The sequence below is a fragment of the Ixodes scapularis genome, unplaced genomic scaffold (assembly GCF_016920785.2).
Source record: "Ixodes scapularis isolate PalLabHiFi unplaced genomic scaffold, ASM1692078v2 PGA_scaffold13__105_contigs__length_92229423, whole genome shotgun sequence".
NCBI lineage: Eukaryota > Metazoa > Arthropoda > Arachnida > Ixodida > Ixodidae > Ixodes > Ixodes scapularis.
The window spans coordinates 91,354,940-91,427,028 of record NW_024609839.1 but is presented as its reverse complement, the minus strand read 5'-3'; the positions used below and the strand labels follow the sequence as shown (position 1 = coordinate 91,427,028).

Genomic DNA, 72,089 nt, shown 5'->3' with positions numbered 1-72,089 from the left:
GCCATTGCATCTCACGCTTTCGTGACGTTGCCATTCCAAGTAGTCTTTTCAGGGTGGGGCATAAATGCTCGTTTACGTAAACAGGCGTTGCATCTGGAAGACCTAGGTCCCGGCATGTAATCTTTCTTTTCTTTGCCTTATCGAGAACAGCGTCTCGTTTTTGCCGCCTTTGAAATTGGACTATGACGTTACTTTTCGTCACCTCCCTAGTCGGAACGCGGTGGCAAGTTTCGATGTCGGTCAAGGTAATTTGCTCTCCGATTAGGTTCCCGATTTGAAATATTAGATCCGTGATGCTTTCCGTCTCGGTCTTTGGAATTCCCTTTACCTCAAGATTGTGGCGCCTCGAATATTGTTCACACTGGAGAAGTCTTTCTTCATTTTCTTTTAATGATTTCGCCACCTGATCATATTTTTCACCGAGTTCCGTGTTTGCCCTTCGGAGGGCGGCGTTCTCGACTATAACAGACTCAATCTTTTCCTTGAATTCTTCAAAGTCCTTATTGATGAAGTTCATCCCATCGTTTATTCCCTTCAGCTCTGTATGAATGTCTCGAAGTTCATTGCGGAGATCCCTTTCTAATGTTTCTCTCATTATCTTACATTCTTTTTTTAAATTCTTCTTTCAGTTCAGTCATTAATTTTGTCATATCTTTCGCCATGACAAGACCCGAAGAAAGACAGACACACGTAAACAATACCGTTAAAAGCAAGCAAGGCAGCAGCAGCAGCAGCAGCAACAATAGTACAAGTCAAAAAGAGAAGTACAGTTACTAACCTGCAGAAATTTACAAGTCTTTTAGATGATGCCGTTTGCCACCGCCGCTGCTGCCAAGTGAAAACGCAGAAGAGATGATCCCGTGCTTTTGTAGGGTCCCGCTGGTGGTGTCGACGCTGGTGGACCAATCAGCCGGACTGTCGTTGTCTGCAGTGGCGCTGTGGTCAGGCCGCGGATGATAGGGCTGAGCGTGCAGGCTTGAGAATGTGCCGATGCAGCGAAAACTGCTCCCGCACTGGCGATGCTGCCGTGATCTGCAGAAATTTGCAAGTCTTTTAGATGATGCCGTTTATGATGCCGTCAAACGTTTACGGAACCCGCGAACTTCGGGTTATCCTGTGGTAGCAGCCTGCTGTTTGTAGGTGAGCAACGGCTTTGTGACGTAGCTGGCGTAGCACTGAACAAACCATCCCGAAGTGCTACATCAAGAGGCCATTTTGTTCTGCTTTGTCTATTAAATAACGCTGCCATGAGAAAGACATACAGTTCGCGTGCTTCGTGTGTTTGCTGAGCTCTGTACATAATTTCCACATCGCTTCCAAGTCGTACCAGGGCAGGGTGTAAGATAGACAGGTGGGGAAACGGCCCATAGAAACCTACCGCAGCGCCGTGACCGGATTGTGTACTCGTCTGCTTGCGAGTACCCCCGATTTGCGACAGATGGGGCTGCGGCGAGAAGAAAAAAATTGGAATCGAATTTGCAAGGAACTCTATGGGAGAGTGCGCAAAATAAACCGAGAGCACGACAGTCCTCCATTGAAAATCCACGAGAAATCATCTACTTCAGTTTAGCCGGTCGCCACCGTTCGCTCACACGGAATGAGAGTTCGTGGTGCTCCACATAGATGGCGCCACAGAAAAAGTGAAAACCGAAGGGTACACAATCCGGGCGCTCATTTGGCTTTCGTTTCCCCACCTGTCTATCTTACACCCTGCACCAGGGCAACATGCTCATGGCTGTAGAACCTCGGCTTCACTCGCACATAACGTGAAGCAAACTGTACACACCAACTCGAGGCTCAGACGTCTCGCCGCTGATATAGCGCTGCTGTCGGCGCGGCAAGCGGAAACGCTTCATTTTGCGCCTTTCTCATTTCTGCGCACGCGCAATGCCCACGCATGATGTGGGAAAACGCGGGCTTTTATGTAAGCAGCAAGGCGGCTGTCATTCCCTTCCCTTTTTAACACTGTTTCAGAAGTAAACACTCCTTTCATGCCAAGAAAATTATCGTATAATTCATTTTTATGGTCCGAGTTTGACCCTACAAATGCAATTTTAATCGCCTTTGAAACGAGCCATACTACGTTATAGTTTGCAATATTCAAGCCGGTATCCTTATTTTTTGTTCCTTATTCATGGTGGTCCTGCAGCGCATTCAGGCATTATTACAAGGGACAATAAACAGGCGATACATTTCAGCATCTGCGGCACAAGCAATTTGTTAAGACAAGTCATTCGTGTCCCTAAAGGATTTTACAAAAACGAATTTTCGCCCAGTTTCGTTCTGGTACGAAGTTACCTTTTTATGCATCTGATCTTTTCTTTTTGGATATATAGTTTCGTGGTGAAAATAGGATAAATAATTAATGCGTGTTGTAGTATGATAGATACTTTATAAAAGCTTCAATGGCTAATGTTTTCGTCGTTGTGCCAATGGTCGTGCATAGTAAGGTAGGGTGAGCTCCTTAAGAGTTCTGGCGGACTTTGTTACAAAGTTCAATTGCTCTTCCTGCCTTCATTGCAAAGTCGTCAATATGAAATTTCTAGGTGCAGTCAGCTGATGACGTGCAGTTAGATATTTAACTGCTTGGGTCTTTGGTACAACCTCAGTTTTCAGCTTATAAGAAGTTTCAATTTTCTTTTACGGGAAGAACTAACAAGGACACATCTTACAGCGAAACTGTATATAACTCTTTGGTCAGATATGTCGTGCCGGCTTTCTCAAGGAAAAGAAAAAATCCTTCAGCGATTGAAGCGATAGTGATAAGGCGCTCCTGATTACAATGCGAAGCACAATTCATCACCGCATCCGCTTCTCGGTAAAGATTACTGTTGCGCAAGCTGGCTCGGTGACGGCTGATTGCGACGTTGGGTGTAAGTCACTAGCCTTTCATACGTGAAAAAACTTTGGTGCAGTGCATTTCCTTTTTTTTTTTATTCAATCTTTTGGTATAGTCCAGCTGGCCAATGTTGAAGGTGATACCACAGCTTCGCTGGCCCATCACGTTCGCAGCGTGGAATGGAGGCCCGACGTTTTTTTTACTTTGTGCTCCGTGTCCCAGTTTTTGCTCCTTTGCTCTATTCGATTCTGGTCAGCCTGTAAGCCTGTGGGACTTGTATCGTCTGCTATACATCTGTAAACGACACAATCATCTTCAAACAATCATACTTTCGAAATCAGGCCATAATAAATGTCATTAGCAACTATAAAATTCACAACGGTTCCAAAAATAGAGCCTTGAGGAACGCCAGATGTAACCACAATAAAGTTAGGTTGTCATCATTCAAAGTTACACATAAACGAGATGGTGATAGATATGCTTTTATCTACTTAAGTATGACGGCGTTAAGGTTTAGGAGCTTTAATCTGTCTAATAACACTGAGAGTGATAGTGTGTCAAATGCTTTTTTTTTTAAATCTAAAACAGACAGTCAATCTGTCTGCCTCCTTCAATATCCGTAACCAAATCGTGAGTTAGCTCGGTCAGTTATGTAGTGGAGGAATACCACTTTCGAAACCCCTCTAATTACTAAAAAAAAATGGTGAAAGATAAAGTGATTTATGATGTTTGAGTATAAAATATGGCTCAGTATTTCACAATATATTAGACATTAGTGAAAACGGTCTGTAATTTACAAGTTGTCGCTTAGAGGGCCTAATAGATAAATTATAAATTACAGGCCGTTTTCACTAACATCTAATATATTGTGAAATACTGAACCCTATTCTATTCTTGTGCACAGGCACCATGTGCGCCGATTTTCGGTCGTCTGGAAAAAAAGCATTATTTGACGATTTATTAGATATTGTAAAAGAGCATGGTGCAGTTGCGTCTGCACAACGTTTTATTATTCTCGTAGAGATCCCATCTGGGCCTAATGCTTCAGCTTCATCAATAATTTTTAGAAGCCGCAACAACCCTCCTACGCCAAGTAAAATTGGTGAAATCACGCTGAACGAGTTCGAGCATCTATCATAGGTTACATTATCACTAAGCATAAAAACTGACTCAAAATATGTATTGAAGGCTTCTGTTTTTTTTTTTTTTTATCATCGGGAATTGTTCCGTTACTAACCACGACAACTGCTATACCTCGCTGATCATTGCCGCAGCGCCTCATATTTCCAAAACCGTTTGTTTGTAATTTTTATCCCGTCCTTCAGCCGTTGTAATTAATCTTCTTTTGCTTGCCTTGCTGTAATCATATACTGAAACGTGACTTCTTTTAGCTTATCTATGTTTTATGCCGAGCTGTTTTTTTTATACCGCGCGCACACACGCTTTCGCTTATTTTTCAAACAGAGCAGGCTACGGGTGATTCACGGTTTCTTTTTCTTTTAGATCCGATGAGTTTGTGCAAGGAATGTATATTTTTGTTAAAGTGAGAAGTATCTGTTTAAATAAAATCACTGCACCATACATACTCACTGTTTCCGCTAGACTCTCAAACGAGATGCAATGATAATGTAGCTCGCAACACATCCCTTCATAATCTCCCCTTTCGTAAAACAGCACCTTTCTATTTGTACTAACCTTTTTTGCCGGAAATCCGGAAGCCAAGGGTCGAAACAACAGCACTGGGGTCATTAATACCAGGAATGACATAGGTTTTTTTTAACAGTTAGGTAATTACAAAAGAACAAGTCAAGTGTGTTTGAGTTGAGTGCAGGTCAAAAAACGTGTTGCGTAAAAGCAAAGCTGTCCACCATGCACTTAAGGTCAAGTTTCAACCGACTCATTGTTCTTCTTATACAGTGTTCATGGCTCCGTGTCTTACCTGGTAGATAAAAATCTCCACTAACCATGACACGATCATTAAAAACTGCTAGATACTAGGTTGTGAAGCACATCATTAGTATAAAGATCAGAGTTAGAGGGTGTGTAGAACAATCCCTCAATGAAATGATTATTATCATGCAAAGCAACACTATACCACAGGAATTAAACAGTATTCCCTAGGACATGTAGTTGATAGCTTCCAAGGAGATACGCACCAATATAACCCCCCCCCCCTTTTTTTTGTGAAAGCTCCTCTCCCTCTTTTTTATAGGCGTTAAATGAGCTAGGGAATAAAATAACTCGTAATCTGATATAGAACCATCTAACAATGACTGTTCCAAGGACTATATCAGCTTGCACAGAGGTAATCAATCCTGACAAATCTTCTAATTTATTCTTTGCACTTGTGCAGTTCAATACCATCACTATTACATTTCAATACACAATACCATCACTATTACGCTTCAAAGCGACAACTTCCTCGTTTTCAGTATCCAAAGTGAACAGGCTACTATTGATTAAAAGTTTCTGATAAGTTACATATTCCATATTGTTTCGATCCTACTTTTAGTTTTCCCGTATGCCCAAAGATGACGGCGATTTCCCGTACTTCCATAAAGTAGTCATCAGAAGAAAAAAAAACAGTGCCTTTTAGCTTGTACGCGCTCCGCATGACTTCAGTTTTTGCGTTACGAAAAGGAAATCCTATAAGTACATGCCGAGTTTTTCCTTCTCGTTTCCCAAGGCGATATTTTTTTTTGAATGGAAGATACCTTTACACTTAGTCATTTTTCAAAAAAAAAAAAAAAAGCCTATGATCACGTTTTTGTTTTCGCTGAGCGTGGGTATCAAACACGCCCTAATCCGGTACGTACACTATTAGATTAGTTTGTTTGTTGTTATTATCTAAGCTATCAATTCTGGCGCTCAAATTCAAGCTTTGGTTACTGACCCAAGCAGCACAGTGTTGGCCAAGCATTGGCCGATGGCTGGCAATGGTCCTTTGGCCAGTGGCCAGACAGCGGCCAGCCGTTGGCCGATGACCGGCCTTTCTCTGGCCATTGGCTAATGGCCACTGGCCATCAGCCATCGGCCAAACATTGGCCGATGAATGACCACTCTTTGGCCATTGGCCACAAGACCATCCCCAGCCATTGGCCATTGCTTGGCCAAAATCCATGCTGCTTGGGAACAAAATCCAAAATTGTTTCTACTTTAGTTTCAATAGATGAGAGCCTCACATTAGTTTGCGTAATTTACAGCTCTAATATCTTTTTGATTGTGTTTAGGCTCACTTCAGGACCTCTTGGCAATCGAGGATGGCCTTCATCTGGTTTTTGTAGGAGAACCGGGATTTTTCTCTGCTTCACCGCTGAGTAAAATGATAAGCATACAGAGCAAATAAAAACAGGCAGTAACACACTCACAAAACCATCCCCGGCGGGCTGCACCACACGGCAAACATAACTGCTTTTTACTCTAGAATACCAATGTAATTTTTCTAATCTGGAATGCGAGCATGAGCTAATAAGCGCGTGGCCGCGTGCCTTAGGTGCTATCTTGAGGCGTCGAAGACAGCTTCGATCGATGTCGATGATAATCGCACTTCGCGCGGAAACACCAGTGGAACCAACAAAGACATAGTTGAATATGTATAAGCCGAGAATATAATTCTGTCAAATGCATGAAGACCTATATAAATTTATTTTGAACTCAGTTACTCCTATGAGTACTACACCAATTCATGTTTAAAACAAAGTCGCGCGCGCCTCGCGGCACAAACGGCGCCCGCGCATGCGTGGTAGCGTGTAGACAGAAAACCGCGGTGTCCTATGCAAAAAAAAAAAAAAGAAAAAGAAAAAAGAAAACAAAACAATTGAGGCGTTGTTGGCACAGTGTGGTTTCGCGGTCTTCACGTTTCTTGCCTGGTTATCAATGAATGTGCGTTACCAAAGAGATGTCTATCTGAGTGGCCCAAGTGGGGCAGAAAAAGCGCGATACAGAGCGAAGTTCTGCCTGAATAGTGCTACGCCTGGCGACCCGTGCTGCGTGCACGCCAAAGAATAGACCCTATCGAGTCGAAGGTAGCCAGGTGTCACTATCGTGGACATCACATTGTATCTTTTGCTTACGCCGAGTCAAGTTATCCCGGAAACCCTGAAGATCTACAAGTCCTTTTAGGCTTACAATTTGTTTCAAGTAAGCGCAGCGGCAGTGTAGAGTGCTTGCCAAATCTAGGTGGTGCCAGTCGAGCGCAACTTCGAGTCAGGGGCTCAGACTAGGGACGAGGAATGCGTTATTTTCTTCCGTGCTAAGAAGTGGGATTTGTAATATTTACGTCCAAAAACAGCAAATCTAGCCAAGTGTGCGCGGCATTTCGTACATCTGGGGCTATAATTTTTCTGTACCCGGCCCGCGTTTCGTGGTCACTGTAACCCCTACCGCTGGGAATTACGTCTTTGGTCTTCGTTTTGTTTGTTTTTTCCCCTTAATTTCTTCCAGGTTCGAAACAGCACTTGCTGTACCGCTGCGAGTTTTACACGCACAAGCGCGGTCCTTGATCTTGACTTGCATTCCTTCTTTTTGTATTTACGTTTCTCGGAGCCATTTGAGTCGGGAACGTTCTGTGTTTGGCGTTCGTAGTGATAGATGGTGCTACCCCCTTATCGCGACGGCTCTCGATAACCGCGGTTTATTAAAATGAACACACTCTTTTTGAAATGCACCTTTGGCTAAAATATAAACGCGAACAATAAAAGCAAAACTAAAAAAAACGCGTCTGCATAACAACGCCACTTTTGCTGCCACCGGATTCCGTCTGCGTGTCGTCTGCTTTCATTCGCTGGCCGGCTACACCTTCGAATGCTGCTCCCGACGCCATCTATCAATGCAAACGCCAAACACACCCCGCCACTCAACCTGGTCGCTTGCATAACCGCCCGCTTTAGACCCTGGCAAGTTTTTTGGCCTTATTTTTTACGGAAAGACAGCTACGCTTTGTAATTTTACAAGAAAAATCCTACCTGTGAAATACAAAGTTCGACGTGAGCGCGTTGGTGAAGTTAAATATAAACAGAAAGCATGAACATATAGGGACGGACAAAACACCTTTGACGAAATATTAAGATCGCTACGTGCAGGCGTCGATTTTTACGGTGCATTTTTGTTCCAGCCTGGTGACTTGGGTCACCTTACATTTCTCCTACAGCTGAAAGGCTGTGATCAATATTTTTCAAGCTGCCGAAAAGTGTGCTTGTGTGAAGGACCCACTGAGGTGGCGTTCTGAGCACGTAGTTAAAAATAAAGAACCAACGTTATATGTGCGGTGCGTCATGCAACACACAAACCCTTCACATGTGCATACTACGCAGGCACAACATGCTTGCCAAACACTTGCCAGTGCACGGCTGGTCTCGATATTTTCCTCTAACATAGGCAGCCATAGCCAGTATGGAGATTGCAAAATAACTGGTAATCTAGAAATATTATACTATTTGTAAAGATTTCGTGAAAAACACATGTATTGGCTTTGCACTGCTTTCAAGACCACGCGAGGACGTCCGACGCAGCCAGCCTGACGGACACAACGCGCGCTTCTATCGTGCAAATGTGAGACCGTCGAAAAGGGCAACTGGCCTGCTTCATAATGATTGGGTGTGCTTCGACAACGCTTTAGGAAGGGCACACTCTGGCCATTGCACATCTAAAAGTGGCTATGTTGGGTGTGATAGTAAATAGATACAAAACATACCAGCGATGGAGCATACCTTTTTCGTGGCACTCCTGGTCCGTGCACAAGGTTGGGAGGTGAATGACGAGGGCTCTTGAGACATTCTTGAAGTGTGCTCAATACTAAAGAATACTGCTGCAATGTGTATCTAAACCTCACCCAGAATGGAAAAAAAGTATTGTTTATTTATATCTGATGCTTGGGATCAATGTTAACAGTGCTAAGGTTGCGAAGTGATTTAATTCACATGGCTGCCTCTTAATTTTTAGTGCTATCACATTTTTTTTTAATAGAGAATTACAACTTCTGAGTAGAGCTCTGAATAAACACGGTTTATGGAGAATATCAGCTCATGATTAAGAAATAAATTGAAGGAGCAAAAAAGGACGTGGCTGTGCGATGCTAAATATCCAGGTATTCCACCACTATCCACAAAAAAGTGTGGATAGGGGTCAGGTGCAAATATGGCGTACTGCTGGTGCGCACTGATTCTGATCTGTGCTTCCACATTAGAAGGCGTTGTTTAACGACGTGAATGCCAACCAATACTTGCGTAATAGGTAATAATAATAAAAAAATAAATGTCATAATTCAACAATTTTGACGGGACTATGCAAACCATAGAACACTGCGTACTGAACGAGATCAAGCAATTTAAAATGAATCGGACCAGTATACAATAACCGTACTAATGAAAAAAAAAAACACCCAGGGCAACGGGCAAAAACGACGGACACTGAAAGGTTTCACCCTTTAGTCTCACATTTTAAATGCCTCATCATTTAGTGACACATACACCCTTTAGTCTATGTGTTATTTTACCAGCACTCTCGAGGTGTTTGTAATGCTTAATATTCACCAGCTCGTTCGCAACCTTATTTTCAGTTAATAATGAACTATGCATGTTGCACTATCGTCTGAAAAAAAAAAGAAAGTGGTTTTGCGTAATCTTTATAAACTCCGCAAAATATCATTGTTGAAAGATTTGGTTGTCCGAAAAAAATCCTCGAAACCCTTGAAACATGTGATTTTGGATAAAGTAACAATGGGTCATTGTGTATACTCCCTGGCTGATTGATGTTATGACAACTGTATTTCCTAATCTAGCCTCTTCGATGTCTGGTTCTTCGGTTCTACTTCAATCGATAGGCGGCTTGCGCCATTAAGCGATGCCTGTTTTAATGCTGTGCCGGTGATGTTTTCAGTTGCTTGATGTCATTGGGCATTTTCCCCCAGCTATCACCAGATTTTGCCAGGTGACATGGTTCACTAACCAGGAAACAAACATTTACAAAATGCCACAAAATAAAAAAAGAACACAAATAAATGTCAATGACATTATCATTTGGTGACACTGGGGTATGGGCTGTTGCAGATTTAGCATAACAGTACAATCCCCCCAATAACGAGACCCTCTGATCGCTAAGGTTTGCGTTTTTGTTTTCTACATCGTTGCCTCTGCTAGAGTAGAAAGGGTAGAGGGCTTTGTGCGAGGAATTTTTTATGCGATTCACGAACTGCTACAGACTCTAGTAGGCTCGGGATTGTCCTGATATTTTAAGGCATCAAAGGTGTACACAACTCACCAGACGTTTACAAAACACGCGAACTGCGGTTTATACTATGATAGCGGTGTCCTGGTTGTAGTTAAGCAAAGGCTTTGTGACGTAGCTGAAGTAGCACTCAACAAACCATCCTGAAGTGCTACGTCAAAGAACCGCTTTTCCGCGTCCTCTAATAGATAACGCTGCCATGAGAAAAACATACATTTCGCGTGCTTCGTATAAGTTCGGAGAGCTTTGTGCATGTTTTCCACATCGCTTCCAAGTTGTACCAGGGCAACATGCTCATAGCTGTATCGCCTCGGTTTCGCTCGCACATAACCTAAAATAAACTGTATACACCAACTCGAGTGTCACACGTCGCGCCGCTGATATAATGCAGCTGTCGGCAGGGCGAGCGCACATGCTTCATTCGCGCGAATCTGATTTCTGTGCACGCACACCGATATGCTGCGGCAATCCAAGGGAGCAATCTGGGCTCCGCACACGCGCAGTACGGAACTAGCAACGATAACGCAGACTGCTTGCGTTGGGTCGTATACAAAATGCTGAAACTCGCATCTAAACGCAAGCACTAAACATTTGCGTTGGTGTCGCGGCCATACGATCCACTGACCAGCGTAGTTCGGTACGACTTGCAAAAGTTTAATTCCAAACGTACATACTTGAAATAGAGCACACGAATGCACTTTGGCGAAAAGTTATATCCCTTTTTTCTTTACTCAGTAGCGGTGAAATTTTAGAAATAGAGTAAGAACGACTGCCGTGCATTTATATCGAATGTTTGTTGTCGGCACACTGGTTTGCGATTGCGCCCAAGTGGACATCTGTCATATATTTCGTTCAAACCATTACTTATCGCGATTGTCCTGCTTGTTGCCAGCCTCTATAATGACGTTGTCGGCGTTTTTACTTTCAGCAGGGGATTTTCAAGAAGTCCTAGACTTCTGGTGCTCCCATCAAAGCTTTGTTGTTACCAGAGACGCAGGTAACAAAAATACCGATCGCTCGTTTCGCCAACGGTAGGAGCGCGCATGAGTACTAGAGACGACATCGTCTCTTGTACTCCCCGGTATCGCACCGGTTTTGTACAGGAGTTTGCTGGATCTCTATGAAAGGGACCCTCCAGCGATATTGGGGCTTTTGCCTTTTTTATATTATTACCTCATAATGGCTTTGGGCTACTCAGAAAACAAGTGCCACAAGCTATTAGCGCGTCATATTTTAATTAGGTAACAAAAAACCCCTGAGCGTCTTGTGGCGCCACAGTGTGTGGAAAACGCGCGGCTGATGGCGTTATTGGTATACCATTTCACGATTGGCAATATTGGCTTAAGCCGTGCGATTTTTATTATGCAAGTAAACCATCGTCATTCCTTAATTTTTTTTTTTTTTTTTTAAGTGAGACAGATAGACCAGGGGGAAAAGTTGTTTTAAATGTGCAGAGGCAAGAGAAAAAAAAAAAAAAAAGAAAACATTACACGCCCGCTTCGCTGTGGCGGAATCAGTCAACCCAGCGAACTGGAGCGCGGCGCACTAGCGTATTAAAAGTGTACGGAAACGAAATTTTATGCTCATTTTATTGCTTGGGTATAAATATACCCCGTAGCATCAGCACCAAACGACACGCCGCTGCCCTGTCTTTAGTCTTTAAACGCAAGAAATGCATTTCTAAAATGAATAAAATGATTTTCCCCTTGCATCTGGTGATTGGGGTGCCGAAGCTTTGTTCGGGGATCGTGACCTGTTGCTCCTCCCGCAGTGGCGCCTCCCTCGGCAGGACACTGCACTCCCTAGCCGTCAACGCAATCACGTTGCCTCGCGCGGCCCGCGATAATTGTTTTGGTACCGCCTAGTTGTTTCCGTGTTTATTCATTACGTTTGCGTGCAGGATGCCGCGCTTTTGCGTGGCAGAGGGCTGCGGCAGCAGCGTGTTGAACTGCGAGACGCCGACACGCGGGTTTCCGAACGATGAGAAATTCCGAAGCGTGTGGATTCGTCTTGCGCATCCGTTGTTTTCTGGGGCGCCGTACAAAATCGATCGCCTGTACGGTGACCATTTTCTCGATGAAGACTACGAAGGGCGACCAATTGTTTTCAGGAGCCTAGGTCTGCCTACAAAGAATATTTTGTTGCTACCAGGGGTCGCGCCGACTCTTGTTTATTCTAAGAAAACTAGAAGAGCTAAGCGAACAACGCAAAATCGAACCAAGCTGGTAAGAGAGCACACTGTTAATAAAACTGGCGCATACCTCCAAGTTGGGCAATCATTATTAAATGCGAGGCATTTCTTGGCGTTCAGATTTTGCGGGCGCACGGTCGGTCTGTCGGACGGTTCGTACGGTTCTAGCCGGATGGCTAGAACCATACGATGGACCTCTCAGTTTTGACTGTAACAAAAGTTTTGACTGTAACAACTGTAACTGTAACAAGAGAGGAAAGTAGCCCCAACCCACATTGACGCTGTGATAAAATTGCATACCACGAAGGACTTTAGGCGCAATTATTTGCCGCTTACCGATTGACTGGGCCCGAGTTGGAAATAAAACGCTTACGCGGATTTTACTTTGGATTCCCGCGTCGCATCGTAGTAACGTCTTGAATGTTAAGGCCCCGCTTCAACCACTCGGTGCACCTTAAACTTCGAACACCAGCAAACACAAGGCCACCATTAAAACGGCGATCCTGCGCTTTTCTTTTGGGCGGGACTGGTCTAGGCGTTGGCAAAGAACACACAGATACAACGATCACCGTGACGATGTCCTTCGGCGCGGCTTGATTTGTTTCTTCGGATCCTAGCTTTGGCTGCGTTCGGACTTCAAGGGAAGCGGATTATAGACCATTTTTTTGTGTTACGGTTCCCATATGACGTACTTCGGTTAGGCGACAATTTCTTTTTTTTCAGCAGAAATATAATTAATAAGTAAAGCCATAAAAAAAAAAAAACTATCGGCACGGACACCTTGCATTCTAGCGACTTCCAATAGGCAAATAAAGTGATCTGCTATTTTGCTCAAAATCAGCTGCTTCGAAGTCAACATGGCTTACGTCACGAAAAAAAAAGTGGTCTATATTTTTGCAAAAATCACCTTCTGCGCGCTTCCATCTGAGTCAGCTGGGCTGTGGTAGGCCTTCTGAGCATGCGCTGTAGCTCTCTTGTGCGGTACATGAGACGCTGCGCATGCGTCCACAGTTCCGTGACTCCGCACTTATCATGCGGGTGATAAGCCCTTGACAGGTGTATAGACCTTTCCAACACTCGCGCTCTGGGCGCTGACATCTTTGTCTACTGGCCTGTGGAACGCGTTCTGAGAGTGCGCAGTATCTTCCACGATGTGTTTTAAGATCACAGCCGGTGCGCACTCGGAGCCGCTGCCTTGTCTACCGTTGAAAACGTTAGTAATCAGCTGAAACTTTCCATTGTGTCGTAACAATACGTACATGAGCAAACGGTATTCTTCAAGTAGATCTTTTTTTTAGATCTGACTTGCGTGCATTTTATTTATTACTATTTAACTCCGCAAGCTATATAAGACACGAGAAACCGGGCCAAAGAGCGTTGGTTACGACTTATGAGAACCTCCGATCAGCTGACTAAAGATCTCAACATGTTCGTAGCAGTACTCTTTCTGCCGGTTGTAGCCGGGAACCTCTTTATGGAAAGCAGCCTTCATAGCTTTCCGAAAATAACTGAAAGAAGCGGATATGTAAAAACCTACATGATATTTGACCCCTGCAATATGAACAAACGTAAGACAATTTTTTTTTTTAATTTAACCACGTAGAACGAACAGTGTTTAATCGGCAGCTCTGCGGTTGGTTCTAGCGTCACGTCGGGCATTATGCCTCCGGTAGCACACATTATAGCGCCGATATCGGCGTCGGATTTGAAAGATTGGGCCAGTATCTAGGGGACTGAACGTTTTTCTTTTATGATGACTTTCGTTTTTGCAGTCGAGGATTGCGCTGTGATCATTCTCGGTTCACTTTCAAGCTGAGACTACAACCAAAGTTACAATCGCAAGCAAGAACGCGCTCCTGGCTTTGAGACATGGGTTTCTAGCGCGAGAACTCGGGAAGAGCCTTTCAAATCTATGGTCTCGTGCTCTCATACTTCCGGCACTGGCTGCAGTCTCCACTAAAGTGTGAACAGAATATATACACCATTCACCCTTAAGCTGAGACTAGAAGCTTTGCCTTCAGCGCTATCTCGCTGGCTTCCACAGTGCTTTGGTTGCGCAAGTCTGCGTGTTCACATTTGTGTTAGTAAGGGGAGAAAGCTCGCGCTGAATACCGAGCTTCTAGCCCACGCTTGAGGGGCCCTGCAATCCTATACGACCGTCTACATTTTTTGCGGTTTCTACGTCTCTTCTGGTTCGTGCAACCTAGCGGGCACGGAGAGATAAACTAAATATCAGTGCGTCATATTTTAACCGGACGACGTGAAAGCCTCCTCCACCTATATGCAGTGACGGACGCAGGTATGTCTTGAGGGGGGGGGGGGGGGGGGGGGAGGGTGAGGTGCTGGTCAACGTATCATATGTTTAGGACCTGCCAACCCCTTTCCAGTTTCCACGCCCAAAATGTTTACAGATGCAGAATTCAAGAGGGGGGTCAGGACATCGGGACCCCCCCTCTGAATCCACCCCTCCCTATATCAGGGCACCCCGTGGTACTGAACGCGCGCGGCATGTGACGACATCGTGACGTTGTTGGTATACGCCTCGCAAGTGGGCTCATTTTCGTCTTCTGCGCATGAGAAAGGAAGTAGTGGTGACGTCATTACGCCGAGCCCTGATTGGCTGATCGCGACCCCCTATCTGAACGTCGTCTGCTCCTTTGCAACGTCGTCTGCTCGCAACGTCGTCTGCGTCTGTCTTGCCTTTCCTGCGACTTTAGAAAGTGCAAGTCTTTACGAGCGAGCTCGACTTCGCCTTTCAGAGAGGGCAGACGAAATAACTCGAGCGGTACGTTGTTTTTGTCTAACAACTAGCAGACGCGCATCAAGGAGGGAAATCAAAGGACTCACTGGCGAGGTGTCCCGAGGCGCCGAGGTTTGTTTGCTAAGAACCGAGAGCGAGCGTGTTAGTATCCGCAAGTTCCCTCCCAAATACTTTTTCCCTCCTTTAGTGTGCAGCGAGGCCCCGCATTCTTTAACGGCGTCGGCGGGTTGGCGCAGTTAACGTCGTTTGCTTTACGTCTGCTAGTCAAAGCGATGGCTGCTTTACCTTTCCTGCGTCTGTCGGAGATTCACCGCTTTTTCACCGGCGAGAGTCACCGTTGCTCGGGAAACAAAGAGATAACAAAAGGAAGAAATTGACCTCTTAATCTAAAATTGAGGTCAGCGATCAAGGTATAATACGAGAAGGGTGCACAAGGGTCGCGCGGGCATATTCCATTCAGCACACCAGCCGGTCGTGGGCAGACGGTCGCCGAGTCGCGGAGTGCCCGCTAGGCCTAACTGTCGAGGCCGAGCTCGCTTGTTCGCGTTCAGTGGAATCGTGACCGTTGGAGGTTTTCCTGGGGGGTTGTGGATTCAGCGTTCTTGTTCGTCGTGGTCTGTTTCAAGTACTTGTCACTTTTTTCTTGCTGCTTGAAGTCGGGACGCGTGAGAAGCGCACGTAGAAAAATAAACGTCCGTGGGTCGTCGCGACCGCGACGCTGTCGGCCATGCTGATTTGATCGTAAGATGTACGTAAGACAGCTTCGGAGCTGTCGTAGGATTTCGTCGTAACCTGCGCAAAACGTACGAAAATTTCGTTTCGTGAATAGGAATTTGTTCTTAAGTTTTGTCTTATGCACATTCTTGGCGTAAGATCGTTTCGTGAATCTGGCCTCTGCACTTCCGAAAGTCGCAGGAAAGGTAAGACAGACGCAGACGACGTTGCGAGCAGACGACGTTGCGAAGGAGCAGACGACGCTCAGATAGGGGGTCGCGATCAGCCAATCAGGGCTCGGCGTTCTGACGTCACCGCTACCCCCTGCGCAAGAAGCAGACGAACTTGCCCTCCGGATTGGTGGGCTCATGCCTTACGACTGGTCAGGACCGCTAAAACCTTTTTTTTAGTAGAAATATAAAATGTAAGTGGCCGGAACCATTTCAAGTATTTATAAAACTAGTTTTTGTTCAGTATTTTAGATAAGAAAAGAAACAAATGTAGTTTAGAAAGTACGGAAACAAGAAATGACATGCCGACATACACGCCACCAAGCGGTGAAAGAGGCGGCGCAAGCGCCCGTCGTATGATTCCGAAGCACGCTCGCTTCGGGATATCGGAGGCCATGCTTGGCGGATCCTAGCAGACGACGCAGAACACCGGCGGCACATTTTGTAAAAACCGAAAGTACGAATTCGTCTCCTCGCAAAAGCACGATGAGTGTCTGTTGGGACGCAGCGTATGGGAAGAAGTCACATGAGAGTCTCAAACTCAACTCGTTTTTATTTCCTAGTTCTGCCCCGTTCCGGGGCACCTTTCTATCCTCGGCCTCACATCCTTCCTCTGTCTTCCACCCCATTCCTACATTCCTCAGTCACCGTGATCCGCCGGTAAACACTTTACCGCGGGCAAGGGAAATCGTCCGGCGCGGAAAAAGGGGAGACAGAGGACCAAGGACGTCTTGAGGAGGTTATCTTTTTGCTTGTTTTTGTCATTTTGAGGTGCGTATAACTTTTCAAAAACAGCGAATTTCTAGAAAATAAAAGGTTTACTGAGTTACTACGTTCCATGGGCTAAACTTTATGCAAATTAAAAACCAGTAAAAAGTCGTTGGAAAGCCCATTTCAGGGTGAACTCGTACAGACCGGTCGAATACTCGCCTTCTGTGCGCTGCCATCTTTATTTATTGCGCTGTGGAACGCCATCTGAGCATGTACTGTAGCTCTCTTGTGCGGTACATCACACGCTGCACATACGTCCACAGCCCCGTGACTCCGCGTGTAAGCCCCGGATGATAACCGCTGGAAAGGTCTATAAACCTTTCCAATACTCGCCGTCTGGGGGCTGACAATTTTGTCTATTGGGCTGTGGAACCCCTTCCGAGTACGCGCTGTAGCTCTCTTGTGCGGTACAGCAGACGCTGCACATACATCCACAGCCCCGTGACTCCGCATGTAAGGCCGGGATGATAAGCGCTGGAAAGGTCTATAGACCTTTCCAATACTCGCCGTCTGGGCGCTGACATTTTGGTCTACAGGGATGTGGAACCCCTTCCGAGCACGACCTGTAGCTCTCCTGTGCGGTACATGAGACGCTGCCCATGCGTCCACAGCCCCGTGACTCCGCATGTAAGACCCGGATGATAACCGCTAGAAAGGTCTATAGACCATTCCAATACTCGCCGTCTCGGCGCTGACATTTTTGTCTGCTGGGCTGTGGAACCCCTTCCGAGTACGCGCTGTAGCTCTCTTGTGCGGTACAGCAGACGCTGCACATACGTCCACAGCCCCGTGTCTCCGCATGTAAGGCCCGGATGATAGGCGCTGGAAAGGTCTATAGACCTTTCCAATACTCGCCGTCTGGGCGCTGACATTTTTGTCTGCAGGGATGTGGAACCTCTTCCGAGCACGACCTGTAGCTCTCCTGTGCGGTACATGAGACGCTACCCATTCGTCCACAGCCCCGTGACTCCGCATGTAAGGCCCGGATGATAACCGCTGGAAAGGTCTATAGACCTTTCCAATACTCGGCGTCTGGGCGCTGACATTTTTGTCTGCTGGGCTGTGGAACCCCTAACGAGCACAAACTGTAGCTCTCCTGTGCGGTACATCAGACGCTGCGCATGCGTCCACAGCCCCGTGACTCCGCATGTAAGGCCCGGATGATAACCGCTGGAAAGGTCTATAGACCTTTCCAATGTTCGCCGTCTGGGCACTGACATTTTTGTCTGCTGGGCTGTGGAACCCTTTCCGAGTACGCGCTGTAGCTCTCTTGTGCGCTACATCAGACGCTGCACATACGTCCACAGCCCCGTGACTCCGCAATTAAGGCCCGGAAGATAAGCGCTGGAAAGGTCTATAGACCTTTCCAACACTCGCCGACTGGGCGCTGATATTTTTGTCTACTGGGCTGTGGAACCCCTTCCGAGCACGAGCTGTAGCTCTCTTGTGCGGTACATCAGACGCTGCACATACGTCCACAGCCCCGTGATTCCGTATGTAAGGCCCGGATGATAAGAGCTGGAAAGGTCTATGGACCTTTCCGATACTCACCGTCTGGGCGCTGACATTTTTGTCTGCTGGGCAGTGGAACCCCTTCCGATCACGAACTGCAGCTCTCTTGTGCGGTACATCAGACGCTGCGCATGCGTCCACAGCCATGTGACTCCCCATTTAAGGCCCGGATGATAAGCGCTGGAAAGGTCTATAAACCTCTCTCCAATATTCACCGTCTGGGAGCTGACGTTTTTGTCTGCTGGGCAGCAGAACCCCTTCCAAGTACGCGCTGTAGCTCTCTTGTGCGGTACATCAGACGCTGCGCATGCGTCCACAGCCCCGTGACTCCGCATTATAAACCTTTCCAATACTCGCCGTCTGGGCGTTGACATTTTTGTCTGCCGGGCAGTGGAGCCCCTTCCGAGTACGCGCTGTAGCTCTCTTGTGCGGTACATCAGACGCTGCGCATGCGTCCACAGCCCCGTGACTCCGCATTTAAGGCCCGGATGATAAGCGCTGGAAAGGTCTATAGACCTTTCCAATACTCGCCGTCTGGGCGCTAAGATTTTTGTCTCCTGGGCTGTGGAACGTCTTCCGAGCACACGCTGTAGCTCTCTTGTGCGGTACATCAGACGCTGCGCATGCGTCCACAGCCCCGTGACTCCCCATTTAAGGCCCGGATGATAAGCGCTGGAAAGGTCTATAGACCTCTCCAATATTCACCGTCTGGGAGCTGACGTTTTTGTCTGCTGGGCAGCGGAACATCTTCCAAGTACGCGCTGTAGCTCTCTTGTGCGGTACATCAGACGCTGCGCATGCGTCCACAGCCCCGTGATTCCGCATTTAAGGTCCGGATGATAAGCGCTGGAAAGGTCTATAGACTTTTCCAATACTCGCCGTCTGGGCGCTAAGATTTTTGTCTCCTGGGCTGTGGAACGTCTTCCGAGCACACGCTGTAGCTCTCTTGTACGGTATATCAGACGCTGCGCATGCGTCCACAGCCACGTGACTCCCCATTTAAGGACCGGATGATAAGCGCTGGAAAGGTCTATAGACCTCTCCAATATTCACCGTCTGGGAGCTGACGTTTTTGTCTGCTGGGCAGCTGAACATCTTCCAAGTACGCGCTGTAGCTCTCTTGTGCGGTACATCAGACGCTCCGCATGCGTCCACAGCCCCGTGACTCCGCATTATAAACCTTTCCAATACTCGTCGTCTGGGCGTTGACATTTTTGTCTGCAGGGCAGTGGAACCCCTTCCGAGTACGCGCTGTAGCTCTCTTGTGCGGTACATCAGACGCTGCGCATGCGTCCACAGCCCCGTGACTCCGCATTTAAGGCCCGGATGATAAGCGCTGGAAAGGTCTATAGACCTTTCCAATACTCGCCGTCTGGGCGCTAAGACTTTTGTCTCCTGGGCTGTGGAACGTCTTCCGAGCACACGCTGTAGCTCTCTTGTGCGGTACATCAGACGCTGCGCATGCGTCCACAGCCCCGTGACTCCGCATTTAAGGCCGGGATGATAAGCGCTGGAAAGGTCTATAGACCATTCAGATACTCGCCTTCTGGGTGCGGACATTTTTGTCTACTGGGCTGTGGAACCCTTTCCGAGCACGCACTGTAGCTCTCCTGTGTGGTACATCAGACGCTGCGCATGCGTCCACAGCCCCTTGACTACGCATTTAAGGCCCGGATGATAAGCGCTGGAAAGGTCCATAGACCTTTCCAATACTTGCCATCTGGGCGCTGACATTTTTGTGTCCTCGGCTGTGGAACCCCTTCCGAGCACGCGCTGTAGCTCTCTCGTGTGGTAAATCAGACGCTGTGCATGCGTCCACAGCCCCGTGAGCCCGCATTTAAGGCCCAGATGATAAGCGCTGGAATGGTCTATAGACCTTTTCAATACTCGCTGCCTGGGCGCTGACATTTTTGTCTGCTGGGCTGTGGAACCCCTTCCGAGCACGCGTTGTAGCTCTCTTGTGTGGTACATCAGACGCTGCGCATGCTTTATCAGCCACGTGACCCCGCATTTAAGGCCCGGATGATAAGCGCTGGAAAGGTCTATAGACCTTTCCAATACTCGCGGTCTCGGCGCTGATATTTTTGTCTGCTGGGCTGTGGAACCCCTTCCGAGCACGCGCTGTAGCTCTCTTGTGCGGTACAGCAGACGCTGCACATACGTCCACAGCCCTGCGACTCCGCATGTAAGGACCGGATGATAAGCGCTGGAAAGGTCTATAGTCCTTTCCAATACTTGCAGTTTGGGCGCTGACATTTTTGTCTGCTGGGATGTGGAACCCCTTCCGAGGACGACCTGTAGCTCTCCTGTGCGGTACATGAGACGCTGCACATGCGTCCACAGCCCCGTGACTCCGCATGTAAGGCCCGGATGATAACCGCTAGAAAGGTCCATAGACCTTTCCAATGCTCGCCGTCTGGGCGCTGACATTTTTGTCTGCTGGGCTGTGGAACCCGTTCCGAGCACGAACTGCAGCTCTCTTGTGCGGTACATCAGACGCTGCACATACGTCCACAGCCCCGTGATTCCGTATGTCAGGCCCGGATGATAACCGCTAGAAAGGTCTATAGACCATTCCAATACTCGCCGTCTGGGCGTTGACATTTTTGTCTGCTGGGCTGTGGAACCCCTTCCAAGTACGCGCTGTAGCTGTCATGTGCGGTACATCAGACGGTGCACATACGTCCACAGCCTCGTGACTCCGCATGTAAGGCCCGGATAATAACCGCTGGAAAGGTCTATAGAGCTTTCCAATACTCGGCGTCTGGGCGCTGACATTTTTGTCTGCTGGGCTGTGGAACCCCTGACGAGCACGAACTGTAGCTCTCCTGTGCAGTACATCAGACGCTGCGCATGCGTCCACAGCCCCGTGACTCCGCATGTAAGGCCCGGATGATAACCGCTGGAAAGGTCTATAGACCTTTCCAATGCTCGCCGTCTGGACGCTGACATTTTTGTCTGCTGGGCTGTTTAACCCTTTCCGAGTACGCGCGGTAGCTCTCTTGTGCGGTACATCAGACGCTGCCCATAAGTCCACAGCCCCGTGACTCCGCATGTAAGGCCCGGATGATAACCGCTGGAAAGGTCTATAGAGCTTTCCGATACTCGCCGTCTGGGCGCTGACATTTTTGTCTGCTGGGCAGTGGAACCCCTTCCGAGCACGAACTGTAGCTCTCTTGTGCGGTACATCAGACGCTGTGCATGCGTCCACAGCCCCGTGACTCCGCATTTAAGGCCCAGATGATAAGCGCTGGAAAGGTCTATAGACCTTTCCAATACTCGCTGCCTGGGCGCTGACATTTTTGTCTGCTGGGCTGTTGAAACCCTTCCGAGCACGCGTTGTAGCTCTTTTGTGCGGTACATCAGACGCTGCGCATGCTTTATCAGCCACGTGACTCCGCATTTAAGGCCCGGATGATAAGCGCTGGAAAGGTCTATAGACCTTTCGAATACTCGCCTCTTACCGGCGAGTATTCCACTGGCACCTCTTACCATTTGTGGCGTAAGCGATCACTGTGGCGCATCGCTGGCTGCTCCACCTGCCGGTTCTGGCACAGTCGATTTTTTTTTTTGCAACATTGATAAGCGACGTTTGCTTCACGCTTCTCTTTTTGCAGCTGGCAACCGAACAGTGAGCTGTGCCCAGTTAAAAATGGAAGGAAATAACGAGACCGGTGATTATTTTATATCTCCTTACACAAATTTCTCTGTGAGGTGTGACATGGACACCAATGGTGGCGGATGGACAGTAAGTTTCACCACTTATTTGAGGTATCCCGATTCACAGCGAAGACGAAGTGCTATTGCGTTCTTTCTTTTGAGAAAAAAAGGTTATTAATGGGCCGGTACAAAAATTTCGACATCACAAGAAGCTGTAGCGCACTAGGTTTATTTCAGTTATCTTAGTAAAAGAAAGTAAGTCAAAGCCTCCTATCTCAAGCTAGAATAGTACACCACTTCTACCGTGCAGTCGCAAACTAAACATTTTGAGTACTTCGGAACCCGCACCCGCGATGGTGATTACGAAAGCGACCTCGCTTTATTGGATTTATGCATTTACGGGGAATGAGCTGTTTGTTCTAATATTTGCTCAATATACTCAACCTTGTCGTCCGTTAATTTGCCTTCTGAACTATGCCATGACCCATATTAGATATATTAGGCCATTCTGTAGGCCGGATATGTTAAGTCTCTCACAGTCTGGGTACGTGCATTATGTTTGCTAAATACTTTTCTATAGTAAATCTCCGAGTACATTTGTCAACTATTACAGCCCCACGCTTTGATACTTCAGTGTTATGTCGGTTCTTAAAATGACATATGATAATGTACTGTTAAAAAGTACTATAATTTATTGGCGTCTCTGTTGCAGCATATTTTTATTTCCCTTTAATAACGAGTACATTTCTTTGGGTGTGGAAGAGGGTGGTTGTACCAGTTCACAAATCTGGGAGCACTATGTCCGTCAACAATTACGAACCAATTGCGTTTCTCTCTGTTCTTTATAAAAAGGTTCTTTTTTTTTTAAAGGTGTTTTTGTTAACCTCAGTTTCCGTGTTAAGCCTACAATAAATTTAAATCATCACAGAATTTTCGCGGACGATCCGCTCAAACTAATCTTGTAACTTTCTTCTTTTTTTTTAGGTTCGCATTGCTTAAAATTGTTTAACGTGGGCACCTTGGTGTCGTTTATCTTGATTGCATTTGTGAATATTTTTCTAGCTACCTGATTGATCGCTCGAATAGTGTTCCCTGGTAATGATGCAGGTCATATCACTATGTGTTAAATGCCGGAGTTTCACAAGGGTCGTATTCGGGCCTTTGCTTTCCAATATGTTTGTAGACGACTTTGTCTCTACTAAGATGCTTCAGTTGCCTGATGACGTAAACGTTTATCGTACTATCCGCACGTCTGTTTACTGAAATATTGCAAAAAGGCGTTAATACACTTCCTCTTCAGTGTCGCATAAACTGGCGACCTTTTAATCCTGCAAAAACTGGGCTTGTTTCTTTTCACACAAAAGATTAATACCATTGTTCATTCTTACAGATTATATGACTCTTGTAGCTTAAAGAAATGAAGTGTTTATTAACAATGCGTTGTATAAAATAAGGGTGAGGTGGCATAGGTCCCTCCGCCATGCTGTCTAAGGCCCGTCTCGAGTGTTCTGCTCCCCCGCCCCCCCCCCCCCCTATCCCTTTGTCGTCTTTCTCACAGATTACTGCATCTCTGTCTCGTAATGGAGTTGGTACCAGTCGACATCTCTCTTCGTTCGCCTACTTGTCGACGAAGTTTGTGTCCCTGAAGCGAGCCGGTTTTCTTTTCGTTCTTCGGCTTCTGCGGAGCGCTATGCTGTTTCCCCTGCACTGGCCACCGTCGTCGTCATGGACGATATATGATGTCTGCTGTGGTGCTCTTGCTACAACGATAACAGGACTACACTTTCCGCTGTGTTGATACCTGAAAAATATATCTTCTCCAGTGAGAAGTTCAGGCAGTGGTTTGACACTTTTGTCGTATTGTTGTCGTTGTTTCATTTGTTTGTCTCTCAACCACTGTTGGATCTCTGTGTGATTTGTTTCCGTGCTTTGAAGCAGCGAAGTATGCGGAGGAATTTATGTCCTTGTGTGACTATTCATAAGCTTTTGACTGGAAATCCCAGGAATCCATCTCGGGGTGTGTTGCGCCACTCCAGTAGAGCGTGGTAATAGTATGTAGTTATATAGCTCCATTTGTTCATGAGCTAGCTTTTTGGTTTCTTGTACCGCTGTCTCAGCCATTCCATTGGATTTGGGACAGTAGGGGCTGGATGTCACGTGGGAGATTCTTCGGCGCTGCAGAAAGTCCTTAAAGTCTGCGCTGTCGAAGGGTGGGCCGTTGTCTGAAACGATTTTGACTGGCAGTCCATGCACAGCAAACGTTGTTAGGCAGCACTTGTCACGTGATTGACAAGTGTCCTCTCAAGCTGACGAGTTTCATAGTAGAACGAGTAATAGTCCACTATCACAATGTAGTGGTGACCGTTGTATTGGAAGAGGTCTATTCCAACAACTTGCCATAGTGCGGTTGGCACAGCGAGGTTAATGAGAGGCTCTTTCTGTTGTCATGGCATGTCTTTGCACACTATGGAACTGTCTACTTTATACTCGATGTCCTTCTCCATAATAGGCGAGTAGAGAAGTTTATTGACACAATGAAGTGTCTTCTCTACACCGCTGTGTGCACTGTGCAACTCTGCTAGTATTTTACTGTTAAGTTGTTCCGGAATGATGAGTCTATTTGACCTGGACAGCAAGTCATCCTCTTGATGTATCTCATCTCTGTATGACAAATACTGCTTAAGAGTATTTGCGACGTCTTGTGTTGACTGTCCACTCACCTCTTGCACACTGTTGCATGGTGGTCATATATTTGTCTTTAATTGTCGCTTTCCGACATTCTTGAAGGGTTTCGTCTTTGCTTGAGAGACACTCCGAGACGTTCATCTCGAAAGCTTCTGACACTTCTTCCATCGATGAATTTCTACAAAGAGTGTCGGCAATGTATAACTATCCTCCTGAAGTGCACTTTACTTCAAGTTCATATTTTTGAATGGTCAATCTCGTCCTCTTTAGCCTGAGGGCATTGGTTGAGAGGCTTTCGGAAGATAGCCTCCAACGGATTGAGACCTGGCTCTATGACAACCCTATGTCCGAAGATGTATTGGTGGAGTCAACTGCATCCGTGTACGATCGATAACAGTTCCTTCTCGATTTGTGCATAGTTCTTCTGAGCTTCATTCAAGCACCTTGAAGAATGGGTCACTGGCTGTCCCTCCTTGAGTAATACTGCGCCTGTTCTTCTGGAGCTTGTTTCCACTGACAGCGTTACTTGCCTTTTTTTGTCGTAGACCCGTAGCGTGGGTGCAACCGTCAAAGCCGCCCGAAGGGCTGTGAAACCTTTCTTTTGTTCTTTTGTTCATGATCAGGCTGTCTCCTTCTCTAGGAGTTGCCACAGCGACACACTCACGTCCGACATGATAGGGATGAACCTTCCCAGGTTGTTTACCACTCCTAGGGAGCTCTTCAGTTCGCCCACATTGTTCGGTCTTAGTAGAGCAAGGATGCCTTTCACTTCATTCAGATAAATTAAGAGTCCCTATGCTGAGAAATTGTGACCCAGGTACCTGATTTGTATCATGCTAAACTTGCACTTCTTCTTATTCAGTCGTAGGATGATCTCTCGGCACCTTTCTAGTACCGCCTGAAGCCTACGGTCATGTTTCTCAGTTGTCTTTTCTCAGATGAGGATGTTGTTTATCATGATATCCACTCCGTCTAAGCCTTCAAATACCAAATGCAGTGTCTTCTGAAACACCTCGAGAGCAGACGAAATGCCAAAAGGCGTTCGCAGGGATCTGTACCTCCCAAATGGTGTCGCAAACGTACACAATTGCGAGCTGGGAGTCTCGGACTTGAGTTGCCAACATCCTGTAGCTGCGTCTAGCGTCGAGAAGTACTCGGCTTCTTCCAATCATGTGGCAATGTCCTCTAAACCAGGCATACAGTAGGTCTCTCGAATGAGCACCTTGTTGCGCTCTTGAGAATCAAGGCAGAGTCGGAGTTTGTCTTTCTTTTGTAGAACCAAGACAGGGTGAACCCACACCGTTGGTTCGTTACTGGCTCAACCACTTTTTGTTGCACAAGATCTTCCAAGTGTCTCTTGAGCTTGTTCCTGACGGCGACCGGGACTACACGTGGTTGCTGGATCACGCCTTGTGCATCTGGCTTGAGTTGCATGTAGTATTTGACGGCTTTTATTAATGCAAAACATTAACTGTCCCGTGGAGCGAGCTGACGTCATCAGTTTGAAGCGCGAAAACGGCACCTTAAATCCTTTCTTCAAGTGAAGCCATCACACAGCTATGAAACCACGCGAAAAACCTAGACAGCGGCACCTAGTTTCACCGATCACAAACGAATGAAGTAAAGCTGATGGATGTCGCCTTCGATCCCATTCGCTGGCACGCGTCGACGACGCTTACATTGGCCGCTGCATGCGTCAGTTTCCACGATGGCCGCCCCATGGCGCTGCGTGTCTGCGCCGCGAGCGTGCCTGTAACACGAGGGCGAGGAGAGCTGGAAGAGCACGCGCAGGGCCGACGCAAATATGCCGCAAATGAAACACGGGAGCAGAAGAACGGCACGCATGCTTTCACATTCACGACTCATAAGAAGTGCTTAGGTGTACCTCGAGCTTTTTTATCCCTGTCCATGAAACATATCTTCACGTTGTTTGTGGGAACCCATGGTGTTCCTCCCCACCACATCGTGCGCTGCTGACGCCATGTGGAGATAGCATCGAAGGGGCGTCGCCGAGGTGGACAATCTCGTGCCCACAGCGGCGCTGCCTGAAGATGACGAGGCTAGAAAAGGGACGAAGAGACGACTGTTACGGCTCTCGGATGTGCGGGACGAACGAGGACGGCTGCCTGGCTTCTTGAGCGCGGGGCTTTGATTGCCGCCGCTAGCCGGCGACCTGCCCGGAGCTGCGGCCCCCCCGTGGAAGACGACTCCCTGGCTTCTAGACTGCGGGGCCTGGATTGCCGCTGCAAGCCGGGGACCTTCCCGGAGCCCCTTGATGCTGCTGTGCCGCGTCGAAACCAACGCGGGCACTTGCCCGGAACCACAGCTTCCCATGGACGACGTTTGCGCGCCTCTAGGTTATCGGGAAGCCGACCCATGACGACGTTTGCGCGCTGCCCGCCGACTACCCGGACATTGACGAGAGGCTTGCCTAGTAAGCATTACGTTGGGTTAATAAACAGTTAACCCAGAGCGTGTGACGTGTCCACCCGAGGAAGGGGCGTTAAAGAACCGCCCACATGTTTCACCACCTGGCTGCAGCACTTTTCCACCAGATGCCACACACTTGATCAAGATCAGTTTTTCCGTAATGGTATCACTAATCCTGGTGGGTACTCCCCGTTGGACGATGTAGAATTTCACTTCGGTACTCCTGTTACCGTTTGGGACTGACAGGATGATGCGGCCTTCTGCTTTGCTGATATGTCCAAAAAAAAAATACGCCAGTTCTAGTAGTGAGAACTTGCGGCTTCTGAGTCGTGACACGTGTAAGTTGCATCGCAGACATGACAGAACAGTTCGCTCCAGTGTTGATCCTGCAGTCGAATTGCTTCCTTGCGATATTAACACCTGTGCTCAAGAACTCTTCGTCACCGTCACTATACGCCTCGCAAGTGGGCTCATTTTCGTCTTCTGCGCATGAGAAAGGAAGTACCGGTGACGTCAGAACGCCGAGCCCTGATTGGCTGATCGCGACCCCCCATCTCAGCGGCGTCTGCTCCTTTGCAACGTCGTCTGCTCGCAACATCGCCTGCGTCTGTCTTACCTTTCCTCGACTTTCGGAAGTGCAGGTCTTTACGAGCGAGCTCGACTTCGCCTTTCAGAGAGGGCAGACGAAATAACTCGAGCGGTACGCTGTTTTTCTCTAACAACTAGCAGATGCACATCAAGGAGGGAAGTCAAAGGACTCACTGGCGAAATGTCCCGAGGTTTGTTTGCTTACAACCGAGAGTGAGCGTGTCAGTGTCCGCAAGTTCCCTCCCAAATACTTTTTCCCTCCTTTCGTGTGCGGCGAGACCCCTCATTCTTTAACGGCGTCGGCGGGTTGGCGCAGTTAACGTCGTCTGCTTTACGTCTGCTAGTCAAAGCGATGGCTGCTTTACCTTTCCTGCGTCTGTCGGAGATTCACCGCTTTTTCACCGGCGAGAGTCACCGTTGCCTCGGGAAACAAGGAGATAACAAGAGGAAGAAATCGACCTCTTAATCTAAAACTGAGGTCAGCGATCAAGGTATAATACGGGAAGGGTTCACAAGGGTCGCGCGGGCATGTTCCATTCAGCACACCAGCCGGTCGTGGGCAGACGGTCGCCGAGTCACGGAGTGCCTGCTAGGCCTAACTGCCGTGCTCGCTAGGTCCCGTTCGGTGGAATCGTGGCCGCTGGTGCTTTTTCCGGTTGTCTGTGGATCCAGCGTTCTTGTTCGTCGTAGTCTGTTTCAAGTACTTTTTACTTTTTTCTTGCTGCTTGAAGTCGGGACGCGCGAGAAGCGTACGTAGAAAAATAAACGTCCGTGGGTCGTCGCGACAGCGGCGCTGTCGGCCATGCTGATTTGATCGTAAGAAGTCAGCTTCGGAGCTGTCGTAGGATTTCGTCGTAACCTGCGCAAAACTTACAAAAATTTTGTTTCGTGAATACGAATTTGTTCTTAAGTTATGTCTTACGCACATTTTTGGCGTAAGATCGTCGCCTGCACTTCCGAAAGTCGCAGGAAAGGTAAGACAGACGCAGACAACGTTGCGAGCAGACGACGTTGCAAAGGAGCAGACGACGCTCAGATAGGGGGTCGCGATCAGCCAATCAGAGCTCGGCGTTCTGACGTCACCGCTACCCCCTGCGCAAGAAGCAGACGAACTTGCCCTCCGCATTGTGTACCCTGCAGACGAAGTTTCATCGTCCGAGTCGAGATCGGGTGTCTTGCACCGCTCTACTTGGCGTACATTTCTTCGTGGCGTACCTTCTGCGTTGGTTGACTTGAGTGGTGTGCGACACGCACGTGCAAAGTATAGTTTCCGACCACAGCTAGCATTTCGCACCCTTTGCTGGGCAAACTTCGCTTGTGTGTTTAAGGTATCCATACTGAGAGCATGCTTCCAAATGTAATCCATGTACTACGGTGGGTGTCGCACGAGCTTGAATATATTTGAACTTCTGGGCTTCGCGTTCTTGGGTTCTATATATTTAATCACTTAATCCAGCGTTGGGTCTTCTGTAATTATGCACTGTTGTAGTCGCTTGTTGATCATTCCGAGGATGATCCGACTCCGTAACATGCGGAAGTGTATCTCGCCAAACTCACATTGGGTTGCGAGTGTACGTAGGTCGGTAAGCCCGTCGTTGAACCGTTTACTGTCTCGCTGGTTCCGTGTTCCAAACACGAAATTCCTGTAGCTGACGTTGTTTGCTGTCTTGCAATGCCTCTCGAACAGCACCACGAGCTTTTCGACACGCATCTCGTCCCCTGGGTTCTCAAACCTGAAAGTTTTGTAAACCCGTCCTGCGTCTTCTCCGACGGTCACGAGAGATGTTGCGGCCTGCACCTCGGCGCCTTGTGACTTGAGTCCAGTGGCGGTTGAAAACAAGTTTAACTCATCCCCACCAGGTTTTTACGACTCTTCAAAGTCGGGAGACATGTCGAGTGGCCTAGGGGGTGGTAGCAGGCTGGCGAGGACTCCTCCCGACGTTGGAATCGTCAAAGTTGGATTCCCGTTCAATGACTGTGTGATCTAAGGAGTCCGCACCGTTTGAGAGTTGTCACTCGCTTTCACTGCTTAGAGCTACTCACACTTGTAACTGGCTGGCCTTAGGTTTCTTCGCTTCTTACACCATGTTGTTTACACGAATAAAGTGTTTATTTACAAGACATTAAAAATAAGGGTGAGGGGGCATAACTCCGTCCGCCATACTCTACAAGGCCCGTCTCGTGATTTCAATCTCCCTTGTTCCCTCGTTGTCTTCCTCACAGTTTACGGACTCTTCGTCTCATTATGAATTCGTACCAGTTTTGTTGATACGCGCGTTGAAAATTGTTAATGACTCTACGTTTACTAGGTAAAATTCCACGTGCCACTCGTGTATTATACAGTTACCTTAGAATACTGCGCCTATTTAGCTCGCTAGTTTTAACAAGGTTATATTTTTCTTCTACTGTGAGGAACTCCCTAGAAGTTCATCAAACGCTTAGGTTAGAGTCCAGGTAATCAGGCTTTGCAAGAGTTGTGTATGATCGCCACATTAGACTGTAATTTTTAACAGAGGATGCGTTTATGGGCTGCATTTCACGCGAAAAGTGTAAATTTCGAGTTTGAAGAAAGAACATTAAACGCAGGTCAAGGCAATATAAATTATTCATAAATCATGTCAGCAAGACCTACGCATTCAACGAATACAGAGGGCTCACTTAGTAGTAATCATAAGTTATACATATACAAAACTAGGAACAATTAATCGCCAACAATGAAATGCACAGAAGGACTTAGTAGGAAACGAACTTCGGACAATGTGATCCGCAGTCCGACGTCTTGGTACGGCGTCAGAAACAATGGGGGGAATTAGAGCGCAGGCAGCCGGACTAGGTCTGGCTCGTCGCTGACGATTGCCTGCATTAGCAAGTGAGTGTCCGCGGCGAGTGATAGCTAGGCCGACATACTTTGTACGCAGGGGGCCACTGGGGGCGAGCCCTATATAGTTCAGCATGAAACTTAGTCCGCAGACGACCACTAGTGGTGAGTCATACTCACTCTAGCTTAATTAGTCAGCAGACGCCTTCCGGCGTTCATCATACGTGTATCAGAAACAACTAATCAAGACCATCTTGGCGAGCAGTGGAATATAACTTTATCGTCTTCTCCTACTAGTCAATGTACTATCGTGGACACTGTTAGCTATAACACGGCAGCGGCGGCCGCCCCGTACCCCCAGCGCCTCATAGCAGGCGCCGTCCGAAACTCCGCACATGCGCCTTGTAGCGGACTCGGTCTTCCCGCCTCCGAGCACACCCTCACTTTGTCGTCTGCTAGGCACAGAGCAGACGACGCCACAGCGCTCATCAAATTTCGCTGAACACGGTTCAGCGAACCACCGCGTAAGCGGTGTCCACGGTTGATTCCCTGACTCCGCTGGCTAAGGATAGTAATCGCCACTAATTGTAATATTACGGTAGACTACATCTTTCTATGGGACAAACTTGCAGTTATATTCCTTTTCACTTTAGGTCTAAGCGCAGCGGACGCTGCGAGACGATAGGGCCAACCAAGCAGCGACAAAAGCGCACTTTTTGCACCTTATTGTGTCCCCCGGTGATGCACTCAGTGACGTTGCACCTTTGCCGTTATTTGATTGGCTCTGTCTTTTTGTAGCGTACGCTGCACTCGGACTTTAGGTGAAACGGAGTACAACAGTCTATTACTGTATCAGACCTGCTGCGCTCGTACTCGTTTGCAAACGTATATTGTTAAAGATGCATTGCGAAATCGTGTTTCTGAAAAAGCCAAAAAAAACAAAAAAAAACGTAGACACTGTTAATGCCCCAATGACTCTGCAATCTGCTTCAATAAAAATCGCCGGTTTAAAATGAGTTTGAGACCAGTTCTCTAGGGCGAGGGTACCAGACGAGCAGCACTGGCATCGCCTGCTCTGCGCCTAGCAGACGACAAAGCGAGGGTGTGCTCGCAAACGGGAAGAGCGAGTCCGCCACACAGCGCATGCGCGGAGTTTCGGACGGCGCCTGCTATGAGGCGCTGGGGGTACGGGACGGCCGCCGCTGCCGTGTTATAGCTAACAGTGTCCACGATAGTACATCTCGTGCTGGCATATCCCGATACACCCCCTTTCTTTACTGAGCGAGAAGGAATGCCGGGCTTGAGGGATTGCGGGATCTGCTTAATGTTCGTGACTAATCCCAGATGACGGGACGGTTGCCTCAACCGCGCTGAGGTGCGAACAGGAATGCCGGTCCGGTGTTCTTGCTGCCGCAGCGTCACGCCTGGTTCAGCTGCAGACGAAGTTGTCGGTGTTAGCTCTTGCGTGCTGAGCTCAGCGTGCGGCAGCACGAGGGTTGAGGCGTCGCCGTGTCAGTGGGAATGGCGGGCTCGGGCCGCCAGTGCTCGCTGAATGTTGGTTGCCTCGGTGAGAACCCTATCAGCCGTCGTCGGGGGGTTACGGACGAGGCCCCTGAAGATGTCGACCCTTACGCCGCGCATTAGGGCTGAACTGCATGTAAGCGATTTACCGATCGACGATAGGAGCGACGGCGACAGCGACGAGAGTCAGCGACGAGCGACAAATATTTCTCACCGTCGTTCGTCGCGTCGCTCGGTTTTTGAATTTCTAGAAAACTTCGCTCGTCGCCTTCGTCGTTTGTTCCCGTCGCTTTCATGCGGTTCGCCTCGTCGCGCGACTTACCGAGTGACAGCGGAGCGGGTTGCAGTCGCTTGTTTCGTCGCTTGCCAAATCGCTTACATGTGGTTTATACTTTAGGACTTGTAGCTTCTTTGCTTCTGTGGCCTGAGGGTCGACGCAGAAACTCAGGCGCAGGGCCTCTTCTACGAAGCTAGTGACTGTCTCATTCGAGCCTCGAGGTTTTGAGCGCAGCAGCTATTCGGCACTCTCCCATGGATGTTGATTTGAAAATGTCCGCCGAAGACTCCCTTTGAGCAGCTCTCAAAAAGTGATCGTCGTTTTGTGGTTTTCGTATCGGTGTCGCGCCGTTCCCTCAAGAGAAAAATATCTGTTCTGCTGGCACTGGTCCGGCTTCCATCCATTATGACGAGCCACTCGTTCGTACAGCTGGATCCAGTCGTCAACGTCTTCACGAATATCACCGCGGAATAAAACAGCTGTCCGAGGGGCAACGGGCAGGTAGACGACGGGGGCGGCGGCAGGGGTTTGGGACGATTGGTTGCTCATCGTCGGATTCGTCGACTGGTCGGTCTTCTTCAACAGTTGACCAAATTCCGGGGAAAAACTTTGAACACGGCAGCTTCCCCTGGCCACGGTCATTTCCACCGTCGGTCTTCTTGAGTCGGGGACTGGGCTTGCACTGCGCGGCCTCGGAGGGGAACAATTCAGGGGCGCGTTACCAGCACCTCCGTTAAAATGTCACGAATGACAAACGATGAAGCGGCGAGTAACTGGAAAAACTAAACCTTTATTAAGGGGCCAACTTGTGCCCCCCCCCCTTCCCCCCCCCCCCCACCCTCCCCCAAACAACAAAGAAAAAATAGAGGTATAGGCGTCGCGGGCATCGAAGGCGGCGTAGCAGCTGTATCGAACGCCGGAGAAACACTGACCCTGGTCACCACGCGGATCCCCTTGCGTATACACGCGTTGTCTCCTAGAACCATCGGTGTAGAAGTTTCGATGCGCACACAGTAAAAGTGTTTACACCTTTAAGGGTGTAAAAGGGGTGGTTTAGCAACTTAACCCTCGGCTACACCCTTTTCACACCCTAAAATCTAGGTATACACCCTCATAATTTTACCGAAAGGGGTGCTGTTTTGTGTTACATCCTACATTTAGTGAAGGTTGTGAGAAGGGTCTAAAAGAGGGTGCTAAATAAATAATATGAAATGGTTTTGCAAAGCTTATATATGGCTCTGTCCATAATGTACAGGTAAGATTTCTTCTTGAAAGGCAACAGTTGTTATGATGAAAATAATCCCTGGAGAAGGGGAACAAGGGGGACAAAGGACAAACATAAATCTCCAAACACAGCTAGGTAACTGGTTTGTCCTTTGTCCCCCTTGTTCCCCTTCTCCAGGGATTATTTTCATCATTACTGTCCAGCTCGCTTGCACCTTTGCATTTAATTGCATTATAATCATAACAGTTGTTAGCAGTCTAATTTTTATAATGTCAGTTGTAATTCATGCAAATAGCTGATAATAAAGCGTCTCTTTTGCATACAATTTTTATGTTTGCAAACAAGATTTTATATATGCGTTCATATTTAATTTTCTTACGAATCACTCCATGCTCAGAAATTGGAAACTAGGGTGAAATGCTCTATACTAGCATTGTTTACAAATATTTATATATGGAAGTGTACAGTAAGAAAATCAGTTAGTCTCGAGTTTATATCTCACAACATTCAATCAAAATATAGTGAAAATGTTTGACAAATATCCATGACATGCCGCTAAAACCTGTCACATGACCATGTCAACCTGGGTAAACTATTCATTTGAGAATATGATGACATGCACAACAACTCACACGAATAAAGAGGAAAAACCCATTATAAACCAGTCCGAGACATCCCACACAAAAATGGTCTATGGTCGTCTATGGAAACTTCAATGGCAGGCTATCACCCCCTGTATCTTTGCAAGGTCGGCCTTAGAAATTGAATAATACTGTTACAGCCAGCTATAGAAAAGTTTAGGGCCCTGTGTCTGAAGACTGGGAACCAATCAATTTTATTTTCTCGTCTATAGAAAATTCTATGATTCCGACTCTAAAGACTGGGAACCAATACATTTTCTCTACCCACCTATAGGAAATCCTATGGCGATGTGTCTAAAGTCTCAGGGCTATGTTTCAATAACAACAATAAGAATAATAATAATCAATAAGTTAGTGTTTTAACAGTGTCCAGGGACATCCAATTGGTCTTCTTGCTGGCGCAGCGCAATAGAACGCACAGACAGACGCTTGCGCGCTCGCAGTCACACACATACACGCGCGCATGCACGTGCACACGGATGCACACGCGCAAACGCAGGCCAGCGCGCAGGCGCGCACGCACGCACAAACGGAGACGCACACACACATGCGCGCGGACGCATCCACACTCGCGCGTACAAACACGCACACACACGCCAACCAATACGGCGAAGGAAACGTTGCTTGAGCTAGTTTCGGTTTCGGTTTACACAAAAGAAACAACCTAACGTTTAAAGAAAACCCAAGATTTACTCACTTTTTGTAATGTTTTACATTATTATTGTAGTGAAATTCTTATTGTTACTAATATAATAATAATTTGCTTAGTATCGTTTAAAAAATAAATAAATAAATAAAAAGGAAAAGAGACTCTTGAAGACTGCGCAAGACCATTGCTAATGCAATCAGCTTTCGTTGAGTTGCCGAACTTGATGGCCGTTGGAGTTTCAGAGGCTTCGGGAATCTCTTTCCTTTTTACGTTATAGACGTTTTAGCGGATATTTTAGATATCTTCCTTATGAATGCGGTGTCCAAGAATAGCTAGCAATGACTGAGAGCTGTGAGACGCTGCGTCTTGCCAACGCCCGTAAGTTCAGGACAGCATGGACGACTCGTGCAAACGCCGGTAAGCAACTTTCTTTGTTTCTGCGAAGTGGGCTGCTGTTTCAAACCTTGTCGTGTACCGTGTGCTTGCTAAGCTATGCTTCATTTTAACTAGAGCGATGCTATATGCACTATGTAGTGCACTTTGGACGGAAATTGCTATACGCACTACGCGGAGAGCTCATGCCGCTCGGGCCACCCTTTTTCGAACTGCGCGTGTATCACTGGGGAGATTAACACAGCCCCCCGCCTGCGTTCACGCCGCTTCGCGGCGACAGTATGCGGCTGCTAATTAGAAAAGTCAACCAGTACACGCCGCTTCGCGGCGTCCAGCCGGCAACCCAAGCCCCGCTGTAGAGCGTATCTTTTTACAAGCCTGTGTCTCGCTCCGCAGTGCGAGAAGGATTCCCATGCGGCGGAACCGTGGGCACGTTCTGGGCGCCGTCCAACGACGCTCCTCCGACGACGCTTTTGCGGAGCGTTAAAGTGCCGTCTGACGGATGTTCAAGCATTCAATCACCGTCCCAAAGTGTTAATCACAGGTCATGCATTGCTAGTTCTGACGTCTTGCACCAACAGCCGCTCGCCACCGATTTGTTCCATAGCGCGGGAGCGAGAAAAACTTTACAAGAGCGAGCAGCATGATTTTTTTGGCTAAGTTAATGCCTGTGCCGTGGAGACGTGCGGTCTCTTCGCGTTCGCCGAACCGGCACACTTTCAAAGTTCACAATTGTGTAATGTAAAAAAAAAAAAAGTTTGAATGTTACGTTTTTTATACTCCGTTTCGTACACAGCCTGCAACGCATTCAAAGCTAGCGCAGCGGTTTGCATCGCCGACCGTGTCTACGTTCGCCCCATAAAATAGTGCGTCCCGTGCCAAAAAAAAAATATAAATAGAAGCTGAAAAATGTGTTTTTTCTGAGCTAGTAATTGATAGGTGGCGTTATAATTTCGACAGAGGGCAAATATTTTTCAATAAAAAAATAATGTAAACTATTTTAAATTGTTTTCATCCGTGCCGCAGCCACTGCGGGTTTTCGGGTTGTGTGGCACTGGCTGGTTTTGAGAAGATGGCGTCTTATGCAGCAAGCTCAAGTACCTCTCCTGCTCGGATATTTTCGAAGATTCTTTGTGCGGAGATCTCGAAAGAGTGCAAGCAGGTGATCGCCAACGTGTACGCGAGTACAAGAACGCCTTTCCTGGATCGGTCGTGAAGTCCTGGCGACGGTCAGTAACAACACCGGAGTGTGCGCCCGTACTGTCGCGAAGTGCAAGGCGCAGCGTCTATCTGGCAAGGTGGCGTCCCCGAAGCGAAGACCTCGCAACGTAAAAGTTTCGATCACGGGGACCGTCAAGCATGACGATTTTACACACAACACCATTCGCCTGAAGGTGCATCGCAAGTACCCCGAGAGGGAGATTCCTACCCTTGACAGCTATTTCAAAATAAACTGTACAAGTCAACGAAAATAATCCACGGAGAAGGGGAACAAGAGGGACGAAGGACAAGCGCGCTGGCACCTTTGCATTTAATTACATTCTGATTGTAGAGGCCACAACTATTGTCGAGTAACGTCTTAAGATAAATTTTGGGACAAGGCTGCTATCAGTGCGATTCCTCATTCCACGCTGCACGAAAGAAAAATATAACTCGGAGCTGGAGGCAAATAACACTTGCAAAGCGGCAGAGCAGATGGTAGAAATGGGGCCTCTTGGCGATCTATAAATAAAAAGCAAGAAGAAAGTAGGAATTGAAATATGCAGTTTGGCAATGCGCACAATCTTGCATAAAATGTATGTCTAAAAACGAAAAAAATATTTTGCGCGTTAAGTGGGTTTGAACCACCGCTACCGAGACGTCGGTATCGCCACAGCAGCGCCTTGTACCACTCGTCCACGAAACGCGCGGAGTAACATTTTTTTTTAGTTTTTTTTTATGCGCACCACATCTGTACCTTTGACACCGTTGCACGCTATGTATGAAACAGAGTAGAGTGGTGGCGAAAGCCCTCACAATAAGCAGAGCAGCTAGAAAAAGCATGAAAAAGGTGGAAAAAAATTAACTGAAACGCTAATGTCAAACCTGAATATTCGATCGAGTTGAAAGACTACCACCGTGCCAACTCGCCCGGATATTTTTTCTGTCAAAGTCTAATAGCCAATAGTAATAAATAAAAAAAACGTGCTCTTCATAAATTAAGCCGCAACACTGAATGTAAAATAGCGTATGACTTGTATGTATATTCTCAGCGAAAGAAAAGAATGCATTCAAAAAGGGCGAGTCATATTGTTTCCTTTCTGTTAGAGCTTCTTTCAGGTACACGCAAAATGTGGGTGTCTACGTCTAATTGAGTGGAATTGACATTTCCTACAGGGCTGGCAGGGCTGACTCAGTTTGGCTAGCAGCTTGGAACCTACGGGATCCTAGGGAAATGCACCACAAGAGTGGCAGTGACGCCCGTCAAGCACTTCCTCAACGATGGCACCATGAGGAAGGGGGAGCTGCCCTAAAGTGAATGCAATGGCAGGTCAGTCGTTCAGTGAACCCCTATACAGATGATACCAAGCAGAAAATATTAAAAAAAATGTATTATTAGGAACACGGAGTGTGAATCGCACGGACAAGGAGGAGATCAACACAGTGCTGTGTTCCGTTCGTATCCTCTGTTTCCATATTCTTCATGATTTCTTTTTAATTATTGGCTACCAACTGGTCCAATTATTAGCACCCCTAGTCAACAAAAGTATGCTGCTATTTATTTGTATGCATGAACACTGTGCTTACAGTTGAATCCTACAGTCATTGATTAATGAGCAGAAACAAAAACGAGGGTCCAAGCTAGCTATACAGGCTAAACACGAAAAATGTATTTAAGACTGGTTCTCTGAAGGATAACACAAACGCAGAGAAGTGCTAAACAGAGCTGAGTTTTAATATACAAAAAAGGAATAGGCGACCCAAAAGAGGAAACGGAGGGGAAGACATGAAATCGATCTTTACAATTACTCTTCTGTTTACCACCCCTCTACAAAGGGAATTTCTTCCTGGACCTCACAGTGTTATACTGTTGACAACCACTAGTATACCCAAGGACAGTAAACGCATAGAAGCAACTTACTAACATCTGGGTAAATTTGATTAAACAAACAACAGAGAATGCCCTTGAGCTTTCAACCTAGAATATAGAAAATATCATGCGGAACATTAAGATTAAAAAAACACATACGGATATCATGCCTGTTTCTAAAATAAATATAGGCCAAGAAACGTTTTCCACTCGATGGCGAAACACAGGGAAGGCATTCAGCAGATTCCTAGGTTTCATCATTGTTATTGATTCTTTCAGTATATACTTAAGTTGTGGTCATCCTCTTTAGTCAAAATTATTTCAGTAGTGTTCTATAAGAACACACAATTATTACATTAGATCACGCGTTTTGATGCAGCTGAATACAGATCCTTATTTTTCTGCAACATTTATACTAAGTTCAATCGGTCGTTAATGTCGGTTTTGTCGCATGAAGTGTTCTATGAGGTGAGCGAGAATTTCTAGCAGTCCTTGGGACCTGTCGTGCTGTAGGCTTATGTATTACTGGCTTTCTCTTTGTTACTTTGTGGTATTTGGGAGCTGTATCAAAATTAATTCCAGGTCCCAGCTGAACCAAGTGGGTATACCTAAGCGTCACAGACTGCAAGCCACTCTCTTCAAGCCGTACAGAGTGTTTTATGAGGTGAGCAATCATTTCTGGCGGTCCTTGGTACATGGCGTGCTGCAGGTTAATGTAAAACTGGCCTTGTCCAGCTTGATCCAGTTTTACGTAAGGAAAAAGCGGATCTCTATAGTGGGGTGATGCCCGGCTGCATGCACATGCACCCGGTATTTATCTATACATATACACAAAAAACTTTATATTTTGATTGGAACAAAATTTTAAAACAGCGTGATTGGTACTTGGATGCCACCTTCACGGTGTGTTTATGGGGCTCGGAGGACATCAGACAAGCGGATAACCGTCACAATATGTTAATCATAACTAATATACCAAAATGTCTTCATATTTTTAATTAATGATTTTATAGGGCATGTTTCAATTCTAGTTTCAAAGGCAGTGAATATTAAAGACTCACTCGATTGAAACAATTTGCGAATGGCAACAAGTTTCGAGATATTCAATGCTAAAAATCTGCCTTTTCGTCGCCCAATTCCAAAATCTTGCGCTCAGAAGACCTCAGGAGGATGGCGTGGCTTCGAACGCACCTTCACTATCTTGGAAGTATGACGCTGATGCATCCACCAAGGACACACTGTCGAGATAGTGACGACGTGCCTGGTAGGACGGTCATTCTTCTACCCACCATTAATGGCACCAATTCTTGAGATCAAACTGAGCTCGGTTCCTGCATCTGACATTAAAAACGCAAAAGTTGGACAATGAATATCTCGAAGCCGCTTGACTTTTTGTGAATTGTTTAAATCGGGATAGCCTTTAATATTGACTGACTTTTAACACTGCAGTTGCAACGTGGCCCATAAAGCCATTAATTACAAAGCTAACAGATTTCGGTCAATTAGTCAGCATACTGTGACGGTTATCCCCTTTACTAATGTCCGCCGAGTCCCACGAACACACAGTGAAGAAGACATTGACATAACTTTCACGGCCTTTTTTTTAAATTCTGTTAGCTTTCAAATTGAATGCTGTCTACATGTAAAACGACTTGTAGAATGTAATCATGCACATAATTGTTACAAAGCTTTGCTTTTCACCCAATTAAAGTATTGCATTTTCTATCGCAACCTTTCAAACATAAGCAAAGCATCCAGTGTGGTACTCAAAATATATTCTATTCGGCAATAAATTTAACGGACTTCTACTTGGTTTGTCTTTGGCTTCGTACTGAAAATAATAGGCATGTGCGAATCATAGAATTTGGGCTTAAATTGGATAATGATTTGAGATGATTAACTTTTCAGTTTGATATCACATTGTTTCTGCACCTCTCTACAAGCTTGCGAATTCTAGGTCCGTTTACATCAAGTCATCCAGCAGCCGCAGGTTACTTTTTGGGCCACCGAAATTGCTCTTCTCTTGGCGCAGACAGCTCATTATATGTTTACGGGTGAAACAGTGCGAACAAGGACACAGGACAGAGAAGATGTACACAGACGGAGCGCTGACTTTCAACTGTTTATTTTAAAGAGATGCCCAACGGCGTGGTCACACCAAACAACAATTACATCACGACACATGACCGTCACATGATCGTCACAAGTTAAAGTCCCTCAAAAATGCCAACTCACAATCATAAAGATCTATCGAAGGCACGTTGACACAGTTGTCTTTGAACTTGGAAATGTAAAAGGCCTCCGTTATCGTTGGTGACTGTGTCTTCCCAGGACGGTGGTATCTTCCAAAACCGGAGAACAACCACATCTGTCGCAGTTAACCGCCATATTCCCTGACGGAGATGCCCTAATCGAACACGCGTGTTCACATAATCTATCATTAATACAGCGACCGGTCTGGCCGATGTAAACTTTTTTGCAAGTCAGGGAATTACTGTAGACCCCCCCCCCACACACACACACACAGACCCACGCAAGGGACAAACTTGTTTTCATGCTTCTTATCACGTGCGGCCCTGACAACCGATCCCCTCTCCACCCTCACACATAAACATCTCAGCTTAGGCGGTGCTGAGAAAACAACCGGAAGATTGTGGCGTTGCGCTTTCTTTAACCTCTGTGCCACCTTATGGATATAGGCACCACCACCGGTTTCTGCGTAGACTACCTACCCATAACAAACGTTTGGAGGGCGGCTGTCCTGGCAATTTCCTGGTAGGTGTGACTGAGTGCCTCTTGAGGAGGGTGAGAAATCCGGAGGTAGTTATGGGTAGGAATTCTACGCAGAAATCCATAAGGTGGCGCATAGGTTAAAGAAAGTAGCGCAACGCGACGATGGTCCTGTCGTTTTCTCACCACCGGCCAAGCTGGGACGTTTATGTGTGAGGGTGGAGAGGGGATCGGTTGTCAGGGCCGCATATGATAAGAAGCATAAAACAAGTAATCCCCTGACTTATAAAAACGTTACATCGGCCAGACCGGTCGCTGCATTAATGATAGATTATGTGAACACGCGTGTTCGATTAGGGCATCTCCGTCAGGGAATATGGCGGTTCACTGCGACAGATGTGGTTGTTCTGCGGTTTTGGAAGATACCACGGTCCTGGGAAGACACAGTCACCAACGAACTAGAGAGATAACTGAGGCCTTTTACGATTCCAAGTTCAAAGACAACTGTGTCAGCGTGCCTTCGATAGATCTTTGTGATTGTGAGTTGGCATTTTTGAGGGGTTTTAACTTGTGACGATCATGTGTCGTGGTGTAATTTTTGTTTGGTGTGACCAAGCCGTTGGGCGTTTCTTTAAAAATGAACAGTTGACAGTCAGCGCTCCGTCAACGTACATCTTCTCTGTAGAATGTCCTTGTTCGTTCTGTTTTACCGGTAAACATGTTTCACCAACTAGCCCAAATTTCAACAATATTACAGCTCACTGTATATTTTTTCAGAACACCTTCGTCTGTCACGAATTCGAGGGGTACAGCAAGGCGCAAACACAACATTGTCTCATAGACAGCTGTAGAAATATATTATCACGAGCACCTGTTTGTGTGCAATCACCCCCTCCACCGTTGAAAATCACAGCCGTCAACCTTGCCACGCTTGACGCGCTGCATGCTGGATTTTCGCTGCACCGATTGGTGTTCGGACGGGGGAGCTCATATGGCCGGTGTCTGTACATAAAATGTAGCTCATGAAAATTATTTTTCACGGCTACATACGAGACATTATTATGTTTCCTGTTTTTTGCAACCCTCATCTTTATTTGCTGATTGTGGAGGAGAAAGCAAAATTAACATTAGCCAAGGGACAAATATCATCATGTACAATTATGGTCAGTCGGCAGCCCTATACGGTTCTTAAATGTAGGGTGGCGAGGTGAAAAAAGTGTGTTCGTGGCCGACATATATTGTAGCACCGGAGCTCCCTGCCTTCTGTTGGTGTTTGTCCCGTTTTCTTCTTGAAACTTGCCTTCCCTTGGTCATGTTCGCTGATACCGATAAGAACCCATTATCGCACCCAAAGAACGCTGGCGACCGATGAGACCGCCTGACAAAGCGTGTCTGCCCAAACGTCCCTGCTTTTTGTTTTCTCACCTTTTTGGACATATTGTTTCTCATCTGTGCATTTGTTGGTGTCCTCTTATCCAAACAATAACCTCAAACTTTCACAGGGAGGCCGCTGTTTGCAAAAAGAAAAGCGGCCGCTGTAGAAGCAAAATCTGATAGCAAAGCAAAAAAATCACTCATTGCGAAAATGAACCAGTGATGCGTCCGATTCGTGGCGTGGATTCTATTTTTTTATCTCCAAACCTGTCAGCCCATTCTCAGCAATAAATGTAGCAAAATACATCAGTCTAGCAGCGTATCATAGTGTACATCGGAAAAGTATTTCACTACTGAAATACAAATAGATTTCCCAAATGCATCTTGGTACAGAAATAGATACTCAAAAGTGTCCCTAAGATTATATCGCAATACTTTCATGTCGAGATGTTATCCGGATTGTAATTCTTCATTCGTTTTACATTGCTGCAGACGCCGGTTACTTGTTCACACATAAGCACTCTATGCCTGTGTGGAGGCTGATGCTCATGGCCTTAACTGCAGCAAATAATAGCAGTTGATAAGAGCAAACATGTTTTGGCCTTCTACATTAAAATGCATTTTTCTTTTTTTCTTTTACCTAACGCAGGACGAGAACATTCCACCGGCACCATGTGTCCTCTACAACAAGCAAGAGCTGGACGGTGCAGACTTTCTTCACCTTGTTGTGGGTCGTGAGCGCTTGTTCTCCGTTTTTAATGCTGAGAGGGGCTGTGCATGTTGTTGGCAGTATATTGGCTGTTCAGCATCCAGTACGAACGCAAGGCCTTCAGCACGCGGTTGCTCTGGAGAGGATTTTTTTTTGGCTTGAGTGACACAACTCGAAGGGCAGTCGTAATTAAATTTTTGAACAAAGTATGCAGACAGGTGTGTGGTTGAAGAGATATTTTGGTGAGCCGTTTTAAAAGCGTATAATGCACTTTTTTCGTCAGTATTATCAGGTCAATTTTATTTTTCTTACAGAACGAATGATAGAAGGGTTTATGAAAGGTATGTTTCTTTTTCTAACTTTAAACGTCGGGCACTTTCAGTGATAGCTTATGCTGACCTCCTGTAGGTGAGGTGCTTAAATATTTAGCTGTACAAGTTCCTCATCCATAGTCGTCTTCCAGAATTTTATAATTTTACTTGTACATGAGCAAGAGGATAGCGTCGTCTTCTGAAACATTCGCTTTTTTGACGTAAAGTGCGAGTTCATTCTGTGATATTTTCATTAAATGTTTGCAGATAGCATTATTTATGTCATGGAATGGCATGCATTGTATTTTTCATTTGTCTCTTACGGTTCAATAAATGTTAAATTTAACACATTCTCATTGATGTAGTGGGCTTCACTTACTGAAATACTGCTCTGGTTCAGTCAAAGCTAAACCACCCCCTCTACCATGCCTCCAATTAGTAAACTGATGCGCATAAGGGGACAAGTGATAAGCGAAGCTTGTTTCCTGCAATCCTCTGAGACAAACAAAACATGTCACGTGTTATCCAACCAGGAAAGCTCCACGTGCTTCGTTTGTGGCAGCCCGTGATGCTTGCAATGGTTCAGCCGTGCAGTACCATGTTTGGGGCCACTGATTGCTCACTTAGAGTTCGAGAAAGGGGGACGCCGTAGCACTACCCAGTTGTCCTCGGGGTTATGATGTGGCTTGCAAGGAGCTCTTTTGTAATACTTCTTCATGAGGTGAGTTCTGCTCAGTGTGACTCATTATTTCTTTATCACGTGCCTCGTATGTGGTGAAGTTTCAATCCCCCTAAGTGAAAACTGTAAAAGTAAACATAAGCTGTAATTCATATAACAATAATATAAGAATATGAATACCTTTTATAATTTTTGTACAATTTACAAGTTCTGATATGTGTATTGGACACATTCTTATAAAATTTTCACTTGGGCTTGTACTTCATTTCACCTTTCGTCCGAGCGGGGCGGAATCTACCAGCCATCCCGGCCAATCCAGCGTCAAGAGAGCATCTTGTGACCTTGAACAACCAAAACGTCGCGTAATACTCTCCCGGCGCTGGTTTGGCTGGGGTGGCCCAGAATCCACTGGGCCACCGCAGCGGGCGCCCATTCCATGCCAAGCACCCTTCGCCAAGGGTGCTGGGCAAGCACCCACTATAAAGGGTGCTTGCCTGAACACCCTAAGGGTGTTAGCCCTGGGACAATCTGATCTACACCCTTAAGGGTGTAAAAACTTTCACTGTGTAGGATATTCCGACCTCGAATTAGCAAAAAAATTCTCGAATACACCAAAACGCGACATTTACAGAAATAACAAAAAGGTAAATCCGCTCCCAGGCATCGAACCTATGCTCTTTGCGTAGGAGCCGAGCCCGATAACCATTCTGCCACGGGCGCGTTTCCTACTCAGCTAGCTGCGCTTTCGGCAATATGTCGCTCGGGAAAATATGAATACGTCAAGGTGGGCGCCCCGGGCCCCAAGACCGCCCTTGCCAGACGTCTTCAACGTGTCTGTGCGGTTCCCCGAACCAGGCGGTAGAGGATCGGGTACTTTGGGGTATAAATATCATTACTTCGCATAAGCATAAAGAAGTCAGAAACAAGCTTGATTTTGTGCTTACTCCTCAATCGACATCCAGGTGATCCAACGTCGGTCCTGGGACGAACTTGAGGGCAATGGCTTCGAGAAATCGGAAAAAGACTATGAAGAAGGATTTCGCGGAGGCGCGTCTTCATACTGGATAGGCAAGTTATACCAATCCTTGTGCATTCACTTAGAAAATTCAACCAGAAATGATAAGAAAAGCATGCCTAGGATCCCGCCAAACTCATCTTAATGGAGAATACGTTTACAGGTGTCACGTGCCATCGTGACGTCACATCACATGGTAACGTCACGCGACGTGGTAAACCTTCCCGCTAAATTTAATGGTGAACATAAAACGCTCAAGTCATATCTGTCAGTGACGTTACATATTTATCTACAATTACCCCCAATCAAATGAAAAAAAAACACCAAAAAACATCTGCATAAAAATGTATTATTGCGTGAAGAAAAAAGATCCATAAAACTGATTCTTGCATTACACAGAAAACAACAAAATGTGGAATCGTTATTGGCCTACATTTCATCTTGATCACGAGGGGAAACAATTATAGAACTATACTTATTGAACTGTTATATGCTCCCACTGCTATGGGTGCACATAATTATATGCAAAACATCGTGAATTAAAGAAATGTGTGAAACGTTATTATATTACTCAAATATATTTTTCTTTTCAATGCACTATCTTTAGATTGGTTTGTTCTATGCTTCTTGCTAGTAAACAACAGGTCAGTAAAGTGAATAAAGTCAGTGAGACTTTGCCTACGATTGCGGGCATTTATATTTAAAATAGGATGCTAATTTCTGCAGTTTTGTTCACTTTACTGACGCCAGGTCAGTAAAGTCAGCGAGTCTTTACAAACACTTTGCTGGCTTTCAGGTTTAAAATGTGATGCTCATTCCTGCAGCTTATGTTAGGGGTAATCTTACGCCTTACCTCAATCATAAAATAATCAATTTTAAAAAAACATTTATGAGTTAGTCTTACTTTGCAGGATGTATTGGTGTTTTAATCCTGAATGTATTTCTTACATTCCACTAAAGGGCTCACCAATATTCATGCCCTCACGAGCCATCCAAATAGCGATCAAGTTCTCAGGATTGAACTGACAACACTAAAGGACGAAACAATTATTGTACAGTATGGTAAATTTAAAGTCGGTCCCAAGAAAGACGGCTACCGACTGACCGTCGGCGATTACACGAGCCCTAATGGTAAATATCGGCGCTTTTACCTTGCCTCTTGCACTCTGCTCTCGCGTCGCCTGCAGCGCTGCGTTAGTCGGTGGGTGCTGGAACTTTTAAAAGACGCTCTTCACATGAGGTTAGAAACAAACTTCAGAAATTTAAACTTTTACTCAGCATGTGACGGCCAGCATCATACAGGGTTTTTTTATGATCGTTTGTGTGAACTCTAGAAAATTCAGTGTGAACCGTGTCTTTCACAGCGCTGGATTAAGGGAAAGGGGGGGGGGGGGGGGTAAGCAGGCTGCAGCCGATGGCCCAATCCCTGGAAGTAGAGGAGGGGGAACTATTATTTCAATGTTTTTAAATGTAGCCCCAGTTAATTAAACAAGGAGGCAGAGCTTTCGTCTAATGCAATTTCGTTTAGTTCAAGTTACATTGCGAGGGGTTTGAATACATTGACCTGCCACCTCGCAGCATTTGTGGATGCGTTGCCGCGGAGACTTTTCGAGTTTTCTCTTAATCACTGTAACTAAATGGTAACGGGAAAAGACGCTTGTTATCACCTTCTCTGAGCAGGCGCTGACTCCACTAAAAGGGAAGCTCGTTACGCTCTTCGAGAATCACAACCAGATGCGGATTGTCGGGCCAGTTGCGACCTCAAATCTCTACAATGATAAAAATATACGTACTCGCACGCTGTTAGAAAAACAAGTTAGCAAAAAGATAGTAACTGCAGCCATTATTAGCCCTCTATGACCGTCACTACCTCTCTTCTAACTGTTTCACCTCAAATGCACCACAGCAGTAAACGCGGTAATTACTAATATTAGCTAAGACATCGGAATAGTAATTTGTACTTCTCAGTGTGGAAAAGGAAAATAAAGATGATCTGAATCACGATGCATATCGTAATTTAAATCAGATCAGTTCCGCAGTGACTATTTAAATCTAACCTTACGCACCAAAGTAATCCCGACATCTATTTTAATTACCGTTTGTCTTTTCTTTGATTCCTTCCATGAACATTTTTCTGTATTTAAATCCCAGAATCCTCAGAAGAGTTATATGGGGCTGAAGACGAGCACACGAGCAAGAATGAGTGATATTTTAAACAAATCGGAGCGTTAAGTTTTCTTTCTTCCTCACGCTTGTGCGTGAGTTACGTAACGTCTTTTTGCAAGCAAATCAGAACGCAAGATAAAAAACTAAACAAAATATTTTATTATTATTTAGGTAATACCAATCTTTCACGTTTAAAAATATATCTGTAGATAAAAAAAAATCCAAACTGGTGGCAGTTGATAAAACCGTTTGCTCTACTGACGTCTAAACCCTTGTTAGCTCAGTTGGTAGAGTGCTCCACCTGAAATGGAGAGGTCCCGGGTTCGATGCCCGGACCAGGCGGATTTTTTTCGGTTGCTCACCAGTCACCTAGCTGTGTTTGGAGATTTTTGTTAGTCCTTTGTCCCTCTTGTTCCCCTTCTCCAGGGATTATTTTCATCATTCTTGTCCAGCTCGCTTGCACTCTTGCAATTAATTGCATTATAATTATAACCTTAAATTGCAAGCTTCTCCCTCGTTGGTGTTAGACTGGTGGCAGCTGATAAAACCCGTTTGCTCTACTGACGTCTAACCCCTGGTTAGCTCAGTTGGTAGGGTGCTCCACCTGAAATGGAGAGGTCCCGGGTTCGATACCGGGACCAGGCGGATCTTTTCGGTCGCTCACCAGTCACCTAGCTGCGTTTGGAGGTTTGTGTTTGTCGTTTGTCCTTCTTGTTTTCCTTCTCCGGGGATTGTTTTCATCAAACTTTTAGATTAAAAAATATACGAAAGAGTCAGACGAAGAGGACAGACAGGACAAACATCTTTGCGACCTCAGATCCTGTCCGTCCTCTTCGTCTGACTCTTTCGTATATTTCTGAATTTATTACCAACGCGCTCAATCCAAGTTTAAAGTAGAGTTGACCCATGCATGACCAAAATGGAACGCTTCTTGGTATATCTAGAATATTCCAGTATACTTTTACCCCGAGTGTAAAAGATAACGAGGCCAGAACGACCTTGCCTAGTCAGTCTCGCCTTAGCTCACTTCCGAACATTCTAGGCCGAATCTTTGAGAAACCGAGTGTATACTCGATAAGGATCCGAACGCAGCCGAGCCGACTATCTCGCACCCTTTCGACGCGACGCACTCTCGCTTTCGCCGGCGCCCGACTCTGCATTTCTGACCGCTCGGACGCTCGCGACGCTCTATACAGTTATATTGGTTTACAGATTTGGTTGTTCGTTGTAGTTTGCGCGCAATATCGCCCGGTTAAACGTTTATTTAAGTTCATTATTTTATCGTCCATTCGCATTCATCGGTAAACAGTGATCTAAATCTAACTAATTTGTAATAAATCAAATACATTTAGTTTAATTAAAATAGATTCGATTGAAATCAAACAAATCTTATTATTTACTTATGATTAAAAAAATGATATATATATGGGTGCAGGCAAAAAGGGTCGAATTTTTAATTTCGGTGAAAGAAAAATATTTTATGGCGCCGTTTCTAAAACCGCAGTCGCCACAAACCGCAAGTTCGTCGGATATTTCGTTCTCGACTTATAAATTTTTAAAGAGGCCGCGGCGGAAAGCGGTGTTTTTCACACCCGTCGTGGGTCGGATGCTTCGCTCGATCTTGCGCCGTGGATGTTCAGTCCACATTATACTAACTTTTTTCAAGCACTCTGTGGACACATTTAAAAGGCTCCAATACCATAAATAGCTTTAGGCGTTTTGCTTTTTTTTTTCTGTAAAAATGTCAAAAACGCCCCCTCGGTCAATTGTTGACGGACTTTGACAATTAATTACTGGCGATCTACTTGAGTTACATTGATATTTTGTATGTCCACGGAAAGCCCAAAACACGCTCTCTATTTGTATTATAAAATGACTCGTCTGTATAAAATATCCTTTGCGGTACGTTTACGTTAATGTTATGCGAAACCCAAAAAGTACCATTTTTTGAAATTGATTTTCTAAAAAAAACATTTTTTATTTTTTTATTTTTTGTTCAAATGTAGATATCATAGTTGTCTACACGAAAATCAAGCCGAGAACGTGTGTATTTTGTTTGTATGTTTAATATTTAGGCCTCAATATCGGAAAAAGACGTCCTTGTTTTGCAACACCTAAGTCAGACATAGAGACCCACACACTAAACATTCTAACACCCATAATCGTGTAAAAAGGGTGTAAGAAGGGTGTAGGTTAGGAAAAACACCCTTTTTACAAGCTTTTTACACGATTTTTGAATATCGGTGGGTGTTAAAAGGGTGTGCTGACGTTTTACACCCTTTACACGCCCTCTTTACGCCCCACTCGCAGCGATGGTGTCTGAAATCGTGTAAAAAGGGTGTATGGGCGAATTATACGCCCTTCATCCACACGGTGTGAACGGGGCGTAATGGTGATGCTGTTAAATATACCCATGATTTCATAGCCGTTCATATTGAATTGAATTGAATTGGTTTTTATTTAGACACTAGGTCAAGGGTAACTGGACAAAAGGCAGATTATCTCTGCCTGACGTGGTCCTATCGCCCGTTTACAATGCAAGAAATATTTATTGCTTTATTACAATACAAAGCAATATTTATTGCTTTGGTGAAACTGTCGTTGAGTACGGCGGTACAAACGTACAAACATCGAGTATAATTAATCACCACACGGAATCGCGTATGATTAGGAAGTGCTAGAGAATAGTTTTTGCAACCTCTATTGAACTCTTCGTTCGACACGAGCCTAAAATTACGTTTTGCGCGTGCATCAGTTTTATCCGTTCAACCTTGATTATAAAAAAAAAAAATCATCTCCGCTCGCAAAAAAAAAAAGAAGACGTGTAAATATACAACCTAGGCAGCACACACTATTGCGCTGTTATGGTATTTAATCGGAAAGAATGTGTCGATATTATTTTGGTCTAACCAATATCTGAAAAATGGGATGGGTCGCGCCGACGCTGTCCTGACATACCGTACTTGGCGCCCTTTATGGTTGACTGTCAAGAGTGTCCTGCGTGAATCGGCTATGCCGGCGAGGTATTTCTATTTCTTGACTGCCTAAAATCGGACGTTAAAAAAAAACAATACAAAGCAAGATTAAGCGAAATAGAATCTGCTTACTTTTAGCCTGAGAAAGACCTTTTAAGCTGAAGACTTGAACAAACTGTGGCGCCCTCATTTCGGATATTACAAACTCACATGACTGGGTTTCGCACTACTTATAGCACCTTCACTGATACTTTATTTTGGAGTGTAGCTCAGAAGAAACAATGTCGCAAGACAATCGAAAGTGCCGGATTAATGACATCCCCAGGGACGCGACTCTTATCTCTGCGTAATGACGCCAAAATATCTAGCTTTCCGATGCTTTTGTTTTTTCCGGTGTTTCTTTGGTACACGTGAAACCGCGTCGTCGGCGGCGGCGTTCAAAATGGTTTTTCGTATTTATCTTGTGATCTCGCGGTCCGCACCAGATCATGCGCGTCTACAGGAGTGGCAGTTTGAGACGCTCAAGGTTGTACTACGCAAAGCAAGCCCTGACGAGTCCGATTTCGCGACCTTCCCTGGGCAGGGCAGGTGGCAATACAAAGCAGCAGAGGGAGATTAGCGGCTTTGTCCAACCCCTTTGACCTCGTCTTCTGATAAGCCTCGAAACCTTCTTTTGTGTCTTCGTGTTGCTGTGAGCGAGTGCGAAGGCCGCTTCTAGCAAATCAGAGGGGTGACGCAAAACACGTGACCGCTCTCCGTAGGACAAGGACGCTTCGACGAAAATTTCTCACGTGATTCGCTCTGACGCGCTGATGGGCTACTGGGGCCGTAGTCTTTGCAGTATGCCAAGTTATGTCGAGTTTTAGGGGCCACGTAGGTCCGGTTTACAAAAGGGGGGCGCCCGTCAGTGTATTCCTGTTTTTCGTGCGTTTGAGTCGCGGCCGTGATCTTTCGTCGTGAACGGCCGGAATACATCCATGCCAACTTTACGGAAATGGTCGTTTATTTCGTCGGAGTCCATGGAATTATTCTGCTGTATTTGTTGGACGCGTTTCGACAAAGAGCTGCTCATCGGCGGCCGCGAGACTTCCGTTGAATGTGATCGACCGCCTTCAACCTCGGCATTGTGTTTGCGTTGTTTTGTGCTGCCCGAATCGGATTACGCATCTATCACGACAAAGAGGTGCTCATCGTCGACCGCGAAATTTCCGCTGTCTGTGAGCGACCGCCTTCATCCTCGACATTGTGCTTGTGGATAGTTCTGTGCTGGCCGAATCGGATTATGCATCTATCACGGATTACATGAGATCGCTGTTTTATTTGTAAGTACTCTGCAAGCATGCTTCTGATAGTAGTCCAAGGGAGCTATGTTCGACAAATATTTCATTTCTTTTAAAAAGAAACGGAAGTGACGGAAGCGACGATATCGCGTTTGATTGGTTGGAAGGTCAAATGGCAAAAATAGGTAACTTTCGTCATTTGAACCTCTAACCAATCAAACGCGATATCGTCCCTTCCGCCACTTACGTTTATTTTTAGGAGTAACGAAACATTTATCGAACATAGGCTCCCTGCTTCCGTTTCAATAGACCATTTTACTGTTTACAAACATGAACTGCCGCTTACGTCTATAGCAACTCCCGGTCGTACCGTCTTTGCAAGCCTGTCAGTTTTGTCCACGTCACCAGTGCAAGGAAGCATAAACGTCACAAGAAAAGTACAGTTGGAGATTCAACTAGGGCCTTCGGTTGTACAATTTGAAGGGGTTATAAAACAATACCCGGTTGAAATATTCATGACCTTACACGCACGGACCGCCACTGGTTTAGAAGCGAGTCGGTCGTGGTAGAATTGCGAGGATAAAAGAGAACTATTTCTTTCAGTCTTGCCTTCGCCAAGTTTGATGACGTGCGCATGAACGTAGCTTTGCCCTTTGGCACGCTTGTAATTGCACGCACTTGCCTGCATAAGCTGAGACATGGCTGCGGCCAGATGACCTGCTTGCAATCGTCTAAAGGGAATTTTGTAGAACCTGTTAGAACCTTGATTAAAAAATAAAAAGTGAACCAGACATTTGCAGTCATTTTCTCGTGCACTCTTTTGGGTTAGTACGCGCTACTTTATGGGTGTTGGTAATCGCGCCTTTTTTATTTCCCTTTCTGGCGGTGATACAAACAATTTAGAGGGCGTACTGCGCAGACATAACGCCCTAATAAAAAGGCGTACAGTGGAATCACACCCTAATTCAAAGGTGTTCGGAATAACGCCGTCCTTTAAGGGTGTTAGGGAAAAACACCCTATTCTAGGGGCGTTAGGAATAACGCCCTTTCTTTAGGGCGTTTTGCTGCACCCAAATGGGTGTTAGTTATAGGACAAGCCATTTACACCCACAGGGGTGTTACGATGTTTAGTGTGCATGCGTCTCTATGAATTGTGAAAAAGTTTTCTTGAATTTTCTTCTGCATTTTGTAATCAATTATAAACGGATTTTGTGGTATTGAATATTTTTTTATATTTTGATAAGAGCGGGAACCACGAGATACATATCTAACCAAATCAGTAGTCCTAGTAGACTTTCAATAACCAAAGGGCACAGACGTTGTATTGTTTCGATTTATAAACCTTTCACAGTAAACTAGCACGACTAGCTATAAGCTGTCATATTACTAAGACAAAGAAGGTCACCACATCGTCGATATATTATATACAATTCTTTCCGAAACCAAACACTGGGGTTTGTTCACCCCACATCGCACAGGTCACCAGGGAATGTCCTTTGACTTCCGTAATACACAAAAGTGATGACACAGAAACGGTCCGAAACACAAATAGTGTGTCACGGAGAGGAACAGGAAATAAAAATAAATAAATAGGAATTAAATTGCCCAACTCCGATCTTAACGATATTTCCGTTCAAAAACCAAGTTCGCCTTTGCCCCCAAGACCCAAGTTCGCCATCGCCCCCAAGCTCGAGGCAGCAGACAACGTAGCTCTCCTAAAGCAATTAGCCGCCAAGGCTCCCCAAGGAAAAGGCCCTCAAATCATTGATGAGGGCATTCGAGCCTTTGAAAACCTCATACACCAGACCAACGGAAAGATCAGCTTCAAATCCACCATTCACGAATTGCGAAGCAAAGATCTGAAGTTATGCGTCTCAGACAAAGAGGGAGGTTTTGTTGTTCTTGGTTCAGATGCATATGGAGAAAAGGCTCATCAAGCTATCATCAAGAATTTTATAAATGTTGACGAACAACGAACCAAAGCAGCAAAAAGACACATCTTAGACCTCTTTGAAAAAAATCAACAAACCAGCCTTTGCACCAAGATCAAAGCCGCAAAAAATGACAAGCTTATGGTGTTTTTCTCCGCCAAGACTCACAAAGAAGGGATACTTTTCGGGGCCATAGTGTCAAAAAAAAAAAACGTGGCAAGCATGTGTTTCAAGGTATTTGGCCCAACATCTTTCCACAATACACCATGCGGACCCATTCCACATACCAATCTCTGAGCGAGTGATATCATATCTAGAGGAACAAGGAAAAAACATCGTCTCGGGGTTTTCCTTGGACGTACAGAACATGTATTACTCCATTCCTCAAGCAAGGCTTGTACAGGTCCTCCGAAGTTCCATCGAAAACCAAGGGCTCGCGGAGTTCCAAAATGCAGCAGGTGTTAGCCTAGACACCTTCTTGGAGGTTTTAAGGTATTATTTGTCCGCAACGGTAGTAACCCATCAAAATCGGCCTTATGTCCAGAAGAGTGGAGTGTGCATTGGTTCAAAAGTGGCCCCATATTTGTGCGACATCTTTCTCGCCGGATGTGGGGTAGCCATACAGCAAGTTTTAAAAGACCCGCGAGTTGCCGCTATTTTCAGGTATGTTGATGATTTTCTTATTTTATGTACAACTGGAGTTGATGAAACAGCAGACGGATGCCTTCACACCACCCTCCGGCATTTCCAGACAAGCTGCGTGAGGCTCACATTCACCTACGAGCTCCCAGTTGATAATTCCATACGGTTTCTTGATTTGGCCTTGAACTTCCAAACAGAACATTTGTGTTGGAGATATGAAGTGCGATCGGGGAAAGGGTTCCTTCCCTTTGAATCCGAACATTCCAAAATTGTAAAACAAGGGGTCGCTGCTGCAGCTCTTTCAGCCAGCCTCAGAAAGACTTGCCCCCATCAGATGGTAAAAAGCTTTGAAACCCAAATGTCCAGGCTTCATGAGGCCGGATATCCGAAACCCTTCCTGGCCTCCATTTGCGAAAAGATTTTCCGCAACATAAAAAGAACTTGTCAACGCACCGACCTTGATCCACCGAAGCATATCTCCCGTTCACCTTTTGCGGTGGTCCCATACATACATGGGGTAACTCACAGGTTAAAAAAGATCGCAAGCAGACACGGCGTAAATATCGTATGCTCGGCACCCAACACGGCACACGCAATGTGCAGGAAGGTCAATCTAGCCCAGGTTAACAATACAGGCAGGTGTACCACCAAACACAAGACAAAATACGTTCCATGCGACAAAGGAGTCGTACACAACATACCACTGTCATGTGGACGTAACTACATTGGACAAACGGGACGTTGTATAAATGACCGAGCGGGAGAACATGCCGCAAACTTAAGAAACCTGGCTGCACCTGGACATCTAGCAGCTCATTGTAGAGAATGCATGTGCGAGGCCAAGCTCGAAACGGTAAGCATCCTAGCTCACCACAAAGACCGGTTCGTCCGAGAACTACTTGAGGCCTTAGCCATAGATCAACAAGAAGACAACTGCGTCAGTTCACCATCCATTGCCCTACAAACAAGTGAAAAGAAGTTCCTGCGAGACGCAAATGCCCATGAAGATAGAGGAAGATCAAGAAAAAAGAAAAAGAAGAAGACGTGAAAAGGACAGCCACCAGACCAGTAGAAGACGAAGCCGAGAGTTAATAAATAGTTGGTAGTCCAGCGATCGGATGCCTTTTCTCCTTTCTCTCCTCACCCTTTTCTGTAAGTTCAGCTGGTTTCCACAATCTAAGTATGTACAACCAACTAGCTGAGCTCCTTCCCATTGCAGGTTATAGTTGGCATGGAGGCTGACTTCGACCCAACTATATCTCCGGGCAGAATACAAACAGAAGTATATTTACCAACACGCTCGTTTTAATGTCAGTCTCCGGGCTTTGCCGTTTCCAAAAGAGATAAAACTTTATCAGGACAGAACGAGCGGGTTGGTGGGGATAATTAAACTTAAACAGTCCCTTCTCGTTTTCTTCCTCAAGTTTAATAGGTAACCCTTCGGTGCTATCGGATCTCCCCGGAGAGAGAGCACGGCCGTTTCAAGGTAAGGATAGGGCGCTCGAAGCTAGGGCAGGCAGGCGGCATCGTTTCTCGCATGCACGGATGGCTGGTTTCAAATTTCCCCACATCCCTAACGAAACCGGCCCATCTTCGTGTGTGCGTCTGCGGGATTTGTTTCCCGCGCCGCCGGTTTTAGCGCGCACGCGGCGTTGTTTTGGCTGGCAGAACAGTTGTTGACCGTCAATATTGTAAGGCCGTGGTGTCCTCATCCTTTCAGGCAACGATTCCTTTGCTTTCCCTTGTGCAATACTCTGACTGACTCCTCCTGGGTGGCTGTCACTGTTCGCCGCGTCAACGACACATTCGTACCATTTCACTCCTCGTGACACAGGGTGCGCTGCTCGCTTTACTGTCACGGGTCGTCCTATCTAACACAACGAGCGCGAAAGGTCGTGGTCATCTGCTGGCTCCGAAAGGGCGGGACGTTCATGCGGGCCAATGGGGGCCCCGAATCAATACGACGTCCCTGCCGACCCCTACACGTTAAATATTTACGACACCTGCTGGTCTGTTAAGAAGTGTCGCTTTCTCTTTTGAACTCCTCGGATGTAGCTTGCCGCCTATAATAAAATACAAAAAATAATAAATATAACAGGGTGGAACTACTATATTTGATTGTTATGTGGCAAGGTTGGAAAAGGCAAAAATATTTTTAAGTTTGTGAAGACGCGCAATTCGCAAGTCCATTTCGAGCCGTAAAAACACGTTTTTGTACGATATTGATGCTTAAATATAGAACATACAATGAAAATACACACTTTCTCGACTTGATTTTTGTGTAGAAAACTATCACATGTACATTTTAACGGAAAATAATAAAAAAATAAAAGATGGGTTTTTTGAGAAAGTCAATTTAAAAAATGGTACTTTTTGGTTGTCACATAACGTTAACGTAAACGTACCGCAAAGGATATTTTATACAGCCGAGTCATTTTATAATATATATAGACAGCGTATTTTGGGCTCTCCGTGGAAATAAAAAATATCGATGTAACCCAAGTAGATCACCAGTAATTAATTGTCAAAGTTCGTCAACAATTGACCGAGGGGACGTTTTGACATTTTTACACAAAAAAAGCAAAACGCCTAAAATTATTTTATGGTATTGGAGCCTTTTAAATGTGTCCACAGAGAGCTTGAAAAAAGTTAATATAATGTGGACTGAAAATCCACGGCGGGAGATCAAGCGAAACATCCGATCTACGACGGGTGTGAAAAACACTGCTTTTCGCCGCGGCCTCTTTAAAAATTTATAAATCGAGAACGAAAATTCCGACGAACTTGCGGTTTGTGGCGACTGCGGTTTTAGAAACGGCGCCATAACATATATTTTTTTCATCAAAATTAAAAATTCGACCCTTTTTGCCTGCGCGATTTGAGATGAAACCACCCATATATATATATATATATATATATATATATATATATATATATATATATATATATATATATATATATATATATATATATATATATATATATATATATATATATATATATATATATATATATATATAATATATATATATATATATATATATATTTTTTTTTCAGTTTGTTTGCGGCAGTGCAGTCAAACATTTTTGCGCTTGGGCGTCCGAGCACCTATAACGCCAATCAAAGCTTTGCACGTGCACTTTTCACATCCTCTGAAGTGCCACAAAAAGTGTCTAGGATTATTGGCGATTTTCATCGCGTATTTTTTTACTTACTTTCACGCTTCGTCGTTAGACCGACAAACTCTGTGAATATTTGATTCCCCCAAGAAGTCTTGCGAGCAAACCTGCCGCCACAGCTTCCTATTCTAGCCGCTAGGTGCCGCCGATTTCGCAGAAGTCGCTTATCCGAAGAAGCGAAAACATGGGCTATGTAGCTTAGACGAGCAAGTAGTTGCATCTCCTCTCTCAAATAATTCGAGCGTGAATGGTTTCCTTTTACTAAATGATTCGTTCCTTGGGCCATTCAGGATCAATCTTGAGGAATTTGATTAGTATGAAGAAAAAAAAAGGCATAATTCTCCTAAAATTATTTAGCCTCGATCATTGAGGAAAGGCGTGGCCTAAATATGGCGGGTTTGTGCAATGTTATTCAATTTTTGTTTCTAGAATAATGATATATACCAGTAGTGCCTGTGACTAATTGTCACGAAAAGTCGGAAAACTAATATTTGTTACTGCATTTTTTTTTTATTTTGTGAAAATAAACACGGATTTATTTGTACACTTAGAACAGGCAGATGTCAATATTTCCACCCGCGCACCGTGCAGCCTTGCACCTGTTGCACGAGCGGGTAAATGTAGCGCATCCCCGCGATTCCCACGTGCTTAAAGTATTTCTAAAATGGACTGATTTAGTGCATTTTTATGACACTCAGCAAGTTTCTGACTGAAACCAGACGTTTATATTCAGTATTTAAAAATGTAATCAACAAATTTTAGTTAATTACCCGACTTCTTTACGATTAGTCTCCTACTTTATGTCCCCCTGGGAGCATAACTCACCTACACAAATCGCAATAGTGCAGTGTTCACGGCTTTTTATTGTTGTTGTTAAATGTGTAAAACTTATTTCAAACACCCTGTATAAGGATGTTGGAGTGGTCAACGTCATTGATTCCTCCACACTTTGCTTGCGCAGGTACCGATTACGACGGGTTGGCGTTCCACGACCAAACCACGTTTTCCGTCGCGAAAAAAACCGATCGGGTTGACCCTTGCTCTGGATCACTGAAAACTGGTGGCTGGTGGTTTCCACCTTTTGGCTGCAGCTTTTCGAATCTTAATGGGCGTAAACTTAAAGGTGATGTTCCCAAAAATAACATGGGCTTTGGTATTACCTGGTACAAAACAGGCGATTTTGATTCCTACGAAAATGGCTACAAAAGTGTGGAGATGAAGGTCAGGGATGTCAATTTTGAATTATGTATGGGCAGAATTTCAACATAGTTCTCTTATTCCTGATGTCTGCATTAGTGCAAAAAGCACCAATTCAAGACGAAGTGTCCATTCACTATACTCCGTGAGTTTTTCGATTTTTATAAATTGTATCTGCCAACATTAAAAGAAAAGAAAAAGCCACAGTGTCTCTTTTATTATTCCTAAAACGACTTAAAGGGGAAAGAACAAGCGCCGATGCATTAAAGACAAATACATGATTTACTTAATTCATTTCGATTCCTTTGAATTCGCTTTGTCATCCTTCTTGATTTCATTAACTCTAATTCGCCTGAGTGGTCACGTAAACGTGACAGCGACCCTCCGAAGACAGCGCGCCCTCTGACGACGGATTTTTGACGCACTTTTGGCGTATTTTCGTCGTTTTTGTGTCGCCGACGTGTTTTCGCTCAAGGACTTTAAAGATTGACTGAACGATGAGACGTACAAAATTTTCGCCTTAAAAAAAAAAAAAAAATAAAAGGCATCTGGATGGTACATTTTATGCCGTTTGTATATCTTTTTAAACAAAAAAAATACAACAAAAAGCTTTGAGTCAGAATACAATGAAAGCCATTTTATTTTATTTTATTGTATTTATATTATAAGCGTTAATTCTTTACATTAATAATTACTTTGCTCAAGCCGGCTGAAATGTATCTAAATGATATTACAAATTACCCCAACACAAAAGTAATGAATTGCAATTGCAAATTACTACAAAACGAAAGTAATGAACTACAACTACAAGTTACCGCAAAAAGTAATTAAAATACTTTCAAATTACTCTTTCATGATCTTTAAAGAAAAGGTATACAAAATTCAATATCATACAAACATTTAATCAAACGTTAGTTACTATCAAGGAGAGCCAACTAGAACTTCTTGTTACATCTTGGGACCTGCTCAGCTTCGAAACTTTCGCCGGAGAAAGATCCTCTTTTGAAGGAAAACGTGTCTGTAGCCATGCTGAACAATCTCTCAGCGGCCGCCAATGACGGTAGTCCAGTGTTAAAACGGAAGCTATACCGAACGAAGGAACTTAATCTACATTTGCAAAGTAACAGCCGTCAACTCTACACCTAGCCAGTGGGCAAAACCATAGAGAGATACCAACATGCCCGCCCTAACCAAACGGACTTGACCTTGTCTGTCAGTTTTGTGGGTTCACGTCTTCCCGAAATACTACGCTTGCGGTTGATCCTGGATGCGCCTGATATCGGATTGCCTTGCTATTGAGTGTTCCTGTGGGCTGTGTGTGGTGTTACCGACAGGATGCAGCCTCCTCAAGTCTCACGGTGTTTCGTGTCCGCCAGCCGGCGGATGCCGAAGTCAGAGTACCGAGGCCTGATCGGAACGACTAACTATGGCGTCGTGTTCGTGAAAGATCGCGGCCTGTTGTCAGGCCCCCGTGTGAATATTTTGAAGGAAGACGAATAAAGGAAGGGAGGCTTTTTGGTTGGTTTCCGAGGCCTTAGCGTGACTCTGCCTAGCGTCGTCAGCTCGCACCGGGGCCCAACGCGACACTGCTTTCTTTGTGTCAATTTCGGGGCCAGGTAATCTTCAAGGGGGACAAAAGCCACGCTCGGGGAAGCCTATTCCTGGTCAAAGCAACATAAACCCAGGAGGATTTAGGTGGCACGACCAGAGACGAAAACCACATTTGTCGTTTCTGTTCGTTATTTCTTAAAGACTCCTTATTTTTTGTGCACGTGCAAGAACTGCTTCTTTTTGTAACCATTTCCGGGCAAACAAAAAAACATATGCCTGAAAACCCAAATATTAACTTCGAATTTAATTAAGATTACCGCCACTAGGGTAATTCATTACATTACAGAAAATATCTACATCAGAAAGCAATGAGATACATTACAAATTATTCTAGGAAGTAATTTATTTACAGTAATTAAATTACAGTAATTGCATTTATGCCACATGTGTTCCGGAGACACTTCGCGTTGCTGGAAATATGATCGCTGTTATGAAATGTCTTGAAAGTCTGCGACACACTGCCCAGAAAATGCGCTAAAAAACATTCTTTTTTTCCTTTTTAGCACCCATTTTAAGAATACCCGTATTTTACAAGCATGAAGCGTTACAAAAACTCACTAATTACACTGTGTAATTTTATTGAGGTAAAACGATGAAAAAGTTAATCGTGAAAAGCGGTTACTCACCGCAGCAAATTACACGGTATGACGCGAGCACCTAAAACGCAACGTCACGGCGTTTGTCTTTCTTCTCTACGTATGTCACTCCCCGCTAAACCAATAAAGCGAGGTGGATATCCCGTGACGATGCGCTTTTCCTTACTCGTGTGGTCATGTCTATCACAATAGCCTCCTCTATACTGGCAAAGCCTGGCAGATTGTCACGAGACGCGGCCGCCGAAAGTGAAAAGGTAGAGCGGCAGACAAGATTTACGTAACGGGCGCCCCGCTGCGGCGAGACGCCGGAACACACTTGTCCCGAGCAGTGGAATGTCCGCTCGTGCTTCTCGCGTTTCTCGGGCTACCGCTTCTTTTCTCGTTGGGTTTGCAAACCATGTTTCGGGTCCTCGCCGCTGCAAAAGCTGTGCGCCGGATACCAGACTCCCCGAGAAACGCATTGTGCTACCAGATCCTCGCGCGCTCCAAATCTGCGACCGGGCATTCTATGACTCCGTCATCGAACTGCCAGGCTTTGTGTGTATAGAGCAGGCTATGGTATCACGTATGCTTTGACTGTTCTCTCACCGATGCTGGAACAAAGCATAAAATATAAGCAAGCCCGTTTAACATCACGTTTTGTATCCAATAGGGCTGCGTAACATAACGGTACGGCCGCCTAAATCCTAATATGTTTACAGAACTTCACAATTAACCTTGATTAAAAAAAAAAAAACTTTCCGAAGAAAAAGCAATCTTGCTTTGGATTCGAAAATTTGTCAAAGAACTTCCAAGCTCCTTGCAAACACCAGCAGGGTACTGCGAGAGTTCTGCCACTTCGTGTGGGTGTTCACATATAAGACTCCGTAGGGCACGATGAAGCTAGTTGTCAAGCTACACCTCACTGACATCTCAAGAAACATAAGGCATAGCAAGTTCTAGGTGTGCTGTTATTGCCCAGATGCCAATGAGGTTGCGGCACAAGAATACAAGAGCGTTGGACGACAAAACACGAATCAAGAAGCTTGTACATAATCGGTCACGCCTAGTGTTTTCTTAGGCTGTCTGTTACTCTACTGTAAAATTTTTCATGATACTTCTTGACTGAAATAGTCGAAGTTGCATCACTAAGTAGATTTGTGCCACTTATTAAAAGCAAATATAAAAGTTTAATTTAGTTATAAACATTATCTCGTTGGAATATTATGCAAATGAAAAATGAGAAGTGGCCTTGACTCACCTTCAACTTTCGAAGCCTGAAATTGATAAACATACATATTTTTGTGGCAACTGAATATTTAAACGTAAACACTTCGGTGGGGTTCGGAATGACAATTATTATAAAACAAAAACTCTATCCAAAAAATAATACGGAGCCCGACGTCTACGCCAGCATCAGTATGACGTCAAAAAGAATAGCGTGCAGGGTAGCGCGCTGGCAGAACACGTCGTGAAAGAGGGCCATACGATCGGATTCAACTGCTCTATTCTTTCCACGGAAAGAAACTGGCGAAGACGTCTTTTATTAGGGTCCAGGTACATTCAGAACACCGAAAATAACGTTAACCAGTCAGCTTGCACACTTCCAAGCGCATATGTGTCCGGTTTGCGGTGCGTCACGCGAGGCGCTACGAACCATAAAACACGTGCAGAAACAACGGCCGCTTTAAAGGAGCCAACAACACCGGGCAATTTGCAAAAAGACGACAAGGACGAAAACAGTCACCCGTGAACATGGCGCCGAACTGGCCTTGAAACGTCAGGCTTCGTTTTATTTTTTGCGGTTAGAGTTTTCGTTTTACATTAAGAACTGAATAATATATATACCATTTTAAGGATATGACCGTAATTTAATGTTTATGATATTAATAATTCGCATATATGTGGCATATCCAAATATAAGTTTTGCATTCTAATAACAAACTTACAAAGCGTAGATGACTTCTTGTTTTAAATAAAGTTTGCATACCTTCAGTAATTTTTTTATCAAATTCCTTTAGATGTTGAAGTGGCCCTCCAATGATTTTGAACTGGCTTGATGTTTACGCGGAAACGGACCTCATTGAACGTAGGAACATGGAGGAGAAATGTCTTTCTTGAAATTCGAACTATTTCGGGAGTTATGAGCGAATTACAACTACAAGAAGAAGCAAAAAATATTTTGGTCGATGACGCAGTTGGGAAAACTAGATGATTGGAGGTGTGGAGCGAGGCAGCTGTCCAAATGGTTGCGGGTTAGGCTCATGGCTGCCACGCCGAGGACGTGTTCGCATGGTCGCCTAAAGCCCCTTGCATCCTCGTAACTTCAGGCCCCGACCATGATCGGCGTTACGAATGGAGCTGGGCTGTTTATACTTCGGCGTCGGCAAAGCCAACGCGCGCTGGAGTAGAACACTGTCGTCCACTACGCCGCGCCCCGTCATAGAATTCCGCACGATAAGATCAAATCAGCAATCCGGGCCGGGAAATCGCACTGTGATAGGTTTGAAAAAAAAAAAAAAAAAAAGGAAATGCTGGGAATAACAAGTGCAAATAACCATTTATTTTCTTGAGATTGAGCGAAACAATTTAATGAAATGACCGCTCTTATTTCAAAATGACTGACTGTGACTGTTCCCTAGCCACATGGCCTAGGGAACAGTCACACTCACAATTCAGTTGCATCCATTCATTTGGTTTCAAAGCGGGTTTCGGTTTGCTTCAACTTGCATGGTGCCGATTTCGAAACTGTGCACTCCTGCAAAAATGAAACATTATTCTTTATTGGGACAAGACGGGACGGCAAAAAGCGGACTTCAAAAAACAGGACTGTCCCGGCCATAACGGGACGTCTGGTAACGTTAATTTTGAAGCATTCGAAGATATTACTACGCTACTCCACTGACACTCCATATCATCCGCGCGCAACCGATCCTACCGAGTACAATTTTTTTAGCACGTTTCGCGCACGAAGTGCTTACTATGAATTACTGCGATTAGGTTTATATGCTGCTTTAACGCCGTACTCACACTGGTGGCTGAACCGTGCAAAGCGGTTGCGAACGCGGTCGCTTAAAAAAGCAGCACAAATTAACACACATTTGACGATGAAGACGAGCGGATCCGCTTCGCGGTTGAAATTCAAGCGCCGTTATGAATTCAGAATAAAATAGTTGATTCGACTTACGAAAGCTGCAGTAAACAGAATGAGGCCACACAGCAGTGTTTGCACAGTCATGGTTGTACTGAGTCCGGTCAAAGTTGGACACCCAAGGCAGAAACCCCGATGCGCCAATGGAACGCCAATCGGTGCACCCACAATATATTTATAGAGTATCGAGACAACGTCGACTATGAAGATGTGACGCTTTAAGTTTTAATATCGCCCTGCGACCCACCCGCGCACTCTTAGGTAACAGCAAATGCGCCGTAGGGAGAGTTTCGTATTTCTATTCATGCACCTCACTTGAAATCTGCCCCGGTTCAATGAATCGTGAGCCGAGAGTTATTCGATTTTTTTTTTTTTTTTTGTGCTCTTAAGATTACGCAAGTGTTAGTGCAGAGGAAAAGGCGACTGGCGTAGTCAACCGACGCAGCCGCTTTCGTTCAATGCGATTAAATGCAAGCGGATATTTTAAATTGTAACGTTTATTTGTTTAAACATTTCTTTCGGCAACCTTTCCGAGAAAATTCTGCTCAGTCACACGAAATGAATTCGCAAACGCGAGAGACTAGTAAGTGCGTAAATTGAGAACGCAGAAGAAAACTCCGAATGTCCCCCCAGGGTATCAAACCCGCGACCTGAAGATTGTGAGCTAGGCACTTAGCTATACAGCCGACTGCAAAGCGTGTGGAGAGGTAGTTAATAGGGAGTTTTAGAATAGCGCACGCTAAAGCTTTGCGTACGCAAAGAATAGCGTCGTCGCCACTGCGCATGCCCCGAACGCAAACCAGGTTTTGCGCTTTGCGTGCGCAATTTTAGCGCGCGCTATTTCTCGGAAATAGCGTGCGTACGCAAACAGTCTTTGCGCTTCTTCAAGGAGGATTTGTGATGAGAAGTTGGCTAAAGCCAAGACGAGCACAGTTTAAAAAAATGGCGGCTTCCAGGATTATGTCGGCGGCTGCTTTGGCGGCGCCGTGAGTTCGACGTCGGCGGCATCCTCGCGAGTGCGATTTTCAATACGGGACGACATTGTACTCGGTTTGGCAGCGATCACCGGCAACTTGATGCTTGCGACGCGCGAACATTTCACGGCGAAGGAACGATGTGCGAAGGTCAGTACACGAGACATCTCTTGCCGAGGCGACGCAATTGGACGCGACCGGCCAACCGCTCGCGTCGTGTTCTCATGTTTAAACAAATTAAAATGCTACTTTGGACCAAAAAACTCGTTTTCTTCTAAAGTTACATCATTTCGTGTGTGAAATAAAAATTGTGACTGTATCTTGGTGGCGTCGCAAGCGCGAGATGCTTGGGCTTTTGCGTTGCGGCAAAGAAACGCTATTCTAAAACTCTCCTGCGTCGCGTGCGCTAATACAAGCGCTAAATTTAGCGCTAGCGCGCGCTAAAATTGCGTACGTTATTCTAAAACTCCCTAATAAGTACGATAACATTGCGTTCACTGACGGGCACCGCGGAGCGTGAGAGAGGCGCCAGCGCGTGGTTCCCACTCCGGTGCTCGAGGGCTCGTGAAGCCGCGGCGCCATCGGACACTAGCTCTGGCTTGTGTCTGCAATTGTGCAGGGATTACATATCGATTTCAACAGAGAACGCACTTCGTAAAGAAGTGCTTTTGGCAAGTATCCAGGGCCTCTGTTAATATTTTCGACGCTTCATAGGACAATTGGACCCAGATCGCTCAACCGCTCACTCTGCTCTTCAATAAAAAGAAAACAAAGCAAACAGTTTTTTTATCTGGCACAATGAATATCTTTCCCACACTTGAAGGCTGAAGTTGCGTTACGTCCCATCCTGGACCTTTTTGACGACTCAGCATCTACAGAAATTCGCGCGGACGCCAGTGGCCACGGCATTCAGCTGTCCTTGCGCAATACGAACACAACCAAGAGCACGTCATAGCCTATGCCAGCGGGCTGTTTTCCTCGACGGAACGGAACTACACTATTGTAGAAAGAGAATTTCTAGCCGTCGTACGGTCAATCGCCAAATTTCTTGCACACATTACACTGAGACGCCAGAAAACAAGGGACAGCGCTTAGCGAGGAACAGATAAGCCAAGAGGGCTTGTTCCGCTAAAACCAAGGGCTGTGTGAGGGAACGAGAGGTTCGTGTCAATTTAATCAGCCGAGCATGACCTTCATAGAAGAAACTTCGAATTCTCATCGCATTTCGGGTAGTCTGCAGAGTATCGTGACAGAGACAACCCGTTTCCCCCTCCTCCTCCTCCCCCCCACCTCCTCCCCCTCCCTCGTGACCCTAGTGACCCTCGTGAAGGCAGTCGGGACCCTACACTGTTAGCAAGTCCTGTGTATTTGGGGAATATTTGGGGTGGAAAACACGCTATTTACACAAATTACCATAAATTTACACGATGAGTAACGGATAATTCGTTCAGAAATCATGCGCCAGGTTGTAAAAAACGTGTTTTGGTTCGGTCATACACGCATAACCGTGTAGCCGACCTCGATAACACGCATCGCCCCCGGCGACGACCGCGGCATTGCCGGCTATCGAAGCACCGGAATGCTTGGGGACACACTTAGAAAGGACCGTCGAGACAAATGCCGCGGAAAGAAACATGTCTCGGAGACAGATATGCACCAAAAGCAATTACGCCATGTCGCAGGACGTTGGCGAAACCCGCGCTTACCGTGCTCGCCGCCATCTTCTGGTCGATGGCAATGCGGCTTCCCTCATGTCACCCATGCTTGTATTTAGTTTAGGGGTCCTGATAACAGTTTCTTAGACACCACAAATAAAGTCATGGGTCTAATTATTCGTTCCAAACAGTTAAAATGGATATAAAAAGCGTGTCCTCGATGTGAACACGTGACATTGCAGTTGGTTTCGTTTTTGCTTCAACCTTCAGCTGCAAGCGATCTGGCCACGGCGCAAGCGCAACGCCGATGTACGCTGGAAGCAAGAGCCGGTTGGCTTTCGTTGTTTGTGTTTGACCGGAGAATATCTGGCAAGTACGCATGGCGCCGCTACTGTTTTGGTTTGACGGGACGCAAGAAGCTTCGCATAGAGCTTCGGAGTTTGCGAAAACATAGTGAAGACGTGACCGGAGAAGTGCCCCTGTGATGTTCCTGGAAGACGGAAAGTAGCATTCGTAATCGTCGTGTGTGCTTTGAAAGCGAAGGGAGTCACAGGGTCCACGAGTTCCCAACCACAAGCCGAGGTTCACGACAGCGCGGCGTTGACTTCGGCGATCTCGTTCTGTTTGGTGCAACCCGGCGATGCGAAAAAGAGCTGAAACATTCGTCGTGTGTGGTGCGGTGATTTGTATTCCGGGTCTGTTTGAACCACGCTTTTAACACGGAGCGCAAATTGTTTGTTGCGTGGTGGAGGTTCAACGGGTACAGTCCCGTCGTCGTCAGCTGATCCGGTCCAGCTGGTCCGGGAGGACGCAGCGAGCGTTTTTAGAAGTAAATCTTCCTTCGTTCCGTTTCAAACTGTGGAAGTATCCCGACACATACCGTGAGTAAGAAGCAGCGGGCGTTTTCAACAAAATTACGTTGTTTTAATTGAATAATGGGCTCCGGATTGTTGTCTTAAATCTGCCGTTCTTTATGCTTCGTGTTGGACTGCGTTTGCATAGCGACGCACACCGCTCGAGTAGATGATTCGGTCCTGCAACGAGTTTGTTGTGCCAATCATGCGGCGTGAATAAATTAGGGCAAGGTTTCCTACCTGCCCACAGATGCATGTACTGAGACCATTTTTTATGTTGTGAACGTAGTGCTCTTTCTTTATTTTGGAAGACGCGTTGGTGCATTTATTATGGTACAATCACTTGAGAGTTGAGAAATTGGAGAGTGAGCAAGCTTTCTCAACTTTGTCTCTTTCTCTCTGGCACTGCCCTGTTTCAGTTTCAGTAGGCATATCTACTAGCAGGTACAAACTGCTCTAAAGCAGGTAAGAAACGGGAAGCTTAGGACGGTGGGGACTCCGTGTTTCGCGCTTTTCGCAAGGTGACAGGGTAAATGCTTTTGTGAGATATGCGGAATATGCAAGCGATTTTGTTATGCCCGTCGTTTGCGTCTCTCCAGCAAAACGAATAAGATGATCGACTACAAAGGCGCAATCACAAGCCAAGATTTAAGATAGCAGTCGTTTGCTTCGGTGATCCGTGTAGCTGTATTTTACCCTGCTCTCTGCAACACCGTGTCATGACGAAGAGCTGGAACGGTCACGGTTTGTGCTGGCCTCCCGGTTGACAGAAACCCGCGTCGCCCGCATCGGCACCGAGTGCGCTTGGGCAGTTGATGCTCAAGCCTTTCATCCGCGGCTTGTCGCCAGCTCATCCTGCTGCTCAACGGTGAGGAAGCGGCGTGACTAACCTCGGAAGTGAATGTAAATCCTCGTTCATTCAGTTATCCGGTGTCAAAGTGTGGAAGATGTCCAACGTGTACTGAGGGCGGGAACTACGAGCGTTTTGCCTTGCTTTTATAACCGAAACCAGACCAACGAGATAACTGCCTTGCGTACTCTAAAATGACGGAAGCAATATGTTTCAACAGGTCGAGTACGTCACCGGGGATGTAGGCGAGACGGTGCACACTGTTTAAACGCTTGCAGTATCCACGAGTGGTACCAGGAAAGCGACGTCAACAGAGAAGGAGCTCGAGATTCAGCATAATGCAGTGCTACGGGCCCGTGTATCTTCAAAGTTCGGGGTGGTGGCAGTATAAAAAAAAGGCGCATCAGCGCCCCACACCTGTGTTCACGAATAACACCGGTCACAAACTCCCAAGCCCCACCGCTCTTCTCGACACCGACACGACATACGACAACAAACTGCATCAAAACGCCCCAAAAGCGAAGGCGTCTGCTCTCGTACTGCAACTAGCGGAAGTGAAGTGTATGGCGGATGTCCGGATGTCCTTCACAAAAATATATAAAAAATGCTTTGCGCAAGGATCATTTTCGTTTATTATTGTATACGTAATGACAAAATCCCAATAATTTGTTTTCCTATCTGACTCAAGCTAGTCGGACTGCTCATAACACTGGTCAAGCAAGAAAATAACAAAAAATTGAACTTTTTCATGACCGGTTTAAGATTTATTGTTAACATATCGTTATTTATTGCAACGGACTAACATTATAGATTTTGCCTCCATACTTTTTAAATGCAAACAGTTCTAACGCACGGCTGTCCATTGCGCCGTGTTTTGTGTATTCTTCTATAAATCTGTAATGGTCAGCGACCAAAGAGCTCACCCGCACATGTCAAGCTTATATGCGCCGCGGGGAGAAATGAATATCGAGTAGGAAGTGTCCGGCGTAGTGTCGGTTGTGTTTATGTACATGTCGGTGCTGTGTAGCTGTGTGCTATGTTGCCTGCGTTGTATGTAGGGTTGCTGTGTAGTCGTGGTCGTTCGTAGTGTTGACAGACTCGTCTTTTTTTTAAAAACAGGCTGCTAGAAATCTCGATAGGTGGCGCAAGTTACCGCCTGATTCTAAATAGTTTGCTCAAGTTATCTATGCATGTGAGTTCGGCTTTCGTTCTTTTTTCTTTTTTTGTCTCGCGGCTTGTTGAAGCTACCGCCGCCGCCGACAACGCACGTACGTACCTTTGCAAGTAGCTACGTCCGCCGCTTGGAGACTTTACTGTGTATAAAAGAAACGAGAACTAACGCGCCCTGTGTGCTTTCAATTCGGCTGAAAGGCGCGCGGCTCGCTGGGCTCGTCTCTCGCCTGTTCTCGGCCGCTGGCCGCCATGTTTTATAAGGAACACGCTCGAAACGGTTTTGCGGAAGGCAGACACGGTGTAGCGTGTTAAGTTTACACAGCACCTCATGTGTAGACGAAAAACACAGATGGCCTCGTGTAAAACGAACACGTTTCGACGTGTCCGCTATGGGACAACGGTTTACACGTCTGGGCGTGTTATTTTTGCTAACAGTGTAGTGACGTTCGTGACGTCACTCGTGACCCTCGCGACCCTCCTGACGTCACACGTGACGTCAATATTGGAAACGTCCCATAATGGAATGCGCGATACGCGGACGGCAACGGCGACACCTCTCAAGCCGGAAATGGGCGGTAAAGAGCTGCGATCTAAAAACTGTAATTGCGATGTTGACCACCGCAAGCATAAAAGCACAACGAGTTCCTTGTGTTTGTGCTTGCCGAAGCAGGGCTCGATCGAGTACTTCAAAAAGGCACAAACGCTGCTGGCTTTCTTTTTGAACGCGCCTTTCATGTAGACGAAGATGAATGAAGTGTCAGTTTCATGCACATAAACGTTCCAGAGGTACAACCAAAGCAGGCGGGAGTAAAACTGATCCGCTACCGGTAGTTTTGGAAATGGAGGATTTCGGCCGTATTCGAACTCGAGAACAAGGGCAGTCTCATCATCGTTTGGAGGGCGCTTCAGTTCTTTGTGTTCCTCTACCGTCTTCTTGTGGATCTCGTACTCCATTGAACTGCCACTTTCTCTGATCTGACGCTCAAAGCAGAGATGGCGTTCATCACTGTCACGATCTTTCTCGAACGTGGACGAAGGGGCCGAAGCACCCGCCGAGGAGAGACGACACGCAGCCTGGTTGAGAGGGTGGACGATGTCTGACCGGAGCGGCGTGCGCTCAACGGTGTTTATTGGTGTCGTGAACAATGTTGCCCGCCGAGCCTGGCGGCCGCAGACGGGCGGACTGGAGGGGGGCGCCACTAAATTGTCACACTCCTCCCCCCCAGTTTGTTTGTTCTAAAACAAAACTAAATACAATGCGCACGGCCGACACCATCTCGGCGTCTGGTCATGCGAAGTCCCGGCCTGTCGACGATGAAGGTCACCCTGGCGAGTAGCGGTCAGGTGGCCTCCGCTGCCGTGCACTCCGCCTGGGCACTGGTGTCGACGGGCCAGGTGTGGCAACGCCGGGCGCTGCCTGAACCGGTCGCGCTCCACCCGGTGGAGCTGCAGGGACCGGATTTGGGAGTGGCACTGGTGCCACGGGAGTGGCGATGCTTGTTGCCTCCGGGGTGGGTGGCGCTCCGCTGGCCACGACTGGTGCTGTTGGGCCCCCTGCAGGCTGGTCCTCTGAAGCGACGGCCGAGGGTGGAAGCCAGGTCCCGAAGCGAGGCCTGACATGGTCGGCGTGCCGGTGCCAGGTGGTCCCGTCGGGCATGCGGACGAGCAGCGACGAGGCACTCGCTGGTGAAACCACACGCCCGGCAGACCACGGTGAGCCAGGACGGAAGTTCCTGGCGTACACCGACGCTCCCGGCTCCGGCAAAGGCCCGGGACGGCACCCTCGGTCAGCAGCCAGCTTCTGCTTCAGCTGCTTCAGGAGCGCCGTGGACCGGAGGTCTGGATGCAAGACGTCCAGGGGGGTCTTGACCATCCGGCCCTGCAGAAGCTCGCAGGGGGCACGGCCAGTGACCTCATGGGGTGTGGTCCGGTACTGAAACAGTACCCGGCCCACCTGCGTTCGGAAATCCCCGGGCTGGCTCTTCTTGAGCTTGTCCTTGATGGTCTGGACCACTCGCTCCGCTGCACCATTGGAAGCAGGATGGTACGGCGGAACCAGCATCCGGCGGATCCCATTCCTCTGCAGCCAGTCCAGGTACTCGGCGCTAGCGAAAGCGGGACCATTGTCGGACACAATAATGTCCGGTAATCCCTGCGCCGCGAAGACCTGCCGCAGCGCCGCAATGGTCGCGCTTGCCGAGGGACTGGTGACTGGCAGTGCCTCCACCCACTTGGAGAAGGCGTCCACTACCACCAGGAAGTAGTGGCCCTTGAAGGGTCCCGCATAGTCCACGTGCAAGCGGGACCACGGCCTCTGTGGGAACGGCCAGGGGGTGATCTCCACGTTGCGCGAGGCTCGCTGGTTCTCCTGGCAGACCTGGCAGCTTTGCACCTGGTGCACGATGTCCTGGTCCAGGCCAGGCCACCAAACGTGCGACCGTGCCACCATCTTGGTCTTTTCGATGCCAGGATGCCCCGCGTGCAGCAGCTGCAGCACCTTGGCCCGCAGACTTTGTGGAATCACCACCCTGGAACCCCACAGGAGGCAGCCTTGCTCCAAGCTCAGCTCGGCGGTCTTGTGGCTGTATGCCTGGTGACGCAGCTCCTCCCCTCGGGAAACCGCCTTGACCACCTGAGACAGGACCGGGTCCCGGCTGGTCGCCTGCGCCACCGCAGTCCTGGTAAGCACCCCCGGGTAGGCCCGCTCCAGCAGGAACACGTCAGCTGGCTCTGGAACGGCAGCAGGCACCTCCGGCAGGGGCAGACGGCTCAGGGCGTCAGCAGGTCCCAGGTCCTTTCCAGGGCGGCAAACCAGCTTGTACCTGTAGGCTGCCAGCGTCAAGGCCCAGCGTACCACAC

The 72,089-nt window shown here is 46.3% G+C and overlaps 1 protein-coding gene and 2 non-coding genes across 3 annotated transcripts; all 3 read left to right on the top strand.

Moving 5' to 3' along the window:
- The first annotated feature begins 13,644 nt into the window (after positions 1-13,644).
- On the top strand, positions 13,645-58,593 carry LOC120845910 (ficolin-2-like). Its single transcript, XM_040217473.2, has 5 exons — positions 13,645-13,822; positions 21,860-21,990; positions 44,965-45,070; positions 45,978-46,148; positions 58,152-58,593. Exons 1-5 carry the CDS (start codon positions 13,645-13,647, stop codon positions 58,457-58,459), a joined length of 894 nt encoding a protein of 297 aa, XP_040073407.1. The 3' UTR covers positions 58,460-58,593.
- Trnas-uga lies at positions 47,453-47,527 on the top strand. Its single transcript has one exon. It is a non-coding gene; the product is annotated as a tRNA-Ser (tRNA).
- Trnas-uga lies at positions 47,756-47,828 on the top strand. The gene has a single exon. It is a non-coding gene; the product is annotated as a tRNA-Ser (tRNA).
- Positions 58,594-72,089: the final 13,496 nt, after the last annotated feature.

Excerpts from the sequence above, each read along its gene's own strand:
- LOC120845910 (XM_040217473.2), top strand. The coding sequence starts at position 13,645 with ATGAGAACCTCCGATCAGCTGACTAAAGATCTCAACATGTTCGTAGCA. Across the intron at positions 13,823-21,859 it reads CCCCTGCAATATGAACAAAC|CTGGCAACCGAACAGTGAGC; the intron begins GTAAGACAATTT and ends CTCTTTTTGCAG. Across the intron at positions 21,991-44,964 it reads CCAATGGTGGCGGATGGACA|GTGATCCAACGTCGGTCCTG; the intron begins GTAAGTTTCACC and ends ATCGACATCCAG.